The sequence below is a fragment of the Fringilla coelebs genome, assembly GCF_963513975.1.
Source record: "Fringilla coelebs genome assembly, chromosome: 3".
NCBI lineage: Eukaryota > Metazoa > Chordata > Aves > Passeriformes > Fringillidae > Fringilla > Fringilla coelebs.
Window position 1 is genome coordinate 73509081 of NC_140030.1, and position 60948 is coordinate 73570028.

Here is a 60948-nt window from a genome sequence, read left to right on the forward strand (position 1 = left end):
GCTATTTATTTATGCAGCGATATGCAAGTGTTTTAACATCTGGGTTTATACAAATTATGAGTGCATATATATAAATAGATGCAGTTTAATCTTTTTCTTCACAGAAGGCCATAAATCCACCATCATACTCAAAATCCCTTGTGTTCCAGGTGCATCCTTGCCCATAAACCTTGTATCATCTTTTAGTGACCTATAAAACCAAGTTGAGGTGACCAGTCATTTCCAGAAATGATGGGTCCTTTTTATGCAAAACAGCTGCTTGTTCCTGCATGTTTTCTTCAAGAAAGCTGCATCTGTAGTTTTCCACCTGCTGGGAAATATAGAGCAGGAGGCAAATACTTCAATAGGCTCAAATTTCTCAATACTCATGCAGGATGGTAGCCATGCTCAGATAACAGTGATGATGGACAAGAGTTGCCTAAAGAAGTAAAAGCCACTTCTCTTTGAGTATAAAGCATCACCCAAGGGCAGCTGGCTAAACTGGTTCCAACAAACACCTTAGAGCTGCAGCTTCTGCGTTTCAGCTGAAGGATGCTATAACCTGAGAAGACTGGTACTATCTCCAGGGTAGGTTTTGATTTGAGTTCCTCTTAACTCATCCACATGTGATGGTCCTTGTCTCACCTTATGGCAAATGGCTGTCCTCAGACTCTCCCAAGAGGATGGCATATCTTGGTTTGAAAAGACAGGTGTCTGCTAAGGGAGGCAGGAGCCTCCCTTGAAATGGAGAATGCAAATCCCCTCCCTCCAAATTGTTATAATTTTGAAATTAAGGGGCTTTCAGGCAAAGATATGGGAGTAGGAATAGCAGTTCTTTATTAGGGAAAAAATAAAAGTGAAATTGAATGCAGTAATACAAAACAACACTGACAGAGTCAGAATACAACCTGAGGCCCTGTGGGTCAGGGTGTTGGTAGCAGTCCCATTAAATGGTGGCTGCAGCCCTCCTGGAGTGACAGGTGCGGTTCTGTTGAAGCAGTGAGCCTGTAGAAGGGTGTAGTCTTCTACTGGAGACCCAGTGGTGGTGTAGATGGACCTGGTCTTTCTCTGTGAATCCAGTAGAAAAGGCTCACTCTGGTGCTCTAAATCTCAGATTATATCCAGGTAGGAATGCTTGGCTCCTCCCCTTGGACAGAGCATCTCACAATGGGATGATGTAATTTTACCCTTCATGCAGTGAGACTCAATGGCCCATTAACAGAAAATATTTTCTGGAGGGAGGATTGGTTGTGCAAGAGATAAAGAAAACTGCCCCACCTGGTTTTAACAGGTGGCCCAATTAACTGAAGATAACTGTCCCACCTCTAACAGATGGCAATAGAATACACACCCCCAGCCACATCTTGCATTTCCAACCCAAGACATGGCATTTCAAAGGAGTAACTGAAGGAAACGGGACAATGATTTACTTGGCATCAAAAAAGAGGTTAAAAGATGAAGAAAATCTCTAGAGATATACAGAGAAGAGAAGCATTGAGAGATACAGCCAAGAAAAATTCTTGTAAGATTTACTGTTTGTGTTCATTAATATTTGATCCAACAAAGTATGCTCTTTGGCCAGTTGTTTTTCAGGTGTTGTCTTCCCCACAAGTTCAGTAACCAAAGGAAGCATGGGCAGTAGGGTGAAGGCATTCCATCGATGCAGACCCAGGGGAAGGACGATGGTGCTGCAGGGTGGGAGCCAGCTCATCCTCCAGCTCCCTCCAGTGGAGACCACAGCCCATGCTCCCGGGGTACCTGCTTGACAGGAGGGTTGGGAATAGGGAACAAGGGGAGGAAAAAGGGAGGGAATACACACAGGGAAAACTAGAGTGGCTCTGGGTCTCTTTAACACACAGTAATTCCAGAAAAGGAAAAGCACTATAAATATCCACAGCCTAGGGAGAAACTCACAGGAATAGCAACTTCAGAAGGGAGTCAACACTTGATATTTAAGTTGGAACCAAAGGTAGATTTCTTCATAAGTGAAACTGGACCTGAATTCTGGCATTACTTATTTGCTAGATGAGATGAAATATGTGGTCTAGATATACAGTCAAGTCCACAGAACATGAACGAATTAAAACACTTCATTAAATCAGTCACATCCCAGCTGTGGAGCATAAGCATTCATCTACACCAAGTCATCATTCTGTACAATATTTCATGGCAAAAAAAAAAAAAAATGGAAGAGTCATGACCATGTGCTTCTTCCAAACTACTACACAGACAGATCCCTGTAAACTTTGGTAGCAAAGTCATCTTGTCACTGTTTCTTAAGTGACTGGCAAAGTTTGGATGAATTCCTTGCAAATATATTACACTCACCTTGCTTGGATGCTTGCACAAAATTGATTAAATGTGCACAAAAAGTGAGAACAGAAACGCAACTAATGTGCAAACCTAGAAAATGCCTTCTAAGCTCTGATTCCTGTAGTTGTTCCAAGCCTGGAGGTGAGTACATTGCCATGATGAAATATAGAAGAAGTATTGCACACAGACTGCTCAACAGCTGTTGGGCTGTACATTTGATTAATAAGGGCAAAATAATGACACAGGAGACTTAGATTTCTTCCACAAAGCATTTCACCTGGTACCATATGGCAATTAATTAAGAAACTAGGACACTACAAGATAAAAGCTCTTTGAATTTAAGTTTTTTTATTGTATTAAAAATTAACTGATATTTCTCAAAATGCAATTTGAAGTGGGAAGTCTTTCTTGTGGGCTTCAATCTCCACTAAGTGGGTGTGACTTTTATATATATAACATATATTTATATCTATTTTTATCAGTAGGGGAAAAAAAAGGTTTTAGCATTGCAGGTGGCACAAGATAACACTTCTATTTATCTATGTGCAATTCAAGAATTATGGTAGGAGTTAGGCAGTTCATATGGTCCTCTCAAGCCGTAAAATATTGTGATGGAATGAAATTTCTCTTTTATTGTGGAAACCAAAGCATTTCTCTGCTGTTGTCAGTCACTTACTAAATATGCACTGATCCAAAAGTGGGACTATTTAGAGATTGTTTAGGCAAGGAAACAGTTCAACAGCTATACCGAGGCAAATTTACAGCAGTGCTACTGTCAGTTAAAAGGATAATGCAAAACTACCTTAAGAAGGACTAAATAATAAGCTTCAGGTGAAAAAGAGGAAATAGGAGGGATACATTCTTGCAGGACTTTCAATTGAATCAGGGGACCCTCTGGAGACAGAAAGAACAAATCTACCTAGCCATGATCCTGAACGAAGGCTACCAAATGGAAAAGAAGTTGAAAGACTTCGAGAGTTTTACCCTTCCCAACTCTTCTGAAGGATTAGAAATAAAATACAGACATATATGTGTGTATGTGTGCTTATTATTTCTTCAGATCTTTCTCTCATGTTCTTCTAAGCAGTTTGTAACACTATGTTAGAGTCTGGCACAAAGCCTGTCTGTGCTTTTGTCTGCTCGTACTGGATCTGCAGCTCCAGAGAACCCCAGAGGACACAGTTTTGGAAAGGGCTGGATGTGCAGCAGCAGGAGTCCACAGCTCACAGCACAAAGCCAAGACCCTTTTCTGAGATCCCACACTGGGCTGTGAGAGATCCCATGAAGAAAATTCTGGTTAAAGACAATTTGGCTCACTTTTGACCAACACTGAACAAACACAAAAACATTTCTCACAGGTGGGAAACATTGCTTCTTACTTGGTGGTGAACTAAAAATTTGACATGGACTTGAAGGATGCCCCAACAAAGCTTCACTTGCTGAATAATCAAGCTCTGTTATTAGCCCAGGGAACTCAGCTTTGTTGGGAAAAGAAGATTACTGGCTGCTTTATCCAGCTAGGCTCTTTCTGATAGTCGGGGTTCAGACCACGGGGACAATGACTCACATCTTAAAATTAAAAGTCATCAATACACTGAGCATCCAGATTTTCAAAGGGTCCCTGTCTGATTAAATATGTTTTAAATTAAAGTAGAGAAGGAAACAAATGTGTTCACATAATAAATAAAATCTTCCACTTGGGATGCACAATGCAAGACTTGGAGTACCAAGAAGCTGTTCTCATCTCAGAACATGGCTGCAATAGGGACATAATCTAGAGAGGCTACTCTGTTAACTTCCAGCTTGGACTTACTTTTCTACAGAATGCTGCCTACATTTAGCTGTTTCTGGAGGTGAGTTAACTGGAGCAACCAATAGATGTTCTTTTGTGACAAACAAAGTCTCTGTTTAAGGAGATGATTCAGACCATTGTTTTAAATTCATCCCCTCGCACACATTAACTTATTTTGCATCCCCATGGGGACAGATGCTGAGCCTACAGAAACGTAGGTGCTATTAGATATGTTCACTGGGAAAAAACATGTAGCTTTTCATCATGGTAGATGCACTGATGTCCTCTATTTTGCTCTTTACTGAGGAAATTTTATCCCATGTGCCCTCAGACAGAACTCCTTGCTATATGTTATTCTACAAAGCCCTTGAGCAAGAGGCAGGGCAAGCTTACTGTGACAGTCAGGGCAGGATCACCTTTGCACACTAGAAGGAGGTGGGTGCCGTCTAGCATGCCATCGTTCAGCTCCCAGAGAGGCTACAGTGTGAAATTCGGAACTCCCAGCTCATGCCTGTGCAATCCACTGCCTCACAGCCTTGGTGGCTGGAAGCTGAAGGTGGCTGGAGCAGACTGGAAGCTGCAATAAGATTTACCCAGGCATGCCTAAAGGTAAGCTGGGCAGACACTCCAAGTAGTGAGGATGAGTGGATGGGCTGGATTTTCAGGTGATGTCAAATACTTCTGAATTGATTGGACAGGCTTTTGTGCCTGCTTATGGATGGCAAGACCTGTGATGGGCATGGGATGTGAATCCATCATTGCTCAGCTCTCCCTCTAGACAGGATAATACAGTCTCCTTTGTGGATAATTCCCAGCTTGTAGAGAGCTCTAGTAGCTCTTGCCAGTCTTGCTCTGCATGGGACTTTAGGGCAATAACTCCCTGGAAACTCCCTTTTGTTCCCAGGAGAAAATCCATCTCCTCTCTTGACTCAGCCCAGGACCATCCTTTATTCTCCACCAGTGCTAACCCAAACAGAGCTTTTAAGTTAAAAGCTAACACATGTAGATCTAAAAGGATTCCTTAGGAATCAACAGAAGTTTTTAATGCAAACATGGGATCTGTATACAGCAAAAGAGGGAGTGATAAGGAAAGAAGAAAGGAAGGAAAGTAAGCAAGCCCATGCCCAACACCAGGAGCCTTGACTACACTGATTATAAAACATAAGGACAGGTACAATTGTTTGCATTTTATTAATGAGAAAGCGAAGCTCTCTCTCCCTCACATATTCTTTATTTTTGTCTTCTAAATCTACTCTGTTTCAGCTGGTAGCCATTCCCCCTTGTCCTGTTCCTACACACTCTTGTAATGCTTGTACATTCACTGTGTTTTACCTTATGTTGAATATGACTCTAAATTTATGAATACCATTGCTTGTCCATGTATCTCACTGGGAATTTGGACCTCAGGCTGCGTTCTTGCTACCCTCAAACTTAGAGATTCCAAATGTGTAGGCACCATTAGAACTAATTTCCCCAAATCTGTTCCAATTTTGCACTCCACACACATGGTTTTTAGTCATGCTTTTCATGCAAGAAAGCTCCATACAAAACAAGTGATCTCTCACCCCAAAGGGAGAACAGAGAGATGCCAGGGACATGGCCACAGTCCCCAGTCCCCTGGCCTCATTCCTCTGAGTGGGAGCATGGGCTCATTGCCTGCCTTTTTTCCTGGAGCAGGTTGTGCCTTCTGGCCTGTTGTCTGCACTTGCATGGAAAGAAAATGCCCATCACCTTGTATTCTTACAGGCCATTCACATAAGGAAAATAAAGAGCTTTGCCTTAGTCAGAACATGTCAGCATTTGAGTCAATAGCAAAACTGATTTATTTTTTCTCCCAGTAGGTAAGAATGTGCTTCTGTGCAGAATAACAGAAGACATCCTCCACCACCCCCTCCTCGCTGCCTATTTGTTTTCTCCCAGTTAAGTCTGTGAGGAAATCCTCTTGGTAAAGCCAGTTAATAAGATTAGATAAATGTCTTTGAAACCAAAATGCTGATATAAAAATCAGAACAACAGAGCACCAGCTGGCTTTTCTTTTGCTCATTCAAATGCAGCTGGAACACCACAGCCAGTAACGTGCAAACTGGGAGTGATAATCAATAAGCAGTGAAACAAGAGCAAGATGCCTCTGGAGGAATTTTCCCTTGGTGAGAAAGATGGATTAACTCTAATTCTCAAGGCACATGAACAAAAAAGCATTTGCCTAAATTCAGACATAGTTTAAATACTGCTCCGGAGAACCGTGACAGTCTGAAATAGCAGTGAAACAAGATCCTCAGGACACAGCCAATGATGATATTTAATGTAAGCACTGGTCTTTTTTAATGCAAGGTAGCTGCTGCATTGTATAATAAGGAACATATAATAACTATGTATAATGATTAAAGGCTGTTTAGTTAAGTACACAGGGTGAGAGAATGATATTGCTGACTATTATAGCTCTGTGCATACAGAGGCATGCAGTTCTGGGCAGCTTATCCAGCAGGGTGCTGTGTACACAGCAGGCTAAAGACAGAAACATTAACTAAATCACAAGTTCAGATCATTTATCTTATCGTCGCATGGGGGAAGAGTTTATCTTTCAAGCAGGCACACCTGCTCTCCTTGTAAAACTTTACTCATTCCATTGCCAACCGCGTTCCTCCTTCTTGTTCAAACACGCCGCTGCAGGAGTGGGATGGAGCCTAGGGTGGGTGTCCATCTCTCCTGGAGCGAGCTCACATCTCTGCATCTGCACACCCTGTCTCAGGTGGGAACACCTGCCTGTGCCGGGACACCGGCCCTTGGCAGCAGCACAGAGGCACCATTGCCCATTTATGTCACCCACGACAAGGGTGCTGGGCTGAGATCAAAACACTCTACAGGCATTTAGAGAAACAACACAAACTCCTCATTTTGTGCTTCTGCTTTTGGAATAAAGCAATAGGAATTAAATTTGGGAATCTGTTGAAATTTGAGAGTTTCATTGGGATATGGTAGTCTAGTGAACTGGGTTCAAAATCTCATTAACTGGGACTTCAAATGAAACCTGTAATGTCTTTCAAGATAAAATAGACATGAAATGTCAAACCTCTGGCCAAAGGGACAACTCTATGAGGGTGGCATCAAACCCATGTGGAAGAATGATCACCTCAAAAAAGTGTATTGAGTTAAGCAAAGATCACATCAATACTAGAAAGTGGGATTGGGATCTGAAAAAGTCATGTTAGAATTGAAAGCATGTGCCACTAAAGCGGGAATTATTTCAGTTAATCTGACCTCAATCCTAGGCGAGTCTGGTCCTATAGATGAGGAACTAAAACAAGAGCAGGTGCAGGGCAATGTTACAGGGCATATCCATGAAATAACAAACCTATTTTATGAGTGGACACTAAAAAAACTGTGCTTGTTTAACATTAAAAAAAAATGAAGTCTGAGAAAGGATATGGTTCCTTATTATAAATACATTGAAGTGATATGCAAACATTAGACAGAGAGCAGAGCCACCCAACTAGGGGACAATATTGGCACAAGAACAAATTAATATGAATGGGCTGTGAAAAGAAACTTGGATACTAGAGGAGGGTTTCTAAGCAATATGGACAAGGTTCTGGTACAGCAGTACAGCAAACAGATGAGTAGGAGAGACAGATTATTTCTGGTATTTGACAGAGCTGAAAAAGATCATGTGCAATCTGGTTGACTGAACCAGCAGCACACAGCACCTAGGAGGTCCCTTCTAGTCCCATCCTTGACATTTCTAAATGGTTTTCACTAATTGGTGGGGAAACTACGTACACAAAGGTCAAACTTGATATCTTTGGAAAATTTGTATAAAAACACCTGAATAAATAGAACTTATATTAGGCCAGTTTGTAAAAGTCAAAAGGAAATGAAAGCTTCCTTTTGATTGCTAACAGCTGCAATCCCTGCCATCCAGGAAGGCTGTTGGCAAGAGAATCCCCACTGTCACCCACCCACCGCCGTACACGGCCGGGGCACTCACGCTCACACCCTTTTTGCTCGGAGCCTGCAGAAGCCACGGCTATAGATCACCAGGCTGCAGATGCCGGGCTGCAGGGCTCCCTCCATCACACATCCTGTCTTTCTCACAGACAGGACAGCACCTTGCTTGAATGTTAATGAAAACAAACTCTCAAAATATCCACGGCTTAGGTTTGACACAGTTCATGTTAAATTAAACTCCATGAATCAAGTACAAGTATTTGCATATGTGGTTGCTCTTTCCTGTGATCAGTGTCTGTTTTGCTTCAGTACATTCACCTGTTTAAAAGTAAGGGATGCTAAGAAACTCTGTTGGGCACTATCTCATATTAGCTGCTATAGATAATGAACAAAAAAAAAATAAATCCAGTCCCACAGTAACCTCCCTTCTCCCCCCACCCCGCTTCATTATACGAATGCAAATCACATGGGAGACTAAAGAAAAAAAAAATCAGGTTAAATTGTTCAGTATTTCTAGCATGAATAATAGACTATAAATAAATAAACAATAATGGTGTGTGATAAAGCTTTAAAGCTCACAATGTGATTCCTCATGTCAAGTAACTACTGATTAATTTGAATAGAAATTAACAGCAAACTGGAAGATAATTGTGTAGAAGCTCTGTATCCTGGATCCACAGCACAGGTGCTGGGACACATCTGACCCCAAGGGTAGCACAGAGACCATTATTCTTAACCAGAAAACACCCTGCCCCACTTTTACAGCAGAAGACTCAGGAGGACGAGAAATGCTATCAATTTGATGGGCATCAGTTCTGTAATCATCCCACAGCCATGTCCCCAGAGGTATATTTAGTATCAGATGCATTTTCTACCAAATAAATAGTCCAGACTTCAGTGTTAATACACCATTAAAATGAAACCATCATGCTACATGGAATACTATAAATTAGACCTTGAATATTAGAGGCCAGACAGGAATAGCCATTACTCTCTCCCCCTGCTCCTTTCTCCATCATTGCCTACCCTCCCAGAGAAAAATATTTGTAAAGGAAGCAGCTTGTCACAGCGTCCGTGACTTTGAGGCAGACTCTCTGCTGATGCAGGTTCCGTAATATCAAGATATGAGTGCTGGGAGGATCAGCTGGAGAACATTTTTAATTCAGAGCATGGTGTTGAAGATGTGAGCTGGGTTTGCTTTATCTTCCCTCCTGCCTCTTTTTCTCCTCCCTCTTCCCCCACATCATCTCTCCCTACCCCTTCCCTTTAGCGCTATATAAACCAGAGGGCAGGGCATCCAGCTGCTTCCACAGCAGAACAATGTTTGGGCAGAGTCCATGTTGACACAAGTGCATTATATCCTGAAGGGTCAACTGCAGCTTTTTGCCTTTTTTTGCTTTTTGTTACACTTCTTTTTTATCAACTGCAAAGAATTAACTTTCTGCTTTTGCACAGATGCCATTAGTTCAAAATTTATGACCTCATGTAATTGTCATCTCCTATCACCGTACTATCCTGCCAGTTTAAGGGCAGTATTTTCCCATTAATACAACTAGAAACCCTCCCCTTCCTTAATATTTAATAAAAGTGCACGTAGGACTGGCTAGACAACCAGGACTCCATTCTTCCATCTTGGGCTTTTCTGAGCAAGGATTAGGAGGAACCTTATTGCTCTCTGCAACTACCTGAAAGGAGGTTGTTACCAGATGGGACTTGATCTTCTCTCCCAAGTAACAAGCAATTAGATAAGTGAAATTGGCCTGAAGGAGCACCAGGGAAGGTTTAGGCTGGATATTAGGAAAGATTTGTTCACCAATCTGATTTGTTCAGGCATCGTAACAGGGAAGTGATAGATTCACCATCCCTGGAATTGTTAAAATAAAATGTGTGGATACAATGTATGTACAGCTTGAAAAGTACCTTGGTCAATGCAACATCCTGCAGCTCTGAAGGGGCAAAACAGCTTCAGCCACCTAGAGGCAGCAGCACAGCCAAAACACCCTGACTGCTTGGAAATCCTCACCATTTCAGAAAACATCCCAATTCAATAAAATGCTCTCAAAGTGAAGTTCAGCCAGCGGAGTTGCTTGCGGAGAGGTGTATCTGGGACAATTGCACCTATTACCAAAGGACATATCTTTACTAGTGAAGTTCCTCACAGATTTATGACTGACATTCCCAGAACAAACAGCCTGTGATTCTTCTAGATATTCTAGGCACATTTTCTGCATGCTATAAGTTTGGTTTTTTCTGGCGGGAGTGTTCTCCACAGTCTATGAAAAATGGACTATCTGATGGTGCTTGACTAGTCTTTTTTTAATGTGATCTCTACTAAAATCAGCACAAAGAAATACATTCCTCCCATCCCCACCACCCCGCTTCTAAAAATTGCACATTAATGGTTCAGTGTGCAGATACATTTTAGATACAAAAACAATCAAGCAAATCAAAGATTTTTGGTTTTTTTAAGAAACTTCCACCAAGTCTTTGTGTGTTCGCTCTTCCAAAACACAATGCTGTGGTATCTCAGAGTTTCTGAAGTGGCAGTGTAGGCACTGTACTCTTATGTTTCATTGAGTGCTCGTTCAAAACAGCTGTATGTTCTATATAAAACATGTTTACATAGTAAATGTACTTCCTGTAGACACAAAGAAATGTTAATGAATAACCATTCCTGCATTTCAAATTTTGCAGGGCTGTGGGAAGGATCAGTGCATGACAAAATAGTTAATGTTCACCCACTTTCTGGCACATGAAATCTGTTACTACAACTAATCCCTTACAGAGAAAAGAAAACATGGAAAACAAACTGGCGCTGGCTGGTTCTACTATGCTTTTTTTTTTTTTTTGAGAAACTGTGAGATGCATATACATGGGAGAGGAACAGAGGCGGTATTCAGTGGAGAATGCCAGAAGGCATGGACTCCTTTTGGTAGGCAAGGCTGTTGGCTTTAATTGTATTTATTGTCTTGGATTCTCACCTTCAGAAAAAAACGCCAGTTTGATCTCACACAGTATTCACTACCCATATTTACATCCTATTGCCTGAGGCCCAGGGAAGACAAACAACAGGCATTTTCCTTTCAATTTCTATCTGAAAATCTATATGGCTTAAAAGACTTCTTAAATAAGAGATCTCCATTGATCCTTGAAAATTTTTTAAAAGCAAATATCAGGTGTTCTAACTTATAGTGCTGCCCTGAAAAAGCCTCAAAAAGAAAACTCATTTCTACTCTATGCAAAGTTCTTCCAGAAACACAAAGGTATTAAAGAATCTAGTATTTGCTTTGTAGCTGTGAGGTCCCACACATGATCCTCACTTCCCTGCAATGCAAGCCACTAAATTAATGAGGCTTTGCTATAGAGCAAATTTATTTGAACTATGAGGCTCTTTCTTCCAGTCCCCTGAAAATATACAAGCCTGAAAAAGATGTACAGCTAGAAACCAACCCCCTTCAAGGGAAACTGAAACAGTGTGGGGAGGATCCTTACCAGAGTAAAGGATCTGCCCCAAAGAAGATGGAACAGGAATAGTTCACACCAGCCAGGAATCTGCTCTGCATCTGCAGACCAGTTTATGAAAAAAAGGTGATACACCACACATGGACCACATGCACTCATGTAATGTAGGCAAAAACGAGCTCTACTGGGAATGTTCCAACATTTCTACACAAGATTTCACAGTGTACAAAAATCACATCATGTGAATGAAAATCTTTTCTAACTGCAACCTCTCTGCATGGTTTGAAATTGCTACCGTGGACAAGGTTTTTGAAGCCCACCCAACAAGCAATGCTCAACTAGCTCTTCTTCACAGGGCAGCATATGAGCAGCACATTTCAGTTTCAACAGACTGAAAAATCATTACCACAGCAATAAGGTTGAGACCTTAGGGAAATTTTCTCAATAAACATATTTCTTGACAATTATAATTTTTTCTCAAAATATATATATTGCTTTTGAAAAAAAAGCCCTTTTTTGGTGTTCTCACAGCAATTAATAAATGACTATTTGAATTTTTTCTTTTAGGTATATCGATACTTATGTTGTATAAAAACAATATTTTATTAAATTATTTATTAAATTCAAAGAACTCATTCTTTTGAACTACGTAAGGAGAGGGGAAGCTGATGGACTCCTGACAAACTCCAAAAGTCCTCAGCAAGTAGTGTGGAAAGTGTGATGAACCTCTACTTAAGTACGAAAATGTCTGCAAAAAATTTTTTTTGGATGGGTTTGATTTCTCCGAAAGTGATCAGAAACAAATGAATAGCAAGTTTCTACAGAAGACAAAATCAGAGACGCATATAAACAAAACTGATGAAATCAGAAGAAAACTTGATTTTTCTCATACACATCCTAAGAAAAGAGATAAGAAAGTGGAGTGCTATTTTGAATTACCAAACACTGCCACCATGTGTTCACTTCAAAGGCCATCAGGCTGCTTGAAAACCGCTAGATGGGATTTATTAAAGATGAAGTAAATCAAATTTGTTGCTCTATCTCCTACGTAAACGTTTCTGTATAATGCAGTAGTGATGACAACCCTAATAAGGTTTTAATTACTTTTAGTTGCTGGTATGTTTGAATAAGAACACATGGTTCTTTTCTAACCCTTCCTATTGCCATTGGGAAAGCACCAACTAGAGAATAACTCAAAGAATGTAAAGAATAAGCTTTGTTTTCACACACAGATGCCTAATCATAAAAGATATCTCATTGTATTTGTGCAATGTCCACCTCAGCGAACTTGTAGTTGATCCTGATGCTCCCTAGAAGGTACCAAAAATCACAAACGTTGAAATGGCTTGAAGCTCTGTCAGGAGAGGTTTAGGCTGGATATTAGAAAACTTTCTCCATCCAGAAGGTTTTTGGGTACTGGAATGGGCTCCCCAGGGAAGTGGTCACAGCACCAGCCTGACAGAATTTAAGAAGTGCCTGTTCTCAGGCATGTGGTGTAACTCTTGGAGATGGTTCTGGAGTCGAACTCAGTTATCATTGTGAGTCCCTTCCAACTTGTCATATTCTCTGATTCTGTGATAAATTGACTAACTGAACTTGGACTAACTGACTTATAAATCATCACTCCCTCATTAGCATTATCCAGGTAAAGAAAATAATTCAACACTTTTCCTCATGGGATGCTGCAGCTTCTGCTTCTATATTTGTATATAGATTTATAGATATATGGAGTAACTGTGTGAATATCTCAAGGAAAACACAGACCCTGGGGAGCAAGGCCAACAATTAAATCAGATCCAAGTAATGCTTGGATGAAATACCACACTTGGAAGAAAACATTTTTTGGTAGAATTCTAGATGTATCTAGATACATAGTTATTCCAAGATTCGTTTGCTCTCAGGAATGTTGAATGTTTGCAGTTTAGACTCCTTCTCATATCTTAAAAGTGATCCCAAAGAGACAGCAAAGATGAGTAACTGAAGTGGAAAAGTAAGTAACTGATAAAGGACAAACCAAATTACCTCTACCACATCTCTTTGTTCTTCAATGTGCATTGTAGGATATAGACTTATTCTACAGCTCTATTCCACAAATCTTTTAACAGCAGGAAAAATCCGTAAGCCCTGCATGCAAATGACATCCAGGGCTGTCATAAAGCATAAGCCCTGCATGCATAAGTCCTTCTGGTAAATGACAGCATTGAGTCAGAATAACTAACTGGATTGTCCCAGCCTGTTCCAGATTTGTTTAACAATAGATGGTAGCAGTGTTCCCATCAAGAGAGCTTCAGAGGTAGGAAAACAAACTGAAAAAGCATCTTTGACAGAATTGCCAGAAATCCTTCATGGTTCTTACCACAAACTTAGAGCAGCAAATCACATCTGTGGCACTAATTAGGAAAGAAGAAATTGTCAGTGTGCTTCATCTTAGGTAAAGCAAATGCAGTGAACTGAATGAAAGAGCATCTTACCAAAGTTTAAAAATAGCAAAAAAAGAACTTATGTTGTTGAAAATATACTTCTGCAGTCTATTAGGTGCCTTTTAGTACATGAATGCACTTTCAAAAAGAAAAAGTGTGCCAGCCATTTATGTACTTTCAAAACATGACTGTGTGGTAATTTCTTGATCATGTTCCTACAATGACTATATAAAATTTAAATGATTTTTGTCTTAGAATACTTATCACCATCAAAACAAATGTCATCATAAATGTCACTACCAAGACACACTTAGCAGAAGTTAATATATCTGAGCAAAGACAGTGGGTACAAAATAAGCCTCCAAAAATTTAATTAGGATCTGCTGACTCGGGCTTTAAAAAAAGCTGAACTTTTAGGCTTATACACTGCATTAAACTAATTATTCTCTATTTCTAGATTTAATCTATTTTATCTAGTTCAAACTTCTTTACATAGTTTATTTTCATGGCAACAAAAGAATTTTTGGGAAGTGACAAAGCTAAATTTCAAACACACACAATATATTTCAAGAGTAGCACAAAGGAAGCAATATGATCTTAGTTTATATCCATCCCCCACAATGAATAAACCAAACTAGTAATTTCCTAGCTGTGATTTCCAGTCAAGAAACACTGCAAAGAAGCTTATTAAAATGTAACTTGAATCTTTAATCCTTTGTAGAGCCAAACATTCTCCAGACATTACCCTCTGATTTTACTCTCCATAGGAGAAAGCAAATGGAGAGACATTGGTGGTCTTCTGTGAATCTGTTCTTCAACCTATGCATTCCTTTGAAGTTCTACTCTTTGGTGATGAAAAAGGGGGAGAATTTATTTTGAAAAACTAAAATATTCTAATTAATATTATGTGCAATAAGAGGATAACTTTCTAAGCCACAGTGAATACGTGTCTGTGAGCATGTGCATGTGCATTTTCACATTTATTCTGTATGAAATTAACTAACTAAATGTTTTGAAATGAGAAAATGAAATTTAACAAAACAAACACATACCCTGCAGAAGTATCCATCCTGTTCCTTTACATCCTCATCTATAAACAACTGATCACTGTGTTACCAGCTCTGCCTCAGAGTTCAGAGCAAGATCAGACTGTTTACAACTAATAACAACCACAGATGCCAATGAGCACTATTTTAGGATGAAAGTTCATAATTTCTTAACCTGTTGATCACAGTCTCTGACATAATATCTGATGTATTCCAAAGTAAAAAATTACTTTTTGGATTTAAAAATTTCCAGAGCTTTTTATTCACACTTTTTTCTTGGGTATTTTTCAGTACAGTAGGAAACAAAAAAAAATTACAAAAAATATAAGATCAATGTACAAAAAACACAAGATATATTTACAATAGAACTTGTATCATCCTGATTTAGTTCACAGTAAATCTTTTTCAGTAGATTTGACAAACAACCCGTTCTCTGGAACCTTGATCATTCATCTCCAGTATCAGCAGCTACCTTCTCAAAAAAGAGTAAATTTTGCATACAAAATTTGAAAATGACTTATGAAATTTGCCTTTGAATTAGATTATCAAATATGAGGTCTCTGTAACTGTTTAGATATAACAATGTCCAGACAATCATAAGCCCATTTCATTCACGTAGCTAGATGCATTAACATTAGCTTTCTGTCACTGATTTTCTTTATTTTTATCAAAGTCTTCTTTGTAAGTTCCATGGTTTCATCCCACTTGTTTTTGTCAGGGCTCGTGTATGTCACCAAGTTCTCAGTGTACTGCAAGACTGACTTCAAAAACCTAAGAGAAATAACATTAGAGAAAAAACTCCTTTAAGGATTTAAAAAGAAAAATTTTTTAAAAAAGAGAAGAACATTGCCTGACTTAAAGCTGCAAGCATCTTCAAGTTTCCAAATCTCCCTCAGGAGGACTGGATGATCAATACATTAAGGTTTGCCCTACTTTTGGAAAGCCACTCCCTCCCTCTCACACTAAGATGGGAAGATCTTCAGAACTGCAATTAACACCACCATCGAAAGAATACAGCGACCAAATGTGTGACAGAGTTTTCCCCAAATAGCTTCCTTTGCTTTCTTGGTCAAATGTTTCACAATGTGCATGATACCCAACCAGCTGTTAATTAACACACAAGGAGTAAAGTCAGCAACATATTGAATGCAACTTTTATGAATTAATATTCCCTATCTACACTTCAATAAAGTTATTTTAGCACCTGAGTGAACATTGCCCAAGGTAAAATTATGACTATAATGATGAAAAATCTCGAGTAAAGATCAAATGGAATTCTGGGGCAATTCCTATTTTCATAAAGTAAATTTATATACTCACTTTAGATACTGCTGATAATCAAAAGAATTCTTCTTACAAACTGAATGAACACTGACTAGTTCCAGAGTAGTCAATAGTAAGATGAGCCGCAACACTGGAGACAAAAATTTCATGCTAGAAATATAATAAAAATACTTAAATAAACAAACTAAAACCAAATAAAAAAGAAATCATTAATATTAAAAAAATATTAAGACTTCTGTACTCAATCTAAATTGATGGATATTGCAGAATTGGGGAAATAAAAACACTATGAAATGTCCCTCAGCAAAAAGCAGTGCAAATCCCAGAAAAGTAAACAGAGACTATAAACTGAAAATAAGGGGGGAAGAGAAGGCAAATATCTAAGATTCCAAATAAAAACTCGTGACCTCCCATTAATCCATAGATAATAAACTACAGTTCAACTGAATCACAAATGTGTATCATCAGGTGTCAGTTTCAGCTATATTTCTTAAATAATATGGTTAACATTTTTAGGAACATTACCTTGCCAGTAACACAATACTTATAAAACTCTGGAAAGCTCCCATGATTACAAAAAAATTAATGGAATATTAAATCTCTTCTATCTATAAAGAGCCTGATTCGGGTGTAATGATAAAAAGCGGTAAAATAAAGTAGATAAAATCTTCAAATCAGTTAAACCTATTGCAGTCAGATAAAACTTGAAAGGCATTTATATACCTAAAGAGGAAAAGCCAGAAATTAAAAAAAACACAATCTAACACTCAAGTAGTACTTAATTTGAAAGCTTGTGATTTGCACTGTCATAATCTAGCAATGACCCTTAAATTATTCTCCAATTTGAGAATTTTTTTTGTTATTTCCATATTGCTACTTAATAGAAACTGGCTGACACTTGACTCTGAAATGGCGAACAAGAACTAGTGAACACTGTTGACTTTAAACTTCCAAGTGAAGCCACTGAAAGCCAGCAACAGCAGCGTGCAGCCATTCTCCCATAAACCTAACCACAGAGTAAAGCAAAACCAGCAGCCAACCTGTTCAGCATCCGCCGATAGTTGTGCCTCTGGCGAGAGCGCAGACTCTTATTAAGCCACTGCGTGTATCTCAGCCCAGCGCCGGCAATAACCTGTTGGGACACTTGATGGCACTGCGCGCTTATTTTGCGGAGTACGACCACTACTTCCAGGACAGGTCGTGGGGAATACAGCGTGCAAATGCGTGTATCACAAAGTTCCACCAGCAGCCTTCAAAACAGAAAGGGATTTTTTAATGTCAATCTTTTGCTAGCTGGATTAAACATCGGATACATTTCATATTAAGTGCGGTTTGACTCATAATGTTTTAATTCAGAAAACCTGGAAACAAACTGCCCTTACCTCATGACTGAAAAAAACCAAGGATCTGTGTAGTAGGAGTAGTGACTGTGTTTTCTATCACTTTATTGAATATAAATGCAAAAATGATTATGATGAATATGTTTCCCATTTCAGATCAAAGAAATACAACCACAATAAACAAAACTGCCTGGCTGAAATTATACACTGAACACATCAAATCGCAGCAGGGCTGCGGTTGAAGCCTCCCACCGTAGTCAACTCACAATGAATTAAGCTCCACCAAAACAAAACTCACTGAAACAAATGCTATTAATTAGTACTCCCATTAGTGTGTGGTCTTTCTTCTGGGCAGAACAAGAAGCAGACTTAACATGGCGTAAAATGCAGGTGGTGAGGCCATTTTTTTTATCAACGCCACACCAGATCATGCTTTGTTAAAGCTCACAAATATCTTCCTGCTGTCATATCTGCTACACTAATGTGTCACACATCACTTTAAACACTCTGTTCTTATTGAAGTGTTTCTTAATCTCCCTCACGCTCAGTTTATCTCTGAGATAGCAAAACATTAATGACTTGAAGTGATAAAGGCAGAAAACTCTAAAGGTCTAACACATCAATAATAAGGCTTCTTTCTTCCAAACAATAAATTTGCAGATTGGTGGGTAGGAAGCAGAAGACTCACATGTTATATAAGTAAAGCAACAGGTAGAATCCTCTTTGCTCTATGCCACCCATGCCTAATGGGTTTGATTAGGAGTGTTTTGTTCTAACATCAGTCATGCGAATCTTAAGGCTGGTCTAAGGGTGGCAATTAAAAGTCAAACGATTGACTTTTATTTGATATTTGATTATTATTCCAAATTGGGCATTGGAACTAACACACCTCCAAGTCTGACACCAAGTACAAGACATTTTCTCTTTCTGAATCCTGATATTAGAGCATGAAGAATAGAATTACATAGCAATGTATTGCCATTTTGAACACCACACACAGCTGTGACACCAAGCACACTAAAACAATTTTCTGATGCAGTTTTAGCACAAACCAGGCTAAAAAACAACCTAATCTAGTAAGTACACAAATATTAAAAGTATTTTGCTTTTGTGGTCTGAAAAAAAAAGGTTATTTTTTCAGTCTAATTTCCAAGTAAAATCTCTACTGTAATTCCAAAATGTACAATTATTTTGAAGATGATGTTCAGCTGCAATCCTAAAATTTTCAGATTAAATCAGCAGCAACACTAGAAACGTGCATACATTTCAAGCATTTCTCTGCAAATAGGCACAGGATAATTTAGGTTTGAGAATTTTTACATTGGGCTGCAAGTAGAAGGTGACAGCAGGAACCAGGAGGGCATCAAACTCACCTCTCTGTTAGGACACTATTGAGAGGATCATCTGAACTACAGCAGTTCTGGGGCATATAATGTTGCAACTGAGACATAATTTCAGATATCATCAAAATTAAAGTATTAGTTTCAGCATTTCCTTCCAACCTTAAAAGCAATAGAGAAAAAAAATAATATTTGACACTATAAAATGGTTAAGTACTCATTTTTTCTTAAATGGCAGAGATGAAGATGCAGATTTTTTTGGATAGCAGTGTACTCAGCATCCACTCTTATGCTCTCACACAATTTCTTTTCCCTCTACCTTACAAGCATGATTCTCTTTCTCCAACTACAGCAACCTTTTCTCATTGTTAGCAATATTCAAAACCCCCCTTGATCCTCCATTCATAAAAAGCCTACAGTATACTGATCATATGATAGATGCATTAAGTTTTCTTCTCTCAGCTCTAAACAAGTACAATATCCTCCAGTGATATTATTAATGACTTCCTCCATTTCAAATGATGTTAGAATGCTACATTATTTTTCTAACTAATATCTTACATAAAATTTCCCACTGCCTTTTCAGAATAAGGAATTATTTGCTTTTTTTATATCTGGTGATCTTATACAGCACATACATACCCTCTAATCTTTTGTTCTTGTTCCTCAGGCACTGTTGCCAATTCAGGCCATAAATGGATGCTCTTCATACATTCCAGCACCTCAAAAACATATAATGAAAATTGTTTTACAAAGTATAGATTTTGACATGCTTTTCTTAGTGGCCCATTTAGAAAAGAACTGCAACAGGCAGTAAGTTATTTGTTCACTAGTCATAACCGTGTAAGCCAAGTTCATTTGTTAAGGTTTAGGTTAGGGCAAAAAGTCTGGATGTACGCTTCCATACTAAAACATTATCTGAACTAACTAATTTAATATTCTATGTTTTTTATTAAATATAAAAAATTAACTAACATGACTTTGGTAACACACTGTTTGCATGCTGTTGAAAAATAAAAGAACTAGGTATCCCTACTGCAATCTCAAATCAATACACATCCTCAAGCAGTTCATTAAACTGATTGGCAGAGAACTACCATGACAGAATCTTAATCAGCTGGCCTTCATACAATAAAAAACTTAGTAATACCCTAATTCTGGAGACAGGACCAAGCAGCGTTCCTGATCTAAAAAAGCATATGAGATTAAGAAAACTACAGAAAAGCAAACAGTCAGGTAAGAATAAAGCTATTTAGTGATCTAGAACAAAAATATGATATTAATTGCATTAACAGGAGTGTGCATAATTATATTTCTTTTTAGCAACTGTGATTTCCTTTATGTTTGGAAAAATAAACCAAAAGAAATAATAAAAAATATGTAAGGTTTGAACTTTTTTTAGGACAATCAAAGCATGAAGAAAAGAATTAGATAATTTTGAGGATATACAATTTTAAGGACCACAATGCCGTCACAGATGGAAGTACCTACCTGTTTCTTGAGTCGGGAAACTGGATGAAATCGAGATTGGTAGCAACTTGCACAGTTCATCAGTGGTTTTATGACCATGTGTTCCTGATTTACAAGATCACAGACAATACACAACAGTTTCTCTAAGCTGTGCTAATCATATGCAGACTTAGGCTTAGACTTCATTTCATGCATGCCACCTATATCACTGATTTCAATAAACACTTCCAAATGTCTAAGGACTGAAAGAAGTAATCAGCACAATGAGTGGTTAAAGCTTAATTTCACATATTTTAACTATGAAGCCTGACAGCAGCTGACAGAAAAGCAACAAAGTATTCTCTTTGTGTGCAGCAGCACACAATACATCTTGAGAAACCAAAAAAGGGCTGCAACTAATAACTGGAAGATTTATCTCAGGTTGCTGCAAGATATTGAAAGAAGTAATCTCAAATATAAACAGGAAACTGGGGAGAGCAAACACAATAATTGCTGATGTTGAGAAACATAGCGCTAAGCAAAAAGTGTTTACAAATTCATAGCGTAAGTATAGATACAAATAACACATCCATTAGCAAGGCACTATTATTTACAGTGTCTCAGGAAAAGAAAATCTCAACAACTACACAGTACATACCCCAGTGGGTGAGCCACAGATGTTCTACATACCTTTCAGATAATTCTGCAGATAAACAGGCTAGTTCATCAATACAATTTGACAAAATTACGTGGAATAGTTATAATTTACAGATCAACCATTTGAATAAGGACTGGTTTAGCCAACAAATAAAGGTACAGCAGGAAAGGGCAACATTTTGGAAAACTTTCTGTACTTATTTCACTACAAAACTAGGCAAAAACATACTTTCACATTTTTGTACTTGGAGGAATATTTCATTTGCAAAAAAAGCAGTTGTCAGAAAGATTCAGTCATAAAACTCTATCTAAAATTATATTTGGTATCCAAAATAACAAAAAAAAAATTCTGGAACAAAATACTAGTCCCTACCTTAAGAGAAAACATATCCTCATCTGAGAATCTGCAGAGAATAGTAATAGCAAATCCAACTATTTGGTTAGCTATTTCTCTGGGAAAGGTTTCTAGATTGATCTCTCCATGGCTTAAACGATCTCTTATACGTGGGCCCTCCTGGTGGTTCAAGAAATCCCAAAGGAAGTCCTGTGGAAACACACACCAACAATAAAGAATTCTATTCTACCTGTAGTCATACAGAATTGTGTGTATAGAATATCTCTGAAAGACAAGTATGTGACCATGTCTATATTATAGGGGTGTCCAGATATTCAGAAAAAAACCCAGTGCAAATTGTACCTGTAACACACATTCTATACTGTGACAGTTAACAACAGATTTCCATCAGTTTTGTGTCCCAGGCCCTTCACAGCCCCACTGCCTTTGGCAACACGACAGTAACCTCAGATGTCCCCCAGACTCTCAAAAGACCTCTAAACTCAACTCCCCTAGTTTTCCTGTTCACAATCTGTTTGGGTAGTAAGATGCAGAATATGCTCTGGTAGGTTTGAGCCACATTTTTGTGCTATCTGCCCAGACAGTGTAAGGCATGTCTCACAAGCAATCAGAAATAAGTTTTGAAATTTCCCTGTATGAGGCATCAGTTCTTCTCCTGCTCCATTCAGCTGAGCTTCAGGAGTCTAAACACAAATATCTCTGAGACACTTATATTTCAAAAAGAAAGCTAGTCCCATATCCCAGTGCAATATAGCTTGTCAGGTATGACTTTGTATCCTCCACAACAAAAAAGGCTAACAAGCTGCTAAAGTTCTAAGGTTCTAAGCTGCTGGACACAAGCTATATGAAATAATTGAGTATCAGACATATCGTAAGTATTATTACTCGGTGAAACAAACAAACAAATGACAATGATGACAAAACTCTAGAACACTTCCAAAACACTTTCCATGGCAGGCTCTTCAAGAACTACAGGTAGCTGGTTGACTTCTTCATTATCCAAATGCTTTGCTAGCATCTAGGAAAAAAAATAATTTGAATAGAAACTTACTGAATTATTGAAGACCATATAATCAAAGAAGAAACACCAACTAAAATAGTTTTCCTAAACTGATGTGATTACTTCTGCTACTCTAGAATCAAGATGCCTAATTATTACTGACAAACAACTTGAAATAATCCAATCAACTTCTAAAACTGAGGATTTATGCTGGCAGGATTTATTTTTATTTATTTTGGATAACTGAATCTAGGAAAAATAGCAGAATGTTTGTTTCTGTGAGTGATGAATTTCAAGATAAAAACATTTGGAAAATAATAGTCTGTTCATTACAATTTGTACTAATTTTGATATTTGCTGAAGCAGTCCAAATTTAAAATGATTACTGTCCACCATCTTTTATTTGGGAAAAAAATTAGAAATAATGCCATATTTAACAAAAGAAAGTGCATTCTTAACTCTAGTAATGGGAAACATGCATGGTTTAAATTCTGACACTGATATATATTTAGAAAAAATCACAGTACCTCATCGAAAGTGGTGTAGAGAGCAGAAGACTGGAACAAGACACAAATAATATTATTTGGTTTTCAAACAAAATCAATTAACTAGTCATGTATATAAAACTTGAGTTTACTCATTTGCATGAGATACCAGAGGTGCATGAATAGCAAAAAGTCCCCTTATGAATGAAAAAAGGCACTTTGGGATCTTGTGCAGAGTTTTTTAAAGCAAATATATCAAGTCTTGCTTTTCACCCTAAACTACTATTACTGAACTGTAATCTTCCACTACTTTTTCAGTCCTTTTTAGAGGCAGACATTTAATAAAATATTAAAGGCATTCAAATCTCTCAACTTGAGATTTGTAAATGATGTTCCAAAATTGACTGAAATTTTGTGGAGTAAATCTGTAAATGGTTATAGACACTAGACTTCTAGAATAACTCTTTTGTAAACATTGTAAGCACTAAATCATAATTGACTTTAGACAAAAGTTTACCTCCGCTGTTAGCAATCGATTTGGACATTTATTAGTTGTAGTGAAGAGCAATCTAAGTCCAGCTTCTAGCTGAGGAAGTAAGAGAATCACACTGTCAGCATACCTGAAAAAGTAACAGAGGTATCCAAAGGGTGTTTTTCTTCCTTATAAATATAAACCATTTCAGAGTTACAGTCTCAGGCCAAACAACCCTGACAAAATTCCTTTGTAATGGACTTTGTAAACAAACAATAAATTACTACCTGTGCCAAACAGAAACTGACCACTGAATTCAAGCTCAGAGATGAGAATAACTCACATAAAGTGGAGCATGGGAGAGGAAAACAAAACAATATCCTTTTTTTTAAAAATTCAAAATATGTGTGATTTAACATATGAAGATTTATTTCCACTTGCTTTGTAAACCTCTCCTTTTTTGCTACATCTCCAACAGCTCTTTTTGGGCTTCAAAATATAGTTTGTAAACTTGGTTGGCACAAAACAAAGCCATAACTCAACAAACTTTCCAAGAGATCACCATAACAAAGCATAACTATATGCTGTGAAGTAATTTAGTATGAAGCCTTGGAATCTACAAATGCAGTTATAAAAATACAGAATATATTCTTTTTAGTTTCTATTTTAAAAAAATTACAAAATCTTACCTGCTTTGCTTGAAAGCTGTTAAAGCAGCAATCCAAAATGGTAACATAATTTTTAATACAAAACTGGACAGTTTTACAAGTTCTTCAGCTATGGAAAGTATTTCACTATTAAGATCTGCAAGTTAAAAAAACAACATTGAAAAATTACATATAATCTACACTTCACTAATAAATTTTAATTATTTTACTGAAAATATGATATAATTTCAACACTTGTAAAGGGAGATTTAAAAGTTATCAATTTTCTTTTAACTGTGTAAATACAACAGTAGCCATTTTTAAGATCAGAATTTAAATATGTAAGATTGTATTTGCGGTGATAATGTAAAATTATAGACTAAAACCAATTTAAAAAGTTACGTTTGCTTCTTGTTGAAGGACTTTATAGCAACTGGACCCATCTTCTGTTGAGTTGTCCTGTACCTACTTCAGATACTTTAAAAAAGTATATTAATGAATCATCTCTATTCAGCCAGAATCAATACAGTAGTATGAACATTTGAACAAGAGCATGTTGTTCCTATTTTATAAACTTTCTGTGTTGAAAATATAGCATAAAAACTAACACTTCATACTTCAATACTACCATGTAATGAAACCCAAACTTATAAATTCATATCATAAATGTCTTATCTAAGATAAATCTTAAAATTATAAGTGTAACTTGATTACAGTAAATGTTTTTTCAAAGCCAATCAACAGCCATAGGATTTACACTACATAATTATTGGAATATTATCAGCTTGATTTGGTTCCCAAAAGCCCTGTCTCAATTTCTTGGACAGTTGTTCCACTGATTATATAGCACAAATTGACCATGATCAACACTGACACCAAGATCCCCTATATGCTGTTATTGCCTTAAAATAGTAGGAATAAACCAAACAAGGTCTGTGGACAGGGAGAAGATTTTAATGTGACACTTCAAATCCTTCCCTGAGAAACACATTAGTGCAGTAAAGAAGTGTCACCATCTTTTATTCTGTTTCAACACTACCTCCCCTGTAAGACTCAGGGCACTCCTGCTGGGACCCTTGCAGCTGGAACCCATTGATTCTGAAAAGAGTTAGATTTCATAAAGGCAAACTAGATGATTGTTACATGAAATTAATTCTCATAATCTAAAAAATGTAAGATACAGTTGAAGTCTTTTAGAAGTAGCCATATGTCATGTTTCAATGTGCTGCAATTATTTTAGAATGCAGTAGTTTTTTACTCAATAGTCGTCAGTGAACTGTCTACATATTAAGTATGTAGACAAGTATGACTGGTTTATCTAATGATGGTGTATACAGGCATCTTAGCTAAGATTTAATCTTGGAACTCTGGGAAATGCATTATTTTCAACAGCGCTTTTGGACAAGGAAACTATAGCAAATACAGGATAATAAAGAAATTGCTAGTGTTTAAATACTTGCCTGGAAATGCATCAAGCTCCTCTAAACTAATGAAGATCACATAAGGTCGATGTACTAAAACATCTTTAGTTTGCAGAAGATAAGTCTGTAACAACTGACCCAATCCTGCAGTTAAAAAGAGCAGCATAGCACAGTATCTAGGGAGAATACCACAATATATTAGAAAAGCTTATACAAAGAAATTTTTCTGCAAAAAACCAATATTTGTGAGTTAGGAACAAAGGGTTTTTTTCATTTTTTTAAAAAACACCCAGAATGTACTCTCCCCATTTAAGTAGGAGCACTTAATAATTAATTGTATTCATAAGCATGAAAAAAAGAGTAGAATTAGATAAAAAGCATCACTGTATTCTACATTGGCTGCTGTTGCTTCTCCTTCTACCCCATTACTCTGTCTTTTGTTCCCAGTTACTCCTCACTGCCCTGACTTAAAAAAAAAGCTAAACATTCTTGTTTTCCCTAACAGTACAAAACCCGCTGGACCTAATACTGGCCATCTTTGTAATGGCTGAAGTATTCTATGGAAATCCATTTCCAAAAGAAGCAGAAGCTGCAAAGGAAATTTATTTTCTTTCCCATAAGAGAAGTAACAACTTTCCAAGAACTCACAAGTCTGACTGGTAAGAAAAGGAGTGTTCTTTTCCTGGTAACTTACTTGGCAGGAATTTCCTGTGGTGATGCAAATCCATGCCACAAAACATTACGAAGGTTCAGACCATGTGGAGATCCAATGAATACCCTCAGTACATTCATCTAATTAATAAATAAAGCAATTACTGCATGAAGAAATCTATTATTTTTTGTCTTTCTTACCCTTCTTACTTTTATTCCCTTTTCCTGGCAGAAAAGTTCTAAGAAACTACAATGTCTATTGTCAGGATGACTGGCCACCACTTGTCACAGTAACAGAAACTCTTTACTCACAATTCCCAGTATTCTCTGAAGGAGAATCTCTCAGCTTATTTGTACAGGATATAGAATATAATATGGGAAGAATCAAACTAGTTATTAGACATCCCAAACAGTTATGACAGGCAAACAATTGAAATCAAGTTTAGCTCTTACTTCTTGTACTATAAATCCAGTGTAATTTAATGCAAATCAACACAAGGTACATTTGGTAAGAAGAAAACCAGCTCAGTAGTTATTCCTTATTTCAAAACTATGTACTTACTACAGCTTGTCCAAAGACAACTGCAAGCTGTTCAGATGCAAGCAAGTCTCTTAGAAGGAAAGGACAATCATTACCCTTAAGTAAATACACCTATTAAAAAAAAAAAAAAAAAAAGAGCAGAACAGGTAATAAATAATTTATTCTACTTCTTTGTATTTCAAACATATACCTTGACTATTTTACCCAATAACCATTTTTATTATTGTAAAAACACTAACCAAACAAAACCCACTAAATTCTTAAAAAGGCTTTAAATTCTGTAATTTCATGACAAATTAAAATTGAGACAACATATCAGGGAAAGAGTGGATATTTTATTTAATGTGACCATAGTTAGGCTTTTCACAAGGTCTGCACATATACTGCTTTTCTCTTCCAAAACCCACAAAAACCAATAAGGCACAACAAGAACACCTAATTAGGGGAGTAAGCTCTACGAAGGACAGTGTATTTTGTTTTTACAACAGAAATTTATAGGGTCTGTCAATGTGAAAGGGAGGACACTTGTGGTTCATCTGATTCAGACCATTCTTTAAACTAGATTTTATCCTTGTTGGACAATAATAGCTCCTCAATTTTCAACTGCTATCACAACTTCCATTCTTTGTACTCTCCCTGACATTTTTTTCAATCTTTGGTGATTTGTTTTACTGAAAAATTTAGCATGCCCCACAATTGGGCAAACTGGTTTGTGAGTTAGCCCACTGCTCTTTCTCTGCCATTTCCTTCTCCAGAGCTCCTCATAGATATAGAACAGCTAGCCATTTTAACTTATCCGGCTGTAAAACAGCCCAGCAGCAAAAACTGTTAAAGTAGCTGTTTCTCCCTTCTCCCTAGGAAAGAAGCTACCCAGTAGCCTATTTTTCCAACTGCATGCCACCCCTCACAGAGGTTAATACACCATCAGATCTTCTGTGGAAGCTATGCTACCCTACTTCAGTTAAATAGATCAAACGAATAAAGACCAATAAATAGACCAAACTAATAAAGACCACTGTGTGCAGTGATCAATCAAACACTTCTCTTTCCTCATTAAATTAGTTAGTAACAGCACTCGCACAAGCAACTCTACAAGCACTGGTGAAGGAGCCCCACATATGTTTCCATCAGCACAACTGGATCCAGGAAAGAACCTCTGTCCAACTCAAAATGCATGTGGACTGTTAGTGTACTACTACAGAACAGGGTAACATCACTTTTTTCAATGTACAATTAAATCCAAGAGCTCATTCCCATCTTATAAAGCCAACACAGACTCCTCATGCTGGTACTTACGTCACCCAAGGCTCGCTCCAAGCATGATGTTAGTTTCATTAAGCCAAGAGCAACTTCTGTAGCTTGCGTAGATTGTAAAACATCAAAGACTTCCAGAAATACCTGCACAATGGGGGAAGAGGAAGAATATTGTGTTCAATATTCAAGAGGAAAGCTCATGTAGACAATACCACAGAAAAACCTAAAGATTCCTCTGTGATAGTTGCTATGCAAATGTAGAAAGAAAACCATGCCAAAGAAATGAAAGCGTAGTTACCTGGAGAGAAATTTCCCTAGAGTACCTCTTGATATTTAGTGCCTTACGTATATAAAATTACCCATAATAACTTTGCAAGGTAAAACTTGGCATTAGGCAGAGATTATTAGAAAAACAAAATCCTACAAACTAATGTTACAACAGGCCCAAAGCTCCTTATGTTGTCTAACACAAAACCTGATTACAAAGTCAGAAAATTTACAAGCAACTATATATCAGAGAAGGATGATTAGCTACAAATTCTAAGCATTTTAGTTCATGGATCTCTCTTCTATGTTCTCACATTAAACTTCCACAAAGAGTTCAGGTGCCAAAATACAAACTTAACAGAAATTTCCATACCTCTGTGCAGTTTGTCCAGTGGAACCACAATGCCCACTGAATCACAAACTGTTCTTTGGTCAAAGATTCGAAGTATGAATTAACAGATTCACAGACAGGTCCTAACGATCGTATGCTTTTGATATAATCCACGCTTTGATCTTAAATTGAAAAACAGAAGGTGATTAGGGTACCAACTTTCCTGAAGGCCTAATATTTTAAAACTCACTAGGGATAAAACCTGCTACAGTTTGTGTACATATTTAGCACAGACAGTTTTGTCCCGACTATTTTAGCACAACCAATACAATACAATTTACTGTCCAAAACACCACACAAAAAAACGTATTGAAAAGTAAAACTGCAGTGCAAAACCAGGTAAAATAAAGCACCTTCTCTGAATAGAACAAAAAAACAACCCAAAAATTCTACCCCAACAAAAACTTAACACAACAAAATATGGAAGGCAAGAGGTTCATTATGTTCTGCTTCTGTTGAAATGTGAAGAACCTACTACAATATCTACAGAAATTCCAAACATCAAGCTGGAAGCTAGTGCAGGCTCAGTGAGAGTCAAATTGCACCACTTACAGCATTTAAAGAAGGCAGATGGATGTGGTACCTTAGAGAGTGGTATCATTGCCTCTTTTTCGTGGGACACTTTTAACAGGAAAATAAATTCTTCTGGTTTACTGAAAGATATTTCTACCACCTCTGGAAACTAATAACAGAGCTTGCAATCTGGCAAATTAAAATTCAATTAATTCATCAGGACATAAATACTTTGTTTTGGTTAAAAAACAACTACAAACTATTCCACATAAAAAGGACTGTACTTCTGTACAATCGAAAGCTGGGAAACAGAAACAACAGCAGCAATATTGATGGCCCCAGGCTTTTAAATTTAGCACAAAAGGAATATAAAGAACACAGAACAAGACAATCATGGGGTTGGAGAGAAGCAGAACTGAACCCCTTATGTAACAGGCACATAAAGCTGGGAACCAAGATGAAGACAAAGTAGGAGCTACTTAGGTAGCACAGATTACCCAAACCTTAGGAGCCAGCAAAAGCCAAATACCAAAAGCAGATGAAAAATGTAAAGCTCCTTGTAGATATGAACTCTACATAGTCTAATCTGCAGCAGAGCTAATAGTACACCGTAACAAAGTGTCACAACCCAGCTAGGATTGCTATGAGCTGTACTGAAATTCTGCATCAGTCTTACATGCATCACTACTACAGCAGGTAAACACCAACCTGATTCAAGGTAACACACATGCTCTGTAACAGCTTGCCAACAAACTTCCCCGTTTCCAGATAAAATATTATTAATATCATAGGTGTCTTTCTTCTCAAATCCAAGTTCACAAATCGCATAATGCACAGGTTGAGAAAGGCAAGTAGAGACTGAGTCTGGCAATGCCATCTAGAACATAAACACACAGAAAGAATCCTTGTAACAAGAAAGCACACGAGAACAAAAAAATTTTTAAAACATACCCATCAGCACAGCTACACAGACAGTAATACAGTGTCTGTAAACAAGCTGTTTGGGTTTGCAATGCAAGTTTCATTCACATACGTGATGAAAGGAACTCAACCAGAACCACCTTCATAAAACTGAGGGAAAGCATTGCTCTGTTTTCACAAGGTCAGGAGGGTGAATTTCAGAACGGTTATATCTACTGAAACCATGACAAGATATCCCAGAGCATTTATAAATGTTCTGCCTAATCTCTGAGCTTGCAGAGAAACTGATGCTACTTCAAGTAAACCAAGAGTATCAGTCCTTAAAACCAGCAAGATCCTTGGAGGGAGGCAGGGGAGTAACACGTGAATTCTGTAGCAATGTTAGTGCAATTTAACCACTCATGGTATTTTCACATTAGTCTAAACACAAAAAATGGACTGATCCTGAAGCACACATTAAAATCTTTAAAATTGCACAGATAAAACTGTGCCATGTTAACAAGGATGAAAATGCTTCTGATTTAGTTAAAAGAGAGTCACACTTCTTCATTCATTAGACAGACAAGAAATTGTTTGATAATGAAGTACCAAAACTAATAATAATGAAAAATATGCCATTAAAGTTAAATTTAAAACATTTTTTCCTCTCTAATTAGGTGGCAGAATTTACCCTCACATATGAAATTTCTGAATTCATGGCTTCAAGGAGAGAAGAAATATTTATATAGCTGTCAGCACTAGCAAGGGTAACAGTTCCCATCGGAAACCGCTATCAGCTGCCATCTGGCGTACCTACCTGCTATTTAAAGAAAAAGAAATTTAAAAATCTACCATCTTCCTAAGACATATAATTCCGTCCATGTAAATATGTGTCTCTTCCCGTTCGCCGTTTCACTGTCAGAGACAGAAGGCCAGAGCAAAACCAGCACGACCGCGGCCACCCTTTACTACCATCGCTTATGTAAAACGGGTCAGGCGCGGGGTGGGGCGGTGACCTTTGCAGGGAAAGCGGGCTGGCACCGGCACAAGCGGGGCCGGGCAGGGCTGTCCCCTCTCCTCCCCGGGGCCCGGCCCGCCGCCCCGCTCCCGCCATGGCCGCCGCCGGCTCCGTTACCGCTGCCCGCGCGCGCCGCGTCACGGCCGGCTCGCGGGCAGGGCTCGGGCCGCCGCACGCCGCCCAGCGGGACCGCCGCCACAGCCATGGACAGTGGGAAAAAGCGCCAGGATAAAGACACGGTGAGCGGCCGCCAGGGCGAGGGGCGGCTCCGGGGGTCTGAGCTAGCCGGGGCTGGGGCACCGCCGGGAGCGGGGGCAGCGGCCCTGGCGCGGGGCCGTGTGGTGCCCGACTGAGGCGGGGGGGACGGTCCGGGCCGGGCCTGCGGCGCTTCAGCTGGGAGGGAAGGATGGGGCGTGGAGAAGGTGGGATAAAAGGTGCGTGTGATCTTGTGAAAATTGGCACCAGGAATGCTGTTCCTTCTCGGTTCGCGCCCGGTTTGGGATAGCTCTGCTCTTTCTGCTCGGTCAGCTGTGATGTTCGCTCATGCCCTGCGGCCGGCGTGCTGCCTCAGGCGCTGGGAGCCCGAGCTGCTGTGATGGTAAAGAGAAGGGGCGTCCTGCCTTTGGTGGGGCACTCTCTCCAACTCGGGGTGCTGCTCTAAACTAGAAGCCGTACCCTCTTCTGAAGGAATAAACAATAACTCTTTCCTGTTTGTTTTAATAACTAAAACCTTTTGGTTGTTAAAATGGACTTACTAACAAACAGAATTTCATGTAAATAGCAAAAGCTTTTTTTTTTTTTTTCTATTGGCATACTTCGTTTCATATGTCCAAAGTTAAGCCAATGTACTTGAGTTGAGTAGGCTAAGAACCGCAGGCGTTTTTTGGTCAAGTGCTCAAATGCAGTAAGTTCTTGAACTTCTGAGAGTTTTATTCACAGAGGGTGCAAATATTTTACAGAAACATAATTGCCACATTGTGCTAAAACTTGGGGGTGTACTGTGTATTTTATACAGTGATATACAGAAGAAGGTTTATTTACTAGCCATGTCTATAGAGAAATCAAAGTTTTTGGTTGACTCACTAGTAAATGCAACGACTTTTTGGAAGTGATTATGAAAACTACTGTCACTAATAATAGCAGGTAAGCTTTTAAGTATACCATTGTTAGAAGTTGTGTGCTATAGACATGAATTTTCTTCCATCATTAATGATAGAGGTTGAAGGTGGTGTGGCTCAAGCTGAACGATGTCAGCCAAGAATCGCTGTTTGGACTGCACCCTTTTTCACAAGTTCATAGTTACTCACATGGATCGGGATGCTCATTTGAAGACCTCAGCTGCAAGACTTGAGGTGGTTTTTCTTCTGTTAGGTGAGGTGTGATGAGCATGTCAAGGCTTCAGTCTTTTGAGATCTGAGTTTGCAGGTAGTAGATAATGAGTGTCCACAGGCTAAGTGCAAATGTGTTTGGTCCTTGTCTTTTTAGAGTAAATGCTATTCAGAGTTCAACAAACACCAGCAGGCAATTTGCACTAAGGCTGCCAACTTCACTGCTTTAAAGGAACTAGAGGTCACATTTAGGTAATGTCCACAGTTGTTGACAGAATGAATGTGCTAGTGATTTCATAGAGAAGAAACTGCATTTCTTCCCTGATTCTTAAAACTCCTCAGATGGACAGAGCTGTTAACCCCTGAATAGCACATCTTCTAAAATAATTCTCATTAGACTTTTATATTATCCATAAGTGGCTTTTTTTCTGTACTTCTTAGCATAAGCCGTGCATTGTGATGTTATTTCAACTTTGAGTTCTTTTCTGCTTTCCTGGAAAGGAACTGATGATTTTTTCTTAATGTTAGGTTCTAGCAGTAGTCAGGAAGTGGAGCTGAGACTGAAGAGTCAGTTAATTTGGAAGTGGTATGTTAGGAGCAGCTGGTATGGAAGACCATTGCCTGTGGCATTTGTTATAATCTCATTGGTCCCTTGTGATTTTCTGTCTCTTTCTTTGTTACTATTTTACAGTTCTATTTTAAGCCACTGTGGTGGACAGCAGGTGATATTTTTTTTGCAACATCAGACTTTTTGCATTCATAGAGGGACAAGTTTTGTCATGTGTGTTGAAGAGACAGAGTACACAGCTGGATGGGGAGAAAACGTGATCTTCAGAGATCTGGTTTTAAGTTCCAAGCAAAATTACAAAGATTTGCACACTGGAGCTTACTTTTTCCTTTTTTTTTTTTTTTAATGAGCAAATTAAATCATCATTACATAAGCTACTATTTTAGTAACAAGGGATAAGGATGAGCAAAATGAAGTAGTAAATGAACCAAGTTTGTATTTTGGGTATTGTGTAGGCTTTTGAATGAGAAGCTTGAACTTGTGGCTATCAGTCGTTGATGGGTACATTAATATCTGTGTATTTTTCCTTGGAAAAGGGAGTGGATTCAGGGTGGTAATATGGTGTATCTTATTGATGAGTTTAAATGCAAAGTTCAGTTGGATTTTGCTGGAAAAGAATTTAAAATTGAGTGGAAGTCAACCACTTCTCCTATTTCAGGCAAAACAGTAATGTTAAAAAAGCCACATGATAACCAGCTTCTAGCTTTCTGTGGTTTTTGTTAACATACTCCTAGACTAATTGTTGGGGATTTTTTTCTCTTAGCTGTATACCATAAAGTATTATTTAGAATCTTCAAACTCTCAAATATTGACATGTGATGTGGATTTTTTCTTATTATTTTGTACAGTCAAAAGGCATGGCTCCAACAGAAGGAAAGGCAAAGTCAAAGAACCGTAACACATACAGACTGGAGCCACGTACTAAAGTTCAGGATGCCTTATTAAGAGACAAAGCTCAAGCAATACTAACAGTATGGTATTATTTAAATTACTTGTCTCATTGCAAAAGCAGCTTGTCTTGCAGAAGTATTTACGGAACAGTGAATATTGCATAAACTTAAACATGCATCAATCTCTGCAGTCTTTTGAGTTTTGGCACGTGAATGTAATGTGAATGTACTCCGTTTTGCAAAGTGCAGAAGGGCCTCTGCGAGGTCGCTACTGTGCATGTGCTGTTTAGGTGGAGCTGAAGCTTCATAAACTCTTCCATTTTTTTAAATCAAATTGAGCTACAGCACAGTTCAAAGTACCATAACCCACAAAATGTCCAGTTAGCAAAGGATCATGACATCAAATTTGTGGATTTCTATTAATTCTGCTAATATCACAGGACCTGCATAAAATTACTTGGTATCCTTGACAGTCAGACTAGTACATACACAAATTAAGCAAATATGAAAGAAAACAATTTGTTGAGATAATCCAAAGTGTTAGTGGTATTTTGAACAGTAATAACCAGATTTTTTTAATTCTGCTGTCTGGAAGACATATCTTGGGTATTTGGAACAGATATTTGTAGTACTGTTTTCCAGTGAACTGAGCCCAAATAATGAAGAGTACTCTCCTGATTGTTAAATGGAAATTGGCTGGGCATGTGTATCACCTTTAGAAAAACAGATAAAACATTTCAGAGTAAAAGCAGTGCATCCTTTGCTGTTTGAGACCCTCATCTGTACTGACTGTTCAACTCATTAGTTCTTCTCATGTTCTTGTAATTAAATGACTGTAAAGGGTGTTTTTTGCAAAAGACTACTAGGATGAAAACTAAGATCTTTCAAAATTGTTTTTGATAGAATAAACTACAAGAAGCCACATACGATGGAGCTTCTAGTCACTTCTTGTGTGCTTCAATATCAGAAGAAATATTAAATGCTGTGAAGGAATTGGACTATGACCGTTATAAGTATGTCGTATCAGTGCTAATTGTGGAAAAGGCAAATCAGGCAATGATTGTAAGCAAACATATTATTTGTTACACCTTTTGAAAATTAAAAACAACTTTTAAAACTGTGTGTTATCTCCTAGATGTTTTTTCAGCAGCTTAACTTGTTTGAGGTGGTCCTGAAGCTTTTACATTCTTTAGGGGTAGTAGTATCCCAGGTGACAACTCAAGATGCTGCTGTGATTATGCCTAACTCTGAAGGTTGCTATCTTCATGTGTTCAGTAAGTGGTAAACAGCCCCAGCTGCACTTTCCTGTCACCCACTTGTTTCTGCTACCTGCTGTGCCAGTACAATTCCATGAGTTCAATGAATTTTGTTTTCCTTTGTCTGGTGTACTTGGATCTCCATTTGGGTTCTTGCATTCCACGCAAGATGCTATGGAGTTCTAGTGTGGGGTGTCATGGAACAGAAGGGTGGCAGGGAACTGCAGGGGGGATGGTAACTGCAGCTGCTACCAGACATGCTCCTGGGACTTCAGATTAACACCAGTCATCTGAACTTGGAACACCTCAAATAAAAAGATTCTAGATTGTGCTGTGTTGGTATATACATTTAGTATTCCAGCTTGCTTGGAGCTCCCATTGGCATTCGGAATGCTTTTATCTGTCTAGTAAGAGTGCCAAAGAACACTCCTGCTTTGGAGTGTTCGTCATCAGTTCTTAAAACCTGATTGAAACCAACCTGTGTTTAGTGAGTTACATAAAACAACATTTGAAGGGTTCAGCTTCAGTACCAAGTCCAGTTTGTGAGGTGCCTGCATCTACCTGCTTTTCTGGTGCCATCCCACAGGTTGCTGCCTCTTAAGGGGTGTTTTGACTGAGGAGCTGTAGGTGCAAACAGATTAGTGAAGTGGTCCAAGTTTACTTTTTTCTCCCAAGGAATATGTTTATTTCAGCCATCAATTCACACAATTTAGCTTTGAAAACAATTTTATCAAAAAGGCTGAGAGCCCAATAAATTTACAAGTAGGCTGTAGTAAGCTGGAGGTAGAGGAGTGGGGGATGTGACTTCTTGGTTGTATGTGTTCCCAAAACTGATGTCTATTCGTACTGACATTCAATTGCTTTTAAAGGGATGCTTTTACTGTGTGTTAAATTGTAACAAGTGAACACAAGAGAGAATTGGGAGTTTGGTGCTCCGATTTTTGGATCTATCTGTGTGGGAGCTTTACTGTGATGCAAGAACATGAATTTAACATTGAATAGGAATTGTTAATTTTATTCAAGTTTTGCATTGTTGTTAATAGTTGTAACTCTCCTAATAAGATTAATTAGCATTTAGATACTGCTGGGCGTTCTTTAAAAATAAATAGTAAAACTGCTGTATATATGTTCACTTGTAACTTTTTTCTCTTTTATCCCTTTAGGTTGCCAGCAGATGCCTCTGGGATGCTGAAAGAGACACTTGGGTTTCAGCTAAATGTGAAACTGATACATTTATTGCATTGGCTTTGGTGATGGCTTGTTATTACGACTAAAACTCTGAAAGTCACAGCTGCATTCGTGCATTACAAGACATGGTATATTTGAAAATTTTCAAAAGATCATTATTTTAGTATTCATATTTGTCCTATTGGTGTTGGCACATTCAAACTGACATACAGTTGAGATAATTTTGCTCGGTTTTGCTCTGTTTAAAAAAAAAGAAACCAAACAAAACTGCTTTGGAAATGTTTATGGTTGAGTACATATGGGCTTCATCTGTTGTAATGCTCTGCTGTGGAAGTGGGAGCAGCTGGTGTAAGGCCAAACATTGCAAAATTTTGAATGTTGCTTGTCTCTTGAGTGCCTAGGACTGTTCACCAATGCTTCTATGCAGTTGCAGGTATTAGTTTTCTTAAAAGCATGCTTTTTGTAAGAAAAGCTGCATTCATTTTTCATTTTCATAGTTGGTATCTATGATAAAATGCTGGTCTGCCTAGAAACTTGGCTGGGAGGGAAGCCGTGTTTTGCAGTCCTAGAAACTTGTGCACATTTCCAGCCGTTTGCCTTGAATGAAGTGTAAGTTTAGTTATTAGGTTCCCCGGGTCGCGTCGTAACCTTTGGTTAAGTATTGCCTCAGGTCTGGTGGGTGGACAAATACTGAATTGAGCGAGTTAGGTCACTTTGGTCTAGGGGCTTCTGGTGGCAGTCGCAAGAGGACGATGGGATCAGTCGCAAGGCTATTGAGAATTGGTCCGTAACTGTCAAGGGCAGCACCGATTGTATTTTTTAAAATGAGACTGTGAAGTGTGTAGACATGTGCTGGTGCCTTTGCCGCGTCCGTACTATTGTTGGGAGCTGAAAACAAACGCGGACGGGGCGGGGGGTGCTTCCCAACGCCCCGTAGCCAGCTTGGGTCTGAGCGCCTTTGGAGCCGCGGCCGGGCAAACCTCGAGGGACGGTGAGCAGCCCGGGCCGCGGGTGGGCGCACACGCGAGGCCGGCGGAGCCCCCGGCCGGGGGCGGCGCCGTGGCTGGGGCGCGGCCGTGCGCTTTGTTCGCCGGCGCGGGGCCGTGCGCGCCCACGGGGCCCGGCTGCGTGCGGGCGGGCGCGCGCGCCGCCCCGGTCCCCGGGACGAGGGTCGTTCCCGTGGCGGGTAGGGAGGGCTGCGCCTCAGCTCCGCCCGCCCGTACCGGCGGGACCGGTACCGGTACCGGGAGGCGGTGCGGTCACGGCGCGCAGCGGGCTCGGCGCGACCGCGCAGCGGCGGGGAGCGGCCGCACGCGCCCTCCCTCCGTCGCAGGGGCGAGCGCGCTCGTAGCGGCTCCTCCGAGTGCGCCCCCCGCCCCCCGAACCCCCCTCCTGCGGGGGCTGATGGTTCACAAACGTAGCTCGTCCCCGGCTGACGTTCCCGGAGACGGGAGCCTGCCGGCGGAGCGGAGCAGCCCGGCCCTGCTGGGTGCCAGCTCCCGCGCTCGGCGCTGACCACCCCGCCGGGGGGATGCTGCCCCTCCGTCCCGCGCTGCTGCCCAAGCGCTACCGCGGCGGCTCGGCTCCGCGCTCGCGGCCGGGCCGCGCGGCCGCCCGAGCGACGGCGGCAGGAGGAGGAGAAGGGCGCGGCGGCGGCGGCAGCACCGGCGGCGACGGATCCCCCGCGCCGGTCACGCGGGGCGGCGCCGGGTCGATGCGGGTGCCGGTCCGGCGGCGCGGGCCGGGGTCGCCGCGGGCTGCCCGGAGGGGGGCGGAGCAGGAGCCGCCGCGCCCGTGCGCGCGCTGGCCGGTAGGGGCCGCTGCCGCTCCCCGCAGGGCGCGGGGGGGCGGGGCCGGCGGGCGCGGCGCGAGGCCCGGTCGCGCGGCGGCGGCGGCGGCGTCGCTCCTGTTGGCCCAGCCGGCGGCGGCCATGGCGGCCGTGCTGTCCCCGCGCCTCTGCGACAGCGACCCGGCCACGCCCGGCGCGCAGTCCCTCAAGGTGAGAACGGGTGGCGGCGGCCGCGGAGCTGCGGCGCAACAGCCGCCTTGGCGGGAGGCCTCGCGCGGCCCCCGCGCCTGGGCGCCCCGACCCGCGCCTCACACCCGACCCGCCCGCCCCGGGCTCACCTCACGGCCGGCGGGGGAGCCGGGCGGCGCCGGGCGGCCTCCCGCGCCCTGGGCCGAACTTTGAGCGCGGTTCTGGGGCTGGGTGCCCGGGGCCGTCCTCCTTCCCAAAAGTCCCTCGGCGTCTTCCCGGGGGCGGCGCGGCAGCTGAGTGCTCACCGCGGCAGCTCCGCAGCCGGGAAAGTTTGGGTCTGGCCGCGGGCAGTTCCGCGTTGGCCCTGCCGGCTGCTCCCGCGCATCCCGGGCACCGCGGGCACTTGTGGCGCCAAAGACGCCCGGCGCATATCGGCAGTCCCCCTTTGAAACACGTCTCGGGCACTTTAGGCTTCTCGATCGCTTAATAAAGCAGCGTTACGTCGATCTTACAGTGACAGACGTACCAGAAGTTTGTAACGTCACCATGTTTCGTAAGGACTAACAAGCTTTTTACAGAAACATGCGCTTTCAGGGGGAAAGGGGCATTTTTGGACAGTGCTTGACTTTTCACGTAAAGAGAGCCGCAGAGCTATCCCTTTTTTTTAATGTTTTTGAACAGTAAAGGTGGTTGAGCAGCATTGTCCCTTTAGATTGCAGATGTTTCCACTTCATATACTGTCATCTGCAACAAACTCAACTTGTGTGATTGAATTTAGTGAATTTTTAAGCAGAGAAGGAAGCGACTATGGAAATGGAGAGCACCGATCTCTCTATGTTATGGATACTTATACTTTGTAACAGTATTGGGTATGATCAATGAAAAATTACAAAGCCAAGGGAGAAACTGATATCGGGCACTTCCACCTAACTGTCTGGTTGAGATCTATATTTTAATGACGTTTTGAAGTCTCTTGGAAGTTTTAGTATACCAGAGGGTTGCTTCGGCCCTGTTCAGGTCTTTGTCTAGCAGTTAAAAGGGTTTGGAATGCATTAATACTCTTGTGGGAAGTAGAAGTGAACTACTCATGAGACAGCTGTGTCACAAAATACTCTAATGCAATGTTGGTTTGATTTGGGGCTGCTGCTTCATTCGTCTGAGTTCACATAGGGTATTCTCAGTAATACTAAGAGGTGGCATTACTGCTAATGTGAGTGGAGATGCTGCATACTGCTTTTTTTAAGGATGGCTGCACTAAGAAAACACGTTCCATTAAAATTTGCTTTTCAGTTTTTATAACTGTGTGAAAGATTTTTTTGCTCCTTAAAGAGGAAGAAGAATATTTGTAAAAAGTTGCAGAAAAGAAGAAATAAGCCAAAAATCCAGGAGACAAATGCTTTTTGTCTATGGCCTTTCTTGATTATAACGTTGTGAAATGTTGCTTAGTGAAAGTAATGTATTCTTTTTTGCTGGAATATTTTTAAATTGATATTTCAAGTTATATGTTAAGTAAAACATACTAGCATGAAAGACATTAGCCAAGGTAGACCTAATTATCATTGTTGTAATTTCTAAATAAGTAAGTATAGTTGGTCTTGATTCCTTTATTTCTGACAGGTTAATTCCTCTTGTTTAAGCTTTTCACAGAAGTTAGGAAATTGATTCTGTCACTCTGCTCCACTTCAGAAATTCAAATACCTAAGGAACTGTTTTTTTCTTGTCTCAACTACTGGTCGTGGTAGGCAATTCACCTAAAGATTTCTGCTTTCTCTATCTCAGTTATGATCAGACAGGGTCGGTCACTAAGTGCTTTGAGATTGTTGATGATACAGGTAGGAGTTGCATGGCATTATGGGACAACAAAGCAGTGAAAAACACAACATCAACTGAGTCCCTGTCTTCTAGATTTTACAGAACTCTTTGTTTTGCTTTGGTCTTTTTTTCCTCCCCTTCATTCTTTATTCCTTTTCATTATATTGATCACATCACATCTGAATTGCAACACCTGTTTGGTTGTTCCCCTGTAAGAGCCTTGTTCTCTTCTGTATCTGTTGTAATAACAAGTTGGGTTTTTTTTTCCATACATTTTTTCATCTCAAGAGACAAGTCTTTGCTACTTGCTTGCAATGATGTTCTTTGTAAACTGTATACCATTCCTTTTATTTCAACTGTATGCCCATAAACTCCTGTGTTGCTTTCAGTAATATTTTCCCTGATTTTGTAAGCATCAGCTCTCAGCAAGGATTTGGGGCTTTTGTTCTGCACTTGCTTTTGGTGTGCTAGTCTGGTCAAGTGCCAGGAGTAGTTTATATCAGGAATTATGAACTTAGTGGTCAGAGCTACAGCTCTGTCTATTCAGAACTCTACGTACACCACAGGTGAGAAGCCACCCCATTCTCCTTCTGGGCTACCATGTGTCATGCAGATAGTTTATAACAAAGAATAATTTGTTATGTAGACTGTCCTGTGAGTTTTTTAAGACTGTCATAGAAAAGCTTAGTAGTTCAAGTCTATTTAAATTGTGGGTTGCCTTGCAATGTTTTTGGTGTTTTACATTATCTTTGGAGTAGTCTAATTTTTTAAATATTTATTTTCATTTCAGGATGACACAGAAGAAAATTCCAATGATGGCAGCCAGCCATCCAAAAGACGGCGTATGGGCTCAGGGGACAGTTCTCGAAGCTGTGAAACTTCCAGTCAAGACCTTGGGTAATACTGTTTTTTATAATTCCTACTTTTATTGTAAGTCTGACTTTATTGTTCAGCATGCTGAAGTGTTAGCTCTTTATTCATTATTTGTGTATTTTTCATACATCTTTACAAATTGAGGTAATGTCTTAGGAATAGCTAGATATCTATTGCTCCCACCATATTTTAAGGCATTTTATTTTAGAGTGCCACAAAAAGTGTTGCGTCTGATTTACAGTCAGAAGCACAGTTTACATGTTTTTAAGACATTGTATACTTGAATGAATTTTGACTCTGTAGTAGTTGCTTTTCCTGGTGTCCTCTCCATTATGATGGATATCAGTTTCTTCAGATTCTGTCCCTTAGCATGTTGAAAAATGGAGATTTAGAGAAATATATGTGAGGTTAGGTACAACGAAGTGACTTTTGAAATGGGTTAACAGGATGCAGTGTTTTAAAGTGCTTGTCGAACTTTATAGTTACTGTTCATTGACATATATATGGGAATGACTGAATTTTTAGAGATGTAAATAGTATTCTTAAGGATTGTTGTGATTTGTTGTAACATTGTTCTTATGTTTAGGTATAGTTATTTTCCTGCTGAAAATTTGATAGAATACAAATGGCCACCTGATGAAACAGGAGAATATTATATGCTTCAGGAACAAGTCAGTGAATATTTGGGTGTGACTTCCTTTAAAAGAAAATATCCAGGTATTCATTTTTAAAGTCTTCTAAAAATTTGAATTCTTAAACAGTTTGGATGTAGTCTGTGCTTCTTTGGTTATGGGATGAGCTAACTGTTAAAAAAAAGACCCAGGAAAAGTAGACCTGGATTATACTTGTACTTCATATTTTCATTACTGGAAATATAATGTATCCACTGGTTTTCAAAGTAATATAAGATTTTGTGGTATTGCCACTGAAAATTTGCAAACAAGTCTGATTTGAGGCTTAGATCAACAAGTACTGTTTGAAAACTGATGTCAGGTTTTAGTGATTTGTTGATGATTTCTTGCTATAACTGGATCTCTGTATTCTCATCCCTGAATTGTGGCACCATTTCTACACTGTGGAAAAATATTTAAAAATATGTTTGTGGAGGTTCTAATATCTGAGCCTCTATTATCCAGAATTGTCACATCTATCTCTTTGTTGGGGAATTTATTTTTAAATGTTATGGTAAAAGAAAAAATACTGCACTTCCAGTGCTTGGTAAAATTTTCTGCATCTGAACCTATACATCAGGTTTCTTTAGTCTTTATGTAAATCATGACTATAGGCAGGGTCTTGACCTACTATAAGTCAAGAAAATTTATCATGTTTCTACATTGTTTATTAAATTTAAAAATTTAAGAAGTTGTCATGTTTCTTGAAATAGCAGTAAAATACAGCCTCTAGCTGCCTGGAAACAAAACTGTTGAAATACTTCGGCAGTGTTTATGGGGGAGTTTCAGTTACTGCACCCATTTTTATTCTTTTTTTTGGTTTTTTTTTGAGATTTAGAAAGACGAGATTTATCTCACAAGGAGAAACTCTACCTCAGAGAACTAAATGTTATCACAGAGACTCAGTGCACGCTAGGTAAGAAAACAAATTGTTAGACTTCTTATTACAGTATAAAAAGTATGGCACTCTGAAAAAGGGGTTCAGTTTGGTAGAGAAGAATTGCATCCCTCTCAACTGCAAACATAAATTCTGAAATTAAAACTGGTTTATTTTTGGCTTAGTAAATTGGCCATGTTGTATCAGTAGTCCAGATTTATTATTAGCAAATATATTTTGGATCTATTCTAACTACATAGAGGGGATTTTTCTATATTCTTAAATTAACTTGTTGAACCTTTTTCTCTTAGAAAAGATACCACCATAATTGTGTGGTCTCATATATATACATTATATATACATACATGCATGGTGGTATATATTGCATATATATGTCCAGAATGTCTTTATATTTGTTAGCCTTATTTTGCTGCATTACATTGGAGGCCTGCAGACATCAGTGTATCTTAAATAGTTCAGCTTCTGTGTTAGAAATTAGAACCATGTGTTTTAAATCACTTGAATATACTTGAAATGGATTGATGTAATTTCTGAGGCTTTTATTGAAAGGGCTGAAGGGCTGTTTTCTTACTCTTCTGATATATGTGATTTGGACATGCAGAGTTTAAATTATGGTGCCATGTGCTTTTTTCTGTATATCATGGGTCTGTGAAAATGTAATGTCATTTTATATGCGAACAATCTTTAGTATGCCACGTTTATTTCTCACCTGTGAACTGTTTTTTTTTTACTTAACTGTGCATAAGAGAACTGTATCTCATTTTTATATATAGAGGTAAAATGTTTCATTCTGCCTCATATATCCAATAGAGATGTGTGCTAACTACCCCTGCTTTTAAAATTGTAGTTATAATCTGACATAAATCATTCCATGCTATTGTCCATGTCTGGAGATTAGTTGTATTGGAACCTTCAGGGGAGGAGATCTGCAATGTAGCTGCAAACTGAAGCATTCTGACTTCTGAGCGTGAAATGCTTTAATTGGGAGTCAGGAGTCTATGTGCAGTTTGCTGCTCTGAATTCTTACCTGATTTGTATAGAGACTTTATGTAAACCTCTTAATTTCAGTAAAGGTTCTGTAGGGTAATGAAACTTCAGCAGCACTGGAAACTGAAACTAACAGTGTGCAAGATCCCATCTAGAACAAAGGTTCTGCCTCACTAGTGAGTTTAAATAGGTGATTGAGTCAGCGTGGAGGGGTCTGTAGCTGTAATGACACAAGCCTTGGGTACAAGCAAACTCCCAGTCAGCCTTGAAAGCTCAATGGCACAAGTTTGCTGCTACTTGAGAAGCAAAAGCATTGCGAATAGAAGGTTGTTGTTTTTAGCTACTCAAAAACTTTGAGTTGGTCATTGTGAGATATAAATAACCTACAGTTACTTCTGCCAGATAGCATCATTATGACTTTATTTATTTTAGGTCTAACAGCTTTGCGTAGTGATGAAGTAATTGATCTTATGATTAAAGAATACCCTGCCAAACATGCGGAGTATTCTGTTATACTGCAAGAAAAAGAACGGCAGCGAATAACAGATCATTACAAAGAGTATTCTGTAAGTAATTACCACTTAATGGAAGTCTGCAGTGGAAGTGTGAGAAGAGGTTCTTCTCAAACTGATATGTGAATTAATATAATTGGTTTTTTTCCAGCAAATGCAGCAGCAGAACACACAGAAAGTAGAAGCCAGTAAAGTTCCAGAATATATTAAAAAAGCTGCCAAGAAAGCTGCAGAATTCAACAGCAATTTAAACCGAGAGCGGATGGAGGAAAGAAGAGCCTATTTTGATTTACAGACACATGTAGGTAGATTTAAATTTCTTACCAATTGTGAGGAAGGAGCTCCTTTCTTGTTTTAGTGAAGTTTTTGTTACCATTTTAGCTATTTGGGGGGGGGGGGGGGGGGGGTGGGGCGTGATTAATGGGTAATACTGCTAAAAATAATAATCTAAATATATTTAATCTGCAGACTTTTTAAACTTCAAAATACTTGTCTCAGAAAACTCTAAAAATCTCAGTGTTACTTTGTAATCAGGTCTTTATTCTGATAGTAGTAGCGTAATTTTGCCTGACAATACCTGAAGTACAAAAGAAAACTATTTTACATGTAAAAGTGTGCTTGTCAATATTATGCCGTTGTTTTTTGCTAGGTGTTATATTATTTTTGTATTGCATAAGTTACATGCCTCTGTGCTTGATTAAAAAAAAATATCTGGCATTTTGAAGCAGTGCTGTTTGTTCTGCTTCTGTAGAGGCAGTAAAGCGAAAATTTTCTCTGCAAATTGTTACATGGCAGACAATTACGGAAAGTTTTAATTTTCCTGATATTGACCATGTTAGAGACAAGATAGTGGATAATTACTTCTATTTCCTTCTAAGAGAAGAAAGGCTTATTGTGTAAGCTTCTCCTTTCCATTGTATTATGTATTTATATTATTAATGGATTTTTTTTTTAGTACAGTCTGGTTTCAGAATTAGATGGACACGATCTTTCTACTCTAAAACAATATGGAACAACAGTGATAATTCTTGCTAAAGATGCCAGTCATAAAGGTTAATGTTTACTGTTTCAATTGCTAGATTTTAATTTCAATATTATTTTTCATAGTGTACTGTTTAAAGGGGTCTTACCTAATCTTCAGTCCACTAGATACTTAGGGATTGGATTTAATCCATGATACTCTTTTGGGATCTCTTAGAATTTTTATGCATTGAATTTCTCATGGGAGAACTCAGTTAGGTGTTCCAATTCAGTAAAACTGGCAAGTTAAAATAATACTTGGAGGAGTATTTGGTGAGGAAAACTCAACTGTTTGTATGTGAAACAAATGTCATTGTTTTATATTAAACAATGCAGATTATCCAGGTGCCTCAAGGAAAATATAAAGTCTTGCCTACAGAGAGAACAAAGGTTAGTCCTTATCCAGTGGCTCTCATACCCGGCCAGTTCCAGGAGTACTACAAAAGGTATTTTAAAAGCATTCCAGCTGCCAATTCTGTTGCACTGATCTCTTCTGTCTCCATCTAGCGGGTGGAAAAGGTTCCACTGTCTTTACTTTAAGGTTTCAAATTAATTTTAGTTTTAGACACTTGATAGTCTTCAAAGATGCATAGTGTGACAGCTGTTGTTAAGAAAACAGTACTGACTGCAAGAGCACTGTCTCTGCTGATGTGTTGCAGTGCCTGAGATTTAGCCTGCTCAGGTATTTACCATGGTAAAAAGGGACGTTGATTTTACTCATGCTACCCTCCTGTTTACTTATCTTTTGCCTCTGCACGTGTGCTAAAATTAATGTTTTTGTATCAAAGTGTTGTTATGCTGGCTTCTGATCATGAGTCTTGCTGTTCTGTTTTGAATTTTTAGAAACTCTTTTTAAAAAGTTTGGTCTTGTGGTTTAAGTTTGATGTTGGATATATAGGTGAGAGAGGAAGACATTGCAAACTGAACCTTAACATTTTATGAAAAATGTGTTACTTGACTGTTGACATAAATATAAGATTTTACTAGCAGTGTGCTACTGTTGAACAAATCTGTACAGATTTGAAGATTTTGCTGTAGTCTTATTATTGTACAGTACAGATGGTATTCATGCTATGTGTGCTTGGTTTTCTGTAGAGAGGCTCTTTGTCTGAATGTGCCTTGCTCCTTCCAGTGTTCATACAGCTCACCCCAAATTTGCATGTTAAAGGATGTTCCTGAAGGACTTCAATTTTATTAAATCAATTGAATTAAAATTACTTCATGTTATGTTTACTTTGCAATTGTCAGCTGTTAATGAAACTGCTTTTCCATCTCAGTGAAGGACGTGACCTTTCATAATATGCAGCAAAATAGTATCCTGTTCCTTATAATGCTTGTCCTCAGCAGTAGGAGGACTTGCACTTTTTTCTTAGTCTTTATGGTTAAAAAGAAAAAGGGTGGATTAAGCATGTTGAGCTGTATCTGGCTATAAGCAGTAATATTACACCTTTACATTCATCTGAAATTACATTTTCTTGTTTTCTTGTGTTTTTTTGTTCTTAATAATCAGCTATACGGCTCTGTTGTTTATTTTGCTTTGGGCATGTTTGTGTGCCCTGGGTTAGGATTGTACACATGTTATGGGGCACTGTACGTGGATAAAAAAAGTACATGGTCTGTTGGTCATAGTAACAGGGATTGGGTAAAACTTTGCAAATTGTGTTCCATGAATATCTGCTCTACAAAGAAGACAAGTAGTATGCATGGCATCACATTGGGGAGGCAAAATTAGTGCGTTTCCTTTGTTTTCAGGACTGCATGTTTTTATGTGCTTTCCTGGGAAAAAAGGAGACTGTTTCTTATCAAAGTCTCTGTGTACATTGTGAGTTAATACTTACGCATAAAGTACACATGAATGAATGCATTTTATTTATTTAACTTCAGATACTCTCCAGATGAACTTCGTTACTTGCCATTAAACACAGCCCTTTATGAACCTCCTTTGGATCCGGAGCTGCTTACACTGGACAGTGATGGAGATTCAGATGATGCAGAGGAAGGGCGAGGTGATGAAAAAAGGAAAACCAAAGGCAATTCGGTGAGACAAATTGAAAGTATTCTTGAACAAAAAAATCCTTTTCTTTGACTTTTGTTAGTTTAATTAGTTTCTTAGAATCTTTTAACATTTGCAAAATGAAGGGAAGACCTTTTTTAGTAGTTCTGTTTGTTTCATAACATTGCTCTCCATTGCTTTTTGGTTTTGGTCCATTTTCAGAGTAAATTGAACAAATATTTCCGGCCTTTTCTTCCTTTTTTAAAATTTTCTTTTGTTTGTTTTGTTTTGTTTAAAGAAATTTTGAAGAAACTTCCCAGTGCAGCTCTCCATTATAGCCTTTTTCCCAAGGGCAAGTTGCTGGCATTTCTGAGGAGAATGACTATTGTAAGTCAGGTCACAGTGTATTTTGCTGTTGGAAGTCTCACAGAATCTGTCCCCAAAGCAAAGGTGTTGATAACCTCATAACTTTTTTTTTTTGTGATGTGGAAGCAACAAGTACTAAGTATAGAAACAGTAAGTTAATTCTAATTTAAAAAGAAGGTAAAAAACATGGTTTTTTACTTTAAAATACATCTTTTAAAAGATATTTATGTTCTCTCCACTTACGCAAATGCAAAATTAACTGCTAGCTGAAACTTAAGGGAAACTTTCACATATGTACCTTGATAGTGCTTTGAATGCTCAAGAGCCAGCTTAGATTCAAATCAGCTGAGTACAGCGGAACCGTTGGTGTACTGGTGGAGTTTGTATGTTGGGGACAATCTTTTTCTAGAAGTTTAACCCTAATTTTAACAGCATTGGAATGTCACAGTGCATTTAGCAATTTCTAGCATGATTGGTGAACGTGTTTGATGGTGGATATGTACAATTCTAAATTTCGTCATGTAAATATATATCTTCTTTGAATTTTGGAAGATACTTACAGTTGAAGAAAGGAAGAGGTCAGCTTGTAGGTTAACAAAAAGAGAGAGAGATGTTTAATACACTGTTTCTGCTTGCATTTTTTTTTGAGAAGAAGAAATCAGAGAAACATAGCATGCTGAATGTCAACTCAAATTTTTGGTTTCATTACACTCCAGCTTTTTTACAGTTGGTCATTTGGTCTTTTACCATTTTTTCCCAGTTTCCTTTTCCATTGATTTCCGTTCTCATTAATGGTAAAGAAAAGTAACTGGACCAAGCAGACTATCCTTTTGATTTTTCACAGAGGCTCAGAAATCTTTTTTTTTGTGACAGAATGCAGAAGGAAAAATGTCCCTGGATTTGAATAGTGTAGAGAAGTGCGGAAGATTGATCATCAGATTCCTGTGAAGTAGTTTTGGCTGTGAGAGCAGGGATTCTTAGCTGGTTAGTCATTGAGGGGGGCATATACTTCAGTAAAAAAACAGAGGTGGGACTGGTCAGATTTGGATTATCTACAATTTGTCAGATCTCCCTGATGAGTGCCACAATACACTTTATAACTTCTTTTTCACTGTTTTAATGGGTCTGACCTAAATAACCCTTCCCCTGAAATACTGGTGAAAGATACCATTTCTTGTTGCCCCATAGTTCGATCTGCTTTTGTGTTACACTCCCCCATTTGCTCTATGTCTGTTTTGTCTGTTTTGATTTTAGGTCCTAGGGCATAGGCTGATTACTATTGTGTTTTTACAGAGTGTGTTTTAATGTAGGGCACCACTATTATTTGGCCTCTTGGGTTTTATTGTAATAAATGTGAGTAATCACACTGCTTCCTTCTGGAGCTTTTTGGAAGCTTTTATTAACACTTTTCTGAGAAAAGTCTTGTGCTGCTGCTCTTAATTATGCTTACATTGATCTCTCACCGTCTTTGAAGCTCTTCCCCTCTTTCTTGCCTCCTTATTTCTCAAAAAAAAAAAAAAAAAGCTTTTACTGCAAAATAAATTCTGTTGTTTGGTTCTGTATTAAATATGGAAGTGTGTTTGCCATTGATGGCATTCTTCTGCTGCAGTCCAAATTAAATACTTAGATTGCTCCTGGTGATAACAGTAGGTGAGGGTAGCAGAAAAAAACCTTCATGTGTTTAATTCATGGCAGTCCCTGTATGCTTTGAGTTCATGACAAGGGCACTTTTAACTTTTTGCTGGCCCTTTACATTGTAAACAGCGTATTGCTGATTTGTTGATTTCTTGCTGATTTCTAATGAAAACACTTCAGGGAATTACGCTGTTGTGCTCCCCACACTGGTACCGAAACCAACTGCAAAAACATGACTGCAGGTGCCAGTCTCTTAAACCAGAAAAAAACAGATGATGAATGTTGTGAACAGAGGTGTTCTAGATTGTGATTCCCCGTGCTTTTGCAGAAGGAATGACCTATCCTTCTCTTACCTTAGTTAACTCTAAGGGGCATAGGAAAGACTTGTCTGTCTATCAAAAAAATAAAAAATATAGCTATGGTATTTTTATTATAGGACAATTCGTCTGGCAATGTATCTGAAGGTGATTGCGCCACAGACAACCAGGAGGATTCTTTTCAGGGAAGACAAAAAACAAGAGACAAAAGTGCTACTCCAAGAAAAGATGGTTCCAAACGTTCTGTATTACCCAAATCAGTTCCTGGGTACAAGGTAGAAGAAAAAAGCCCCTGACTGAATTTTACTCACCAGCTTCTTCCTGAAGTATTTGGTTTTTTTAAATAATGTGGAACTTCTGCTTGCTGTACTTCACTAGCTGTTCTCCTGTTGTGTGCTCCATCTGTTTGCTTCCTTATTTCCTTTTTGCTTATATTTTGCGTGGGGCTTTTCTTTACCCTAGCTGTACAGTGGCCTCCTATTGGGTTAGCTTCTTAGATTCATAGCAGTTACACTAGAAAAATCCATTGTGGATTTATCGTTGGAACTCAACATCTTTCTGTCTGCTTTAACATAGCAGTCGGAAATATGTGCCAGTTTGAAGCTAGCATTCACTATCTGTTACTTTTTTTCCTATTTTGTATGGCAGCATACCAAGAGATCAGTCCTATAAAGTGCAGCTGTATGGCTGAGCATATTGTTACAACATGAATTTTAAATACAGCCTTTTATCCTGCGATATTATGATGTATAAGATGGAAGGCAAAAAGCTTGCCTGTAGGCCACACTATGTAACCCCTGTAATAGTATTTGGAAAATAGCTTTTTATGTAGTTCATACTGTGTAGTAAAGTTTGTGGGCAATATGCTTTTATCTAAACTAGAAACTTGGTGAGAATGTTAAGACATTTCAGGTATCACACAGTGATTGCTGAACCTAGACCCCAATCTTCAGTATTTCTATATAATAATTTCAGGAATTATGATAAAAATACTTTTCAGAAGAAGTGGGAATTGACATGCTTTGTTTATATGTTATTATTCTGCATACTGAGAGAGGATCTGAATAAACTGTAACACATTCAAAGCAGGTAATTGTCTAGTCCTGTTCCACTGAGAGGAATGAGAATTTTCCATTGACTTAAATGGGAGCAGGAATAGATCCATAAATAGGGAAAACACTAAGTTAAGATAGGGTTGAGTGTTTACCAGTGAGGAATGCTTATTGACAGTTATGGGACAGGGAACATTTTTGTCAGTGACAAGTTTGTACATACTGAGAATCTGTCTCAGTATGTGAGACAGTTGTCTGTCTCAAAAATGAGCTGTTGAAGGCTTGCATTTTATGTTTATAAATATTTACTATCTGTGTTTACCAAGTTAATAGTAAATAAACTATAACTTTCAATAAGAAGCTAATTTCCAGCAACAATTGGACTGCTTTGATTAATTTCCTCTACATACAGTATCTGTACAAGTTCATAACAGACAGCAAGCTCCAGTTGCATTTTCTGTTTTCAGGAACTTATTAAGAAATGTGTGAACTGTGTAGATTTAGAATGTGGTTACCACATCTATATATTTTTTTATATGTAACTTTTCAAGAAGTTGTAGACATAGAATGCATTTCAGTATTCCCATGAACATGAAATCCAAAGATGAAGGCTGAAATTTTGCTTTAGCTTTGTTTAACTTGACATTAGAAATTGTGTGCCACTAGTTTACAGAAGTTTCACTTAGCTGTGAGATGCCCAAGTGTTTCATTAGTTGAATCTATTTAATGGCCTTATGAATGCATAGAGAGAGAGTTGGTGGAGCAGAACTTTTGTTTGAATTAAATTTGTAGAAGGGCGGTAGTAGTATACGGCACTGCATTTTGAAAATGGATTCCCACAGCAATTACTTACTGGGTCAGAATCTCTGATTCTGTCAGTAACAAGGTCTTACTATAACTTACAATGCCTCCTCTTTACAATGTCAGCATACATTGCTTGCATCAACCGTCTGGCTGTTGTTAAGTCAGGGGTGGTGATGATGTGTTAGGAGGGTGAGAGGATTGGCTTTCTTGTTTGTGGGAACATTTGAGATACTGCAATAAGACAAATTACATGAGCTGTTTTCACTGGCAAGGCAGAATGATTCTTGTTTGTGAGTTTATGAAAACACCAGATAACAATATACCTACCATATGTGCCTGCATGTTAAGGCACTTTGAGCCGAAGGCTTAACTGACTCAAAATGTTTTCCCTGTGAAATCTTTATAATACTTTTGTTCTATATTGTTCTCTAATATTGGACTATTTTTGTAGGACACTAATCTTTTGGTTACATGTAGTTAAAATTGAGGGATAATTGCTATGGCATCAGCATATATATGTATAGCCACGTTGTGAGTATTACAGGATTCCATACATTTCCACTGAGTTATTTTCAAGTAAAAGAAATACTGTATTTTATATGGAGTCTTTTTTATTGTCAGTTCTTTAACAAAGAACGATTAGCATGTGTTTTACATTTTGTCATGTTACAAGTAGTGAGTCTGTTGCTGCAGGACTGACTGCTACAATTGCACACACAGGGTACTGTTAAAAGTACAAGAGATTTTTTTGCACATAAAACTGAAATGTATTGAGTATCTTTATTTTGCAACACTTCTCTTTTGGGTCACTGTATATGAAAATGTAATGCTTTGCATTCAGAATAGGATTTTATAAAAATGGTGTAGTTGGAAAGCTTACTTTGAGAGCTGCAGCACAGCAGCATGGAAGTGAAAACCTACACATCACAGTCATCGTTTTGACCCTGCATTCATTTTCTCTCATATCTGATCCCAATAAGATGGGGATATCAAAAGCAAAATTTACTCCTAATGAGATGGGATATTGTGACTTCCCCTTTGGAATTTAAAGATTTTTAATAGTATTTCTAAAAGCCATTTATGGTGGTAGAATTGAACTGGATTAAAATGTGAATAGTCTTGATTTTTAAAAAATTTTTTTCATTGTTGTTGTTTTTGTAAAAATACTTCCATACTGTTGGAACTTCATTCTTAAAAGGCTGTGATTCTCACCCCCCCTTAATATGCACAGTTTCTAATGAATACAGGTTAGTGAACTAAGACTAGATGGAAGCATTGTTAATAAATGCATCTGTAGCAATATCTACCTTGAGAGTTATGTGTATCAGAATGTGAACTGCGCACACCTGTAACACTTGGATGTGTCCAAAAAGTAGCTCACTTTGGCTAGAGTACTGGGGAGTGTGCTGTTGTATATTAAAGGCAGTAAAATACAAATCTGTAACAAGCCAGAAGTCTGATTAGAAAAGTTTGCTTGCTATTCTGGAAAGGCTTGGTTTCTTAGATTACAATACAATTTAAAAATAAAAAATCGCCTAAACAATGGAAGGGTAAATGCTGCCACACTGACAAGGTTTAAGCATGTGCCACTTTTGTTGGGAGGAGCAGGGTATAAAGGTATACATGTAGGACACATAGTATAGTTAACAGTAAAAGAGTTTATGTGTGGTTTTCCTTCCATTATATTTATTATTTTGTAGAGATGTTTGTGTGTTAGACTTCTTTTACTGTTTTATTATATTTATGTATAAAACAGGTTGACTTTGCTTTTTTAAAATAAATAAGCAAAAAAATGCCTATGAATGCCTCTGTCATCTTTTGAAGGAAGTTACCTATAAACATTTGGTGTGGTGTTTTGCTTTCTTGAATAAAACTCCTTCGACCAAACAATTTGATGCAGGCTGTAGCCATGTTTTGACATGAGAAGCACATTGAAGACTTCAAAAACTTAAAGCGATGCATCTGGTTTTAGAAATGAGTCAAGGTACTAATTACCTTGCTAGGTACTGTCAAAAACTAGCTGGGGAAATAAACACACTTAAAGATAAGTTGTATTGCAAAAGATCTTTGTACTTCTATTTATTTACTTACTTATTTATTTATTTATTTATTTATTTAGTGTTTTCAATTTTTAAATTTGTTTTGAAATCAAACCTCATTCTTCTCCCCACAAGTGGTTGGTAGTTGACTGGGATTCTGCTTACTGACAAGCTGTTTAGAGCCTTCAGCTCCCCCTGCTAGTTGGGTCTTTCCAGCAACATTGTTTTTAAAACTGGTGCTAGTCAGTTTAACATCAGTGAGTACTACATTAATTGTAGACTACATTTCTCACTGAGTTCATTATGCAGCAGTCAAAGCTCAACAATGTAACTACTGCCCCATTTCTGGAATTCAGAATGCTTTAATTCTTCCTAAGGCCTCATCAGGATGACACTCTTGTTGAATCTACGGAGTTGATGTACAGAATACCTAGGCAGATGTTCCACATTTTAACAGCCTCCTATTTCTTACCCTTTAAATGGATCTCATGGACCCAGACACATTCTAGATGAGAACTTAGAAAAATTATAAATGTAAAAATCTAGTCAAATGCAAGGGTTTTGTTTCTTAAATGATTATGACTGGATACAAGGAGTGATAAAAGGCATACAGCCCTGTATACAGCATAGCTAACCATGTAATTTGAAACGGAAGATGGAAAAAAGTCAAGTTTATTGCTTTTATAATTAATTTTCTATATGTAGGGACAAATGTAATGAAAAAAACCCCACCTATATATTTCCTTCATATACAGGAAATCCACACAGAAGTTCATAAAGAGTATTCTTATAGTGGAAGAATCTTCCTGAAATTTTTCACCCTATGTCATATTTAGTTTACCATGAGGAGAATGTTAGCTGATGAATTAATAGGAGGAGGCAATGCTTTTGATCCAATTGGATTTACATATAACTCACTATGTATGACAAATGCAAAATTTTATGTAGTATAATCTATGATTTTTTTCAGTGCGGCTGCTTGTCTTTGATTGTCACGTGTTTCAGGGTTCACACATCCTGATAGATAGTTTATTGATTTTAATAGTTAAGGAGATAGATGACATTTCCTATTGAATCTGTAAATTCTTCTGGAATGAATTTATAGCCCTCTTCTACCCTTCCAGCCAAAGGTCATTCCAAATGCTATATGTGGAATTTGTCTGAAGGGTAAGGAGTCCAACAAGAAAGGAAAACCTGAAGCTCTTATACATTGCTCCCAGTGTGACAACAGTGGTGAGTATCTACAATCCACTAAGTCGATTCCTAAGGATCCAGATCTGTTTGTGGACATATATAGTGTACTCCATGTGTAGCAGGAGTTCAGTTGCCTTTTCTGTCCTTTGTTGCGACCCCATCTCTCTTTCATGTTCTCTGTGCTCACACTGTGGGGTCTCACCAGGAGGTGAGCTAAGCTTCATGTTTGGTAAAAGCAAACAGTCTAACTAATTTTAAATTTCATTTCAGGCATAAAAGTAATAATACTGGTTTTAATCTAGGCCACCCTTCTTGCCTTGATATGACCCCGGAGCTTGTTGCTATGATTAAGACTTACCCTTGGCAATGTATGGAGTGTAAAACGTGCATTATATGTGGGCAGCCTCACCATGAAGAAGAAATGATGTTCTGTGATGTATGTGACCGTGGTTATCACACTTTTTGTGTGGGGCTTGATGCTATCCCTTCAGGTAATAAAGTAAGAGTTACTTGTTCCCTTCCCACTTCCTCTGAGTCTTGGGCTCATTCTCAGAATTAATACATGAACTAATTAATTAATACGTATTCTTTTGGAAGAATAGTTTAAAACAAGTGTGAAGGGTAAGAGTAAGAAACACTATAGGAAAGCATTCACACTAAAGGACCCAATTTTTTTACTAAGCTTTATTTCTGTTGTTTTGGTTGTGCACAGTTAAACCTTGCAATTTCTGTGCAGGAAATGTAATTGGCTTTTACAGTATAACCCAAACAGGCTTGCTCAGAACTATGTTTTTTCCGTTTCCACAGAATACTGACAATAATTACCTTTTTTCATTGAAAAAACCTGTAAAAGAAACTGTATTGCTGCATATTGATAGAGTACAGCTTTCACATTAATTGTGCTGTTATATCTTCTAAATGAAATAGTTGTCTCAATTTAATACTTGTAAATATCTCTTTAAACCCTTCCAGTCCCTTTTTTATTCTTAAACATCAAAACTGCAACAGAAGTACCTTCATAGGTAGGCAGGCAAGCCAGTAGCTTTAAACTGTGAAGTCACTCATATCATGTGGCCAAACCAGGGCAGTAGAAAGAAAATAAGAGGTGGTACTGTTGCTTCACATGTAGTTCTACATCCATGGTAAGTTCATGAATGCCACATTCAGTGGCAGTGACAAAATTCCCTGGACAGTACTTAAAACACGCTGTACTGCCACATTTTAGGAAGCACTGGAGCTAGCTGTCGTTTTTCTCCAGGTTCTGTGACTGATTTCACTTTGAGGCTGACCTAAGAATATAATCAAAATAGATTATATGTCTACAAAACTACAAAATTACCAAAACAGCCTTTGATTCCAGCTGCTGTAATAAAAAGTTAAATGCTTCCCCAGCTGCCATTGATTTCTGCTCTGGGTAACTTCACAACCTTGAACTGTAGTCATTCACCTGAAAATATGATCGGCACACTCGAGTAGTGTTTGTAAAGCTCTTACCTAATAACTGCCTCCTTGGACTGCTTGGCACTTCCTGAGGTCCATGAAGAGTCTGCAAGGAGTGTGAATTGTGTATGCTGCTTTTTAGAAAAGATGCTCAATTTTAAAAGCATTTGTTGTTCGCATTAAAGGAAATACTGCAAATAGATAAGCACCTAACAGAATGGTGAAGGGCTGCCTAAATAGGTAAGAGACTAACAAACTTAGTTTCCCAATAATTGATAACTTTCTTTTCTTAGGTCGCTGGATTTGTGATTGTTGTCAGAAAGACCCTCCTGTACCCAGAAGAGGAGGAAGAAGGGGGAAAAACAGCAAGGAGGGCTAAGAAAGCCCTAAAGACTTGCTGTCCAAAACTTAACTGCACAAATTAAAGTGATACTCTGGTGCTATTTAATCAACCACTCTATAAGAGGAGCAATACCACTTTTTTTTTCTTTTTACTAAATAAACTTTGTCTATATAGTGATTTTTTGTGATACAAGTCACTACTGTCTTGTCAGGTGTTAAGAGAGGCAAGCCAAATTACCACTCAAAAAAGAGAAGTTTTCAGTAATGAAATTTAAATTATACATGCAGTTGTAAAAAATTATAGCAACATACTTGTTTATTTCAGTGCACTTATCAGTAAGCCCTGTGAAAAGAAAATTACAGAGCAATATAATGTACTTTATTTGCATAGCAACTGGTTATTCTGAAATACTCAACCAAAGCAAAAAGTATTCCTGGTAAAAGTAACTTCTAAGGAAGAGTAGGCATGAGATGACCTTCTTACAATATACTGCAAATCCCTTTCAGAAGAAATTTTCTCTGCAAGCTAATGACTTATTCATAAATATGTGCTTGGGAAAAAAAAATCACTCAGAAAAAGCTATCAAGGGAACTGTAAGAAAGCACCTCTCAAGTTTGAGATACCTATAGGCTGTGTTTTTTTTAATGATACGAAAATGTCATACTGACAAGTAACAACAGCTGAAGGCTCCCTCTCCCTGCACTAATAGCAACAAAGCAACATGCACTTGGTTCAGGTCATGGATTTGTAGTGGTGATGAGGGACTGGACCAACCTCTGTTTGACAGATAGCTGATGTGATGTAGAGCACACGCAGTCAAAATACAGACCATCTATTCCCTTTGGTGATAGATTGTTTTCTCCTTCCTTCACCCTAAGCTCCTCAGGTTCATGAATACACTCAAATGCATTGCTGATCAGTTTTACTGGAGATACTTGCTCAGAAAAGAAGGTGGTTTTGTTTTTAAATATGCTCTAAATTGAGAGGGGGAGTGAAGTGCAGTAGTTTATTCATTTTTCTTTATAAAAAACAATAGAAAATACTGAATTGGAATTGATTTTCCTAAGCACCTATTTTAAGTGAATTTAACAAGATCTCAACTATACATTCATTTTTAAGCCCTGATCTCTGAAGAGCACTGCAAATACTGTCCTGGCTGCTCATTTTACATACTGGGGAGGATTTACAATATAAAATTAAATATGGCTTTTTCTCCCCACTACCTTTCTGGTTTTGGAAATGTAACCTGAATACTTCTTCAGGAAACATAGTGAGTATTAGGTATTACAGCATGTAATTCATACCAATTTCACAGGATGAAGTGTGACTTAAGTCCAGTGTGTATCAATTTAAAAAAGGATTTCAAGTATTAATTTCAAGATTCCAATAAGTATAGTCCAGAAAACAGACTCCTCATCCTGAGATTCATCTTCTGTAGACTGTGAGTATTTCTGGTTTGCCTCCATCTCCTCAGGGTTGTAAGAAGCCTCGCCAAACGGGTACTGTACAACTGTTCGATCGTAGTACACCTTCATTTCAAACTCACTCTCCAGGTGAGAGGGGTGGCCGTAAATCCCTATTCCTACAGGGCGGCGGAAGTGTGCAGGCACGTGGACGATGTCCTGGCCACAAGTCACAGACTGTAACTCGTACTCGTCAAAGCTCGGGTGAAGTGTCACATCAGACACGTACAAGTCTGCGTCACCTTTTAAACTCCGCATCTGAAGAACGATCTTTCCCTCGTGATTTAGTCTCAAATAGCTGTAGTTTCCTGCTCCAATCTGACCTTGGACAACATGAAGAAGAATCCATTCCTCTGGTACATCCTCTTCCTCAAAGGCATTTACCATGAACAGTACTTGAGCTGTCACAAATACTGTCAGGATTCTTCTCCAGTGTGTTGCCATGGTCTTCAGTTGTATTTGGATTCTTCCTGTGTCCGTGTGCTACCTTATGAATTTAAAGCAAAATTCAGATTTTAGTATATTCTCTTCTTGGAAGTAATCTATTTTTTTTTAATATGGTAATTCTTATAAATCCTCTCTAGTCCATACAAATTTAACTTCAACTGTGTCCATTAACTTGTATTTTTTAATAGTCACAGAAGCCAGTGCTGAGATTCAGAACTTTGTCAGAATAAAATGCCTTATATTTTCAAAAGTTAAACAGAAATTAGTCAAGCCAATATTCTTTCAACAGAACTGACATAGAGACTTTAGTTTCATTCTACCTGCAGGCATGCCAAACCTGACAGATACCCAGGAGGGATGAAACCAAATAATGATTTTCGCTTCACTTTAAAAAACCCAAAAAACAATTAAGGAGAGGAAGGCTTTTGCATGCTTGAAGAAGCTTAATTTTATATGAGGTGCTTAAGGCATCCTATTTTTTCTCCCATCCATCCTCACCCTCTCAACTTCAAAAGACAGTAAAGGTGCAAATCTGGATGTGGACTTGAAGCAGTAGGCATTCCAGCTTGCATTGGGATGGAGTTAGAAATTAAAACAAATTATCTAATGAGGTAATACATTAATTCATGATCCTGATGTATGACTTGTTTCTACGACCAAATTTGGCACATTTTCCCTGAAAAAAATGCGTTTACTTTCAAGAAGGTTTTGTTACAGTACAAACACTCAGCTCTTTACAGCACTTGGGTACAAAAGATAAAGCTGAAGGTACTGGGGCAAGGAGAAAATGGAAAGGACTGCTGCAAGATCAAGGCACTTACAGCCTGTTCCCTCCTTGCTGCACACTCCCAGTCGAGCAGCCTGAGCACGCCTGCCACACTCCAACCCTCTGAACAGCTGCACTAAGTCTCTGTGTGCAAAGCAGCAACTTCCAAACTTTGCTGAAGGCTTCCAAAGCATACAGCTGACTGAATTTGACATGCAAATCACAGGAGCCACAAGCCTGAATAACTTCATGTTTAAGAGGAAGATTCTCATCCCCTAATTTCTTCTATAAGGACTACAATTATCTGAAATCAGAAAGCTGCCTGTAACTCGTTTTGTACTCTGCTAGCATCAAAACAAACTGCATTACCTCCACTGAGATGTCACTTAAATGTTAGAAGTTCTACAACTGAACGGATCCAGGGCAGAAAAAAATGCCCAACTGTTTCTATAGTTTGACGTTTTCTGTCCCAGAGGCCTCTCTACTGCAAGGTCACAATTCTGCAAAGACAGCACAAAAGAACGAGGTGCAGCATGTGCTGAACCTGCCAGACTGACAGGACTCCCTCAACAACCACAGGAAAAAAACAGTCTTTTGTCTCGACCGTAGGAGGGAGCTGACTGTCACTTGTCCATCGAAGTAGTGATGAAAAAGCCGCGAGGAGCACCAGGAAGAGCTCCACATCTGACCAGAAAATAATTAAAGTTATCTAGGAAAGAACGAAAGCGTCGTGGCACTAGCACAGCGCTCGGGAGGAGAAGCGATTCCAAGAGACCTCGGACAGAGCCACGAACGAAGAGCTCTGCCCGCCCCGGTTCGCCCCCGCCTCCCCGCGGGCGGGCCCCCTGCCGGGGGCGGCGGCGGCGGCTCTGGGGGAAGCGGACGGCTCCGCGCCGCTCCCGCCGGTTGGCCGCGTCGGGCCGGCGTCGCCCCGCCGGCCGGGGGCTGGGGCTCGGCTCACCTCCGACCTGCCGCGGGGCTCCGGCTCCGGCAAGGCCGCAGCCACGGCGAGGAAGCGCAGCGGGGACTCGCGGACGTGCGGCAGCGCAGCGCAGCCGGGGCGCCGCGGCAAAGCCCCTCCCCGGGGCGGGCCCCGGAGCGGCGCGGTGGCCGAGAGGAGGCCGGCGCCGAGGAGCCGGCGCGTGGGGCGGAACGCCGCTCCCCCTGCGCGCCCCGGGAGCCGCTCGGTGCGCCCGGCAGAGCCCAGCCCGCGGCGGGAGTGGCTGGGGGCGGGTGGAGGCGCCGCACCGCCCCCGAACGCCGCCGGTATGGCCGGGCGCTCCCGCCCCGCCCCGGGCACGGCCGCGCCCCTGGTATCGCGAGAGCGCGGCGGGCGGGCTGAGGGGAGGGCCAGGGGAGGGCCTGGGGAGGCGCCGAGGGCGGAACAGGGAGGGCTTGGTACGCCCAAAGCCTATAAAGCGCTTTTTGTCACGAAACCTTGGAATTAGAGACGGCGTCCGTCAGCTGCACTGAGATTGGATGTGAGATATTTGCTGGAGGATAGATGTCCCTCCGTGCGTCAGTGACAGTTTATTTGACTGTCGGCATAAACCTGACCTAGGATCACAGAACAGAAAAACACCGGTTTTGAATACCCATTAATTTCAACAATTACCTTGATTTCGCTGAGCTGCTTAAAATCATAAGCAAGAGTGAAAGTTTAAAAGTGGAACAAAAATCTACATGGAGTGCCTTGTGTACTGAGAGATTCAAGAGAGCCTGTGTATGTACCCCAAGGGCCCTGTGCTAACTGAGCTAATGTTCTATCTTCAAAGCCCTCTAATTTCATAAACCCATGTAACTTGTCGTATCAGTACTAGCTCAAACAAACTGGCTGCATAAGACTGCCAAATGCAGATTCTGATAAATTTTAACATTTTTGAAATCGGTTTTGTTTGTATAAAGACTTTTATTCTGCTTAAAACATTAAAATATTATAGCTTCTAGACCTCATTTTTAAGGTTCTTCGTATGACTGAGTATTGAGACCACTAGAAATATACTGTTGGCCACAAAAGCATGATAATATAAGGAACTGTTATTTCCAGCAGTCTTTCATTTTCCACATAGATGTCAATTTCACTGGAGGCGCTGGACTGAGTCCAGAGAAGGGCAGTGGAGCTGGTGAAGGGACTGGAGCACTTGTCCTGTAGGGAGCAGCTGGGCA

General features: G+C 39.2%; 4 protein-coding genes across 7 annotated transcripts; 2 read left to right on the forward strand and 2 right to left on the reverse strand.

The window, feature by feature from the left end:
* Positions 1–15164: 15164 nt before the first annotated feature.
* On the reverse strand, positions 15165–38583 carry ERMARD (ER membrane associated RNA degradation). The gene is made up of 18 exons (XM_084203511.1): positions 38300–38583; positions 29733–29901; positions 28494–28633; positions 27896–27997; positions 26621–26710; positions 26102–26199; positions 25447–25583; positions 24029–24143; positions 23385–23487; positions 22910–22939; positions 22332–22400; positions 21401–21571; positions 20413–20496; positions 19564–19643; positions 18955–19083; positions 17282–17491; positions 16278–16391; positions 15165–15728 (listed from the first exon to the last, which is right to left on the reverse strand). Exons 2-18 carry the CDS (start codon positions 29899–29901, stop codon positions 15569–15571), a joined length of 2001 nt encoding a protein of 666 aa, XP_084059637.1. The 5' UTR covers positions 38300–38583; the 3' UTR covers positions 15165–15568.
* DYNLT2 (dynein light chain Tctex-type 2) lies at positions 30813–36977 on the forward strand (the record flags this gene model as incomplete). Its single annotated transcript, XM_084202640.1, has 4 exons — positions 30813–31181; positions 33687–33809; positions 34632–34790; positions 36148–36977. The coding sequence occupies 4 exons, from the start codon at positions 30813–30815 to the stop codon at positions 36256–36258; spliced, it is 762 nt and encodes a 253-aa protein (XP_084058766.1). The 3' UTR covers positions 36259–36977.
* Positions 38047–56179, forward strand: PHF10 (PHD finger protein 10). Of its 3 annotated transcripts, none has more exons than XM_084203513.1 (12): positions 38047–38171; positions 40753–40859; positions 41422–41552; positions 42339–42422; positions 43824–43957; positions 44055–44204; positions 45260–45369; positions 46808–46961; positions 49354–49509; positions 54254–54362; positions 54626–54814; positions 56057–56179. In XM_084203513.1, exons 1-12 carry the CDS (start codon positions 38103–38105, stop codon positions 56140–56142), a joined length of 1479 nt encoding a protein of 492 aa, XP_084059639.1. In that variant the 5' UTR covers positions 38047–38102; the 3' UTR covers positions 56143–56179. The 3 variants fall into 3 exon arrangements, with proteins under 3 accessions (XP_084059639.1, XP_084059640.1, XP_084059638.1); XM_084203514.1 differs by having other exon boundaries at positions 42345–42422; XM_084203512.1 differs by lacking the exons at positions 49354–49509; positions 56057–56179 and having other exon boundaries at positions 54626–54984.
* A 1276-nt stretch (positions 56180–57455) lies between these two features.
* On the reverse strand, positions 57456–60067 carry LOC311152421 (UPF0669 protein C6orf120 homolog; the record flags this gene model as incomplete). 2 transcript variants are annotated; one of them, XM_084203515.1, is made up of 2 exons in its annotated part: positions 59744–60067; positions 57456–58056 (listed from the first exon to the last, which is right to left on the reverse strand). In XM_084203515.1, exon 2 carries the CDS (start codon positions 58011–58013, stop codon positions 57456–57458), a length of 558 nt encoding a protein of 185 aa, XP_084059641.1. In that variant the 5' UTR covers positions 58014–58056; positions 59744–60067. The 2 variants fall into 2 exon arrangements, with proteins under 2 accessions (XP_084059641.1, XP_084059642.1); XM_084203516.1 differs by lacking the exon at positions 59744–60067 and adding an exon at positions 59152–59309.
* Positions 60068–60948: the final 881 nt, after the last annotated feature.

Coding starts and splice junctions, on each gene's coding strand:
- ERMARD (XM_084203511.1), bottom strand. CDS start 29,901: ATGGCATTGCCAGACTCAGTCTCTACTTGCCTTTCTCAACCTGTGCAT. Junction 23,488..24,028: donor ACAGCTTTCAAGCAAAGCAG/GTAAGATTTTGT, acceptor TTACTTTTTCAG/GTATGCTGACAGTGTGATTC. Junction 16,392..17,281: donor TATCGGCGGATGCTGAACAG/GTTGGCTGCTGG, acceptor TTATATTTCTAG/CATGAAATTTTTGTCTCCAG.
- PHF10 (XM_084203513.1), top strand. CDS start 38,103: ATGGCGGCCGTGCTGTCCCCGCGCCTCTGCGACAGCGACCCGGCCACG. Junction 42,423..43,823: donor AGAGACTCAGTGCACGCTAG/GTAAGAAAACAA, acceptor TATTTATTTTAG/GTCTAACAGCTTTGCGTAGT. Junction 54,815..56,056: donor GCTTGATGCTATCCCTTCAG/GTAATAAAGTAA, acceptor TTCTTTTCTTAG/GTCGCTGGATTTGTGATTGT.